At 38.1% G+C, this 72,089-nt stretch overlaps 2 protein-coding genes and 1 long non-coding RNA gene across 3 annotated transcripts in view; all 3 read left to right on the top strand.

The window, feature by feature from the left end:
* The first annotated feature begins 49,507 nt into the window (after positions 1-49,507).
* LOC107798650 (myb-related protein 315-like) lies at positions 49,508-51,659 on the top strand. The gene is made up of 3 exons (XM_016621669.2): positions 49,508-49,687; positions 50,412-50,541; positions 50,659-51,659. The coding sequence occupies exons 1-3, from the start codon at positions 49,555-49,557 to the stop codon at positions 51,119-51,121; spliced, it is 726 nt and encodes a 241-aa protein (XP_016477155.1). The 5' UTR covers positions 49,508-49,554; the 3' UTR covers positions 51,122-51,659.
* A 13,318-nt stretch (positions 51,660-64,977) lies between these two features.
* LOC107798649 (uncharacterized) lies at positions 64,978-67,565 on the top strand. The gene is made up of 2 exons (XR_001650944.2): positions 64,978-65,241; positions 67,099-67,565. It is a non-coding gene; the product is annotated as an uncharacterized LOC107798649 (long non-coding RNA).
* Positions 67,566-71,412: 3,847 nt separating this feature from the next.
* LOC107798647 (small heat shock protein, chloroplastic) overlaps positions 71,413-72,089 on the top strand; it is a 1,652-nt gene continuing 975 nt past the window's right edge. Inside the window, exon 1 of the mRNA XM_016621668.2 lies at positions 71,413-71,665. Coding sequence (XP_016477154.1) covers positions 71,455-71,665 — 211 coding nt within the window. The 5' untranslated portion in view covers positions 71,413-71,454. The remainder of the gene's footprint in view (positions 71,666-72,089) is intronic.

Below are 72,089 nucleotides of genomic sequence, written 5' to 3'. Positions count from 1 at the left end.
CAACGTAAAATTTTGCGATTATAAGGAAGTACGGTGTAACCTTTTCCAAGAATATCATACGGATTTTCCCCAACTCCAGATATGTTAAGGCTAAGCCCTTATTTCATTTTGCATGATCTCATCATTACACAAGTTTGATAAAGAGGCATAAAGAAAATTTCATATCCCGGAATTTACGTATATTTTTCTAGTCTCGCAAGTTACGTATATTTTTCTAGTTTTTCATAAGTTATAATATTCTCCTTATTGGGACTTCATATTCAATTTAGTATTTCCTTCTTCTAGTCAAGAGAGCAGAGAGTTTATATATACAGTATTATAGTATTTTTATTACCATCAAGCTATAATCGATGGGCAGGCCCTATTGGGCAACCTCAGATCAAATGGTAAGTTATATACCGAGCCTATTGTGGCCGAGCGCCTGTGAGAGAGCCTAGTTGGTCGAGATACAGAGCCTAGTATGGCCGAGCGTATATGAGCGACAAACGCCAGTTAGTTATATATATATATATATATATATATATATATATATATATATATATATATATATATATATATATATATATATATATATATATATATATATATATATATATACTGAGCCTTATAAGGCCGGACAACTAATTTACTTACTATATTGAGAGAGTTGAGTCAGTATTAGCAGGTAAGCATATCTTCAGATTATCTTTGACTTCCAGCTACTTGCAGTTATTATATTATCAGCTCAGTTTCAACTTTCAGTATACTGCCTTACATACTCGGTACATTATTTCGTACTGACGTCCCTTTTCTGGGGGCGCTGCATTCATGCGTGAAGGTTCAGACAGACAGACGGGTAGGCCTCCTCATTAAGTGCTGCCCGATTTTAGCTTGATCGGTAAGCTCCATGCCTTTCGGAGTTGCCAGGTCTAGAGTATTGTGTATATGTATATATGTTATGAGTAGGCCGGGGAGCTATTCCGATCACAATATATCCATCAGTAGAGGCTTGCAGACATATCCTGTCAGTTAGTGCAATATGTTGGGCATACAGGCCTTGTATGTATATTTGGTTGGTTTGTCATCTTTAATAATTATGATGGCCTTGTCGGCCCGGTTTTATATTGACATTTAGTCACATTCGCAGTTGTCTTCCAATGTGACCCATGGCCAAAGTATGACATCATATGTTCAGAATCCCTTAGTTGCAAGTTGGTATGCAAGGATAGGTGAGGCACCAGGTGCCGGTCTCGCCCCCAGGTTCGAGCGTAACAAAAGTGGTATCAGAGCAGCTTTGTCCTAGGGAGTCTACAAGTCGTGTCTACTAGAGTCTTGTTTATGGGTGTGTCGTGCACCACACTTATAACTAGGAGGCTACAGGGCATTTAGTACTATCACTCTTTCTTCTTACTCTAGATCGTGTGGTAGATCTTAGTCGTAAGATCTAAATTTTCTAAACTCTATTTTATTCGTAATACAACGATGCCTACATTTTGAAAGATGTTTGTTAAGGGATTGAATGCGGTTATGAAAGAGTTGAGTCAGAAGAACCCAGTGAGCTTCTGGAAAAGGATACTTAAGGCAAGAATATCTATCTACCTTTATGGTGAAAGACAATGAGAGATTTAGAAGATAAATACAAGTTTCAACAAGTAAAGGAAGTAAGGTGAAAGAGGGTACGAGGTAACCATATAATGAAGATTATCCTTACTTACCATTCAGGAAGAGAGATATACGCATTTTGAATTACCTTCAACAACAATAGAGGTATGTACAATTGGTCACACCGATGTAAGTCATGCTCTATGGGAGATAACAAATATGATTTAAGGGAAAGACATAATATCACTATCCGGCTAGGGTTAGAGTGACCCAAAATGGTGGATGAATTGTTTGCGTTAGTTGACATTGACGAAGGTTATTACAAATATGCTAATAGATCTCCCTGTGAGATACCCCGATGGTTCACTCTAAAATAGTACAACTAGATATGAGTACTACGAAGATAGGCACTAAAGCCTGTAAGGGATAAATATTAGCTTAGTGTGACTCTCGTCCCTAGTGAAGCGAGGACATTGAGAAACCCGAAGAGCCGATGAATGGAGCAAGGGGAGCTAAAAGCAAAAGAATGTCTTGATGAAGTTTTCACAAGAAAGGGATATGCATAAATATTAGCAAAGTAATGAGAAGAGAGATAAGGAAGAAATATGAGTAAGATGTGATACATGGGTGACAACGATAGAAAAATAAAATGAAATAACAGTATTACATTGTCGATAATAGAGGGAAGGAAAAAAATGATAGGTACTAGGCTTGGGGACAATAAAAGAGTATAGACCATACAGTCACATCTTCATTTCGAGAAATAAGTTCACAACTTTTTAAGGGATTAACAGAAGGAAAAGTTAGACCAACAATATTAGAAATCAGTATGGACTGGTGAACAAGATAAACTAAACATGAACTAGGAACCGAGTGATTTGATAATAGTTAGCATCGTGAGAATTTTAGATTGCATTCCGGAAATAGTAGAATGGACAACAGAAGAAGATCCATGATGAATTCAGAGAATGGTCATTCAGGGAGACACTTCCCTAAAGCAAGCAATATGAGCAAAGTTAAGCTTAAGGGACTGTATGTGCCAGCTACACTAAGTGTCACCATCGCGAGTGAGGAATTTTGTTATCCTTGGTACAGAAGGATTACCGCAAGGCGAGTAACGGTCATTGATGATGTTAAAGGACGCCAAAGATGAAGAGGAAAAACATCTATAGGCAGGTCATCATAGCTCCAAGTCTTAGTACTCCCCTAAAATGGGGGAATATGGAATGATAAAGGAAGAATGCGATAAAAATAAGAAAGGGATGAGATTGCACTTATCCAAATGTTACAGATATGCCATGATTCCAGAACGTTATGTAAGAACAACGTCAAAAAAAAGTAAGGGTTCCTGCCCGGGATGTTATTGATCGATAAGGAGTCAGTACGTGAGGTAAGTTAAGACAAGGAAATAATCCAAGAAAGATTATGTGGAATATGGATATGAGAATGGGCCGACGAGTAGTTAGTAGTTGATTCAGGAAGAGCCTAGTCATGACTAGACAAGAAATTACAGACAAATCAACATATCATGCAGGATAAATGTAGTAAACCCCAATATGGAGAATTAATCCTCGTAGTAATGTCATTATGATACTTGAGATATATTCAAATAGGAGTCGGGGTAGCTAAAGGTACTGTATGAGTGTTACGGGGATAAAAGAAAGTGCCACTAGGAAGGCAGTCAAAATATCAGTTCAAAAGCAACCCTATAAGCACAAGGGCACGGAGGTAAGAAATTATGGATGATTATAGGCAAGGAAGGACATCAAAAGGTCTGTAATAAGCTCACAACTTTATGAGAGTCTAGGGTTCTCCCTAAGTACTACAACGAAAAACTAGCTGAGGAAATAAGGAAGAAGGCTTCAACCTAAACACAACGACCTAAAGAGGAAATGGTCATGTAACAACAGTCTCACAACAACATTGTAAGCACTCCAAAGGAAAGTGGCACCTACAGTGGCTAATGAGTGGGAAGTAAAATTAAAAGTAATATTCGAGATCATATGAGTTACACGAAAACTCTAGCATATGTGGGCACTAAGATAAGCTAAGTATAGACGCAACGAGAGGGCAGAAAGACCAGGAAGAGTAATAGCTTGCGTTGAAAAAAATGATAAGGTAGAACGAAAGAAATTATTCGATCAATGATCCAGAGTGGGTTACATTATGAATGCACTTAAAGGTTCGGAGTTTTATACACGTAGCATATGCAGCCATAGAAGATTCTGGTATATGTTAAAAGAAGGAATTGAGCCCAGGTCATAGATGAAGGATTAAATTTTTTAATGATTGTATCATGCATATTCCTCAGCACCCATGAAAGGCTAAACAAAATAACTAATACTATGAGCCACAAATCGGGAGATAACTTAAGCCGACATAAAGGCCGATCAGAAGAAGGAGGAAACTAAAGAGTTACATTAACGAAGTAAACCAGGAATCCGATTATTGGACCCAGAAGTTATAGAAATCATGATTGAGAACATAGCAGAATCACTCTTAATATTAGAGGTGCAAGAGAGATAACACAAGAACCATATTCTATAACGGGTCTATGATAAAGTCAGTTAGAAAAATACCAGCCTCATAAGAATTCAGTATGGAGCTCCCCCCGAATTGTATAGGCACCAGAGGTGCAAGTATTATAATAGAGCTTCAAATGGTGAATGTGATTTATACCTATGTGGGAGGGAGGTTATGAAAGAGAGATAGAAGAATGTGAGGTGATATTTTAAAGTAAGTAAGGTAATGGTGAACAACGTATGAAATACTCAAGTATAGAAGGATGATAGTGGTCCGTACTTCAGGTAAAAGACTAGAAGTGCTGGGATTCAGTATCCAGGAATGATAGCAGCGTCATCAATGGCATACCTTCCAGCCTATGCTTTCTAAGTACCGAAAGGTCTAATCAGAGTAAAATAAGGGTTAGAGACGATGCAATGTCTCGCTTGATGTTCCAGAAAAGCATAAGGGAATCGATCATAAGCTAAAGTATGATAGAACGACAAGGTTTTACAAAGACAAGAGGAAGGATAAGAAGAAGGCAAGTGAGAAGGTGACGAAAATGGATAAATCCTCGGGATTAAGCCTGTGAAAACAAAGGAGCTGATGGTTCCTCTAAGTTATAGAAAACTCAATATAACCTGAATGGACTCAAAGGAGTCTAAGACTAGTAGCATTTAGAAGAGATGGAATGATACCCTGGTAGCAGAATGAGGGTGTAATTGTGATAAATAAAGGATGACGTTTGGGCCTTCGCTTGAGTAATGATTTGAAGAAGGAAAAAAGGGGAAGAGGATTTCATGAATTGTAAGGGACTAAAATATCCATATAAGGTGAGTCACATTGGGATGCCATAAAGTACGGTAATGGAAGTATAGCACCACCCCTGGGTGGATCAATCTAGTTACTCCAGATGTCCCCAATGAGACGTGAGCCCTAACGGGATGATGAATCAACATTAAGGTGGATCAACAATAGATAGATAAAAGTTCAATAGTAAGAGATAAGATTAGAGCATCAGTCTTAAGGATAAGCAATGAGAGTAACCTAGAGCTGGTTACAGACCTCAGTAACGACAAATCAAAGTAAGAATTATGGTATAGTATGACCTAAGTAGATGCAGTAAAGTCATACGAATGGATAACTAGGTCTATAAAATAAGATATAGCCATATTCGCAAGTTATACAAAGTACCGAGCGCAGAACTTCCATACACCTATAGATGCCCAGAGAGGAATCCTATTAAGCCTTGTCTATTTTTACAAAGAATGGCCAGGAGATTGGCTAAAAGCTGGAGCAAAAAAAAGGAGAGAAAAGTTGTATAGGCACACTTACAAGGTCAGTATCGTATAAGCTGCATGATAGAAGGTAACAATAGTTACGAGATTGGAAGGATTCCGACCACAAGTCGTGGTGTGAGAAAAAGGCCTAAAGGGGGGGGGGGTTACAAGGTCAGTATCGTACATGCTTCATATTCAATTGAGTATTTCCTTCTTCTAGTCAAGAGAGTAGAGAGTTTATATATACAGTATTATAGTATTTTCATTACCATCAAGCTATAATCGATGGGCAGGCCCCTATTGGGAAACCTATGATCAGATGGTAAGTTATATACCGAGCCTGCTGTGGCCGAGCGCCTATGAGCGAGCCCAGTTGGTCGAGATACAGAGCCTAGTATGGCTGAGCGCCTATGAGCGAGCCTACTACGACAGAGCAGATATATATATATATACCTACTACGGCAGAGCATTTATATATATACCGAACCTTATAGGGTCAGACAACTATTTTACTTACTATATTAAGAGAGTTGAGTCAATATCAGCAGGTAAGCATATCTTCAGATTATCTTTGACTTCCAGCTACTTACAGTTATTATATTATCAGTTCAGTTTCAGCTTTCATTATATTGTCTTACATACTCGGTACATTATTTGGTACTGACATCCCTTTTTTGGGGGCACTGCATTCATACGTACAGGTTCAGACAGACAGACGGGTAGACCTCCTCATTAAGTGCTGCCCGAGTTCAGCTTGATCGGTAAGATCCATGCCTTTCGGAGTTGTCGGGTCTAGAGCCTTATGTACATCTTGTATATATATGTATATATGTTATGAGTAGGTCGGGGAGCTGTTTCGATCATAGTATATCCATCAGTAGAGGCTTGTAGACATATCATGTCAGTTAGTGCAGTATGTTGGGCTTGCAGGCCTTGTATGTATATTTGGTTGGTTTGTCAGCTGTAATAATTATGATGGCCTTGTCGGCCCAGTTTTATATTGACATTTAGTCACATTCGCAGTTGTCTTGCAATGTGACCATGGCCAAAGTATGACATCATATGTTCAGAATCCCTTAGTTGCAAATTGGTATGCAAGGATAGGTAAGGCACCGAGTGCCGGTCTTGCCCCCAGGTTCGGGGATAGGTAAGGCACCGAGTGCCGGTCTTGCCCCCAGGTTCGGGGCGTGATATCATTGGGGCGTATTTTTGGCATTGCTCACATTTTTTCGCGAAGTCTGCGGACTCTTTTTTTATGGTGGGTCAGTAGTAATATGCCGTGATAGTTATAAATCTAGAAGGAACTAAAAATTTAATTAGGAGATTCCCACAGACGACGGCAATTCGTTTGACCAAAAAGTGTAAATCTTCGGTTAAACTAGTTATTTTTATATAATGAGGGGTTAAACCTAGTTAATGATAACAATTTAGCAAAAATAACATAAAATGATGTTGGTGGGGGATTAAATGCAGTGCGTATTTAATATTTCAAGAACAGTAATGATAGAAGAATATCAAGCAATAAATAACAATAAATGACATTAACATAAATTAGGAGAATGATTTACCCAATATTGAATGAGGTGGATGATCTTTCTAACAATGATGAGTGATAGACAAATCCTAGAATATTGAAACTATTCTCGGATTTGATGGGAAAGTCTGGAATAATAGGTGGTAGAATTTTATTGGAAAGGTATTCTTTGTATCTTTTCTTGAGAGAGTCTTCTTCTCAATAAGTGTTCTTATCAGAAAATGTTACATGCCTTTTCGCTTATCTCTTTTTCTATTCATATGGGACGTACCCCTAGTCAACCCTAAAGTAAAAGTATAGATAATATTCAATGGAATATTCCCCAAAAGATCCTATTACAAAACTAGTCGTTACTACTGCTCTTAATACTTGACCTCAGCCGTTATCGACCGTCCGACTATGAGCCCTACTATTTTCTTGTCGACCTCGGCCACATACTTTATGTAATACCACTTCATGTTAAATCTCATTGAGATAGATTTTGACCCATATAGAACCTTTGATCGGTAAATCCAAATCAAACTCAGAAGATTCCATTTCACAATCAAACAAGAAAAAACCAAATGGCTTAAAGCTTGAAACTTTACCACTCAATTCACCTTTAAATAAGCAATCATCACCAATTAAAGAATGATCCTCAAAATAGAAAGTATGAACAATTGGAATCAATGGATCAAACTAAACAAAATCACATAAATATGCAACCTTTACGCTTTCCTTAACCTCAATCAATGCTTCTTCATAAGCAAATATGTGTTTCAAACCATCAAAACAACTAAATCACTATATAGTGTATCTTCACAACTCAAAGAATCATTAGAATCAATTAATGTACCCAAACTAACATTGAAACATCACTATTCTCATCACACGAAGAAAGGGTGTTAGGCTTAACAATCATACTTTGATGCACTTCTAAAGATTCTATTTTACTTCTTGAAGAATGGAAGAGTCTTCAATTTGGGACACAGTGTATTTGGTCACCTCATTTGGAGTTCTTTCTTGAAGACTTCCACTTAAATTTTTATTCAACGGATCTACACAATAAGCCAAACAACTAGCAAGAAAAGCATTAGTCATGAAAGAATTATAAGAAGGATGTTCCTCACTTGAACTTTCGATGATACAATCTAGATAGCCATTAATAAAAGACTATATTACATTTGGTGGCTATATTTGTTATATTTCTCATTTTAGAGTTAGCTTATTTTGATATTGTGAATTAAAACTCATTGAGAGTGTTTAGGATGAATTCCTATATTGGTTGATTATTTGTTAAAGTGAACTTGCAAGGGGATTGCTTCCCCTTGAGGGTTGTTGATAATAGATGATAATCATGCGAGTTAGCTAATATTTGCACTCTAATTTGGCCGCACTTTACCTATGTTTGATTGTAAAAGATAACAAAAAATGCTCTAATTACGAGTTTATTGCTCTGCAGGAGTCACTCCGAGCTAGGAGAAAGCTAAAAGAGTGTTTTGGAGTCAATATGGAGCATAGAAGGCCAACCGAAGGACAACACAATCGAAAAAGAGAAGAAAGAGCAAAAGATGAAGTTCACGCCCAGGTCCGCGGTCAATCCGCGGCCACGGACAGAACATATGTTGAATCCGCAGTCCATCCGTGGCCGTAGACTGGGTGTTCGGAGCCAAACATTGCAAGGTCAATTGTGTAATTTCCAGGGTGACTCTCCTTGACCTATAATAAGCCCAGGTCGCCTAAATAGAGTATATCGAGGTTTTTGAAGCGTTTTTGAAGGCAAGAACATGCAAGAATCAAGGCAGAAGATTCGGCATAGAGTTTTTACCTTTCTACGTCTTGTTTTTATCATTGAGGATGAATTAGATCATTATGATTGTGAAAATAATTATGCGTAGCTAAACCTCTAATCTAGGGTTGATGGAACCAATTGTTGGATGAAGTATTGATTACGTTTTGATATAATTAAGCCGTTTCTTAATCTATAACTGTTCAACTATGTGTTTTCCTGTGATTAATTGAAAGGGCCCTTGATTAATCGTGTCTAGTTACCTTGTGTTGCTTGAGAAAGAACACTGGCTTAGATTATTGTTGAACAACACAACTTTCGGGTAATTTAAGAGATTAATTACTTGAATTTAAAAGCAGGGTTAGAGATAACGAAGCTTTGGTGGAATAATTCTGAGTTGCATAAATTATTAACTAGAGTAGTTCGAGAGAATGCTTCTCGTAATTTATCGTAATTGATCGAGAGATAATTGCGGTAACCTAGAACTCATATTTCTTATAGAGTATTATGGCGAGATTATAACTAATGCATCAGGAATTAGTCCGACAATTGGGGAAATCAATAACCCTAGACCATTTTATTATTGAATTCAACTCTATTCTTGATTATTGATACTTTTATTATTATTTTTCCTTAGTTAACTAAATTCTACTCATTATCCATTAAAAATCTTGCACTCGGGGATTGTTTGAGCTATTCAATAGCAATATTAAAAGTTGTAGTAAATAGGTTAGTTCCCTATGGGATTCGACTCCAGACTAAACCGGATTATATATTTGCAATGACCGCTTAGTCCTTTTTTTAAGGCATAGTTGGGGAACTAATGGTGTTATTTATTGCAACTTTGAAGAATTGCTAGGATTATTAGTTTAGATCAATTTTCTGTGGTGTTAAAAATATTTTCATTGAAATTCTCATGATTGAACACTTCTGTAAATCAGGTGCATGCCTAGAAGCTCTTCGAGAACTGGTGAACTCTTTGAAGGACTCTCAGATCCCGAGAAAGCATTCTGAACATTAAGCCGGGCTAACAAGAAGAGCAAATAGCTGAAATAAAATGAACAAATTTAAATTGAAATGGGTGACGTAGATAACATCAACTGGAACAACAGGAATGATCGAGATGACCCAAACGTCAGAGTGGTAGCACCTCTTGTTCCAGAAGTTTCTATTTATATTTATGATTGGGCGCAACCAACTGCTGATAACCTGGCCACAGCAATTGCATTCCCCCTCCCCCCATACAAGCAGAGACATTCCAAATTACCAACAACATGCTGCACCTGTTGCAGAATAAAGGGTTGTTCTCCGGGGTCATACATCAAAGACCCACAATAACATCTGAAGAACTTTATATCAATATGTGTCACTCAAAGACAGCCGATTATGACTCTTGAGGCAATCAAATTATTATTGTTCCCATTCTCAGTAACAGGGGAGGCTCAAACTTGGCTGAATTCGCTCCCAATAAACTCCATTGCTACTTGGGAGGAACTAGTCAAGCAGTTCTTAAACAAGTTTTATCCACCCAACAAAACTGCGAGGTAGATTGATAAGATATTGCAATCAAGGAAGAAACCGACTGAGACTTTGCAAGAGACTTGGGAGAGGTTTAAGGGCATGTTGGTGAAGTGCCCTCACCATGGCATTCCAGATTAGATGATGGGACAGAGATTCTCTATGGGTTTGGCTGACAGTCTGAAGGCCAATGTAGATGCTTCTGTCGGGGGTGCATTCTTGAGCAAAACTTTCATAGAGTGCAAGATTCTTTTTGACAAGATGTCTCAAAATTCAGGCTGGATGATGAGAGACACAACACTCACTCCAATAATGCATTTTGTCGCTTTTGACCCCAACAACACACATGCATAAAACATAGCCACTCTTATGACCCAGATGAGCTTGCTGACAAAGAGAATCGATAAGATAGGTACGAAATAGGTGCACATTGTGGATACCACAAATGGAGGCTTGTGCACTCCTTGCATAAACCAGTCATATGTGTGTTCAAGGAGTGGAGAGAATGACAACCAGGGATTCACAGAAGACATGGATTATGTCAATAATTTTGGAGGTCATAGGCAAGGTGAGCAGCAATGGGGACCAATAGCAGACCAGCAGTACAGACCGAACCTGCCACAACACAACCCCGATCTAGGAGGAGCACGACCACAAGGCCAAATCATACCTTATCAAAGGCAACATGGCTATAATCAGCAAGACCAGCAACAGTTGACCTACCAACCACCTCATCAGCAGCAAGATAGTAACATGATTGAAATCAGGGGTATGCTGTAACAACTCATTGGGACAAGTGGAAAGATGCAAGAGAAGTTAGCTACACATGATTCAGCAATCAAAGGCATTGAAACTTAATTGGGACAACTATCTATGGCCTTGAACAATCGACCACAAGGAACATTGTCTGCAGATACAAATGTTAATCCAAAGGAGCAGGACCCGAATCAGCTCATGGCAGTGAGTCTCAGGAAAGGGAGAAATTCAGGAGAGAGACAATGCCAATTACCCCAGTTACATTAGAGACCGATGAGTCAGCAGAGCTCACCGAGGTTGTAATCGAGCAACCACAGGTGGACAACAGTAAGGAGAAGGAAGGTGAACAACTCCCAGAACAGGTAGTAGAAAAAGCTTCCAGTAAAGAAAAGACACAAAGCAGTAGGCAGAGGTTGATTTCTGCACCATTCCCTCATATGTTGGCAAAGCAAAAGAAAGATGATCAATACAGGAAATTCATGGAAATGCTCAAACAAATTCAATTGAATATTTCACTGATGGATGCTTTGAGGGAAATTCCAGGGTATGCAAAAATGATGAAGGACCTGATGTCGCAAAAATTTGACTTCTAGGACCTGTCCACTATAACTTTGATGTCGCAAAGAAAGAATGAGCTTATCTCAACTCGTACAGGAAAGAGGTGGCAGATTTGCATAGACTATCTGTATTGAGAAAAATTGTATTTAAATATAAAGGTGACGTGTCGAATATGTGTCGAAACATGTAGACTGGTCAAATGGTCAAAGAATTACAACTAGCCAAGAGGCACAAGTTGCAACAGATACAAGCAAATGGCAGAGGAAGAGGCACGGGCAAGAATACAAATAACCCATCACCCGTATCTATCTAAGTCATTTATGTCTGAGAATCAAAAGGCGTTAGAGAATTTGTATTAAATATTATGATTATGTAACATAGCATTAAATGTCTTTAATTACTCATAATAGCCTCATTATGATTTGGGCAAAACGTATATCCCCAAGATATCTATAAAAGGGGGACATCTGATCAATTGTAAGGACACGAAATACTATTGATATAAAACTTTGGTTTACTTGTTTTTCTCTTGATTACTTTCTTGTTACCTAAATTACTTCCTTTTATACACTCTTTCGATTATTAATAACCCGTGTTCTTCTAAATTCTAGCTTTGACTAAAATATCATTTTTTTGGTTAAACAAATTGGTTCCGTTACCGGGAATCTGATAATCTATTTTCTTTTCGCTTAACTTTCCTTGTTGCATCAACTATGTCGAACAACAATGACAACATCCAAGGAAACCAAGAAAACCAGATAGACCAACAACTTCAGAGAGACCCTCAGGATAATAACGCACTGATTATTTCTCCACAAGGCTCTCCTCGGCGATCTCGTGAAGGCACTCCTGAGGGATCTCATACTGATGGACAGGCTCAATTCGAAAATGTTGAAGCTATGGATGAGACTTTGCAAAAACTTATTACTGCACAGGTCAATAAAGCCGTTCAGGCCTTGGTTAGCCAATTACCTGCTGCACCCCCCACACCTACTCCAAATAACAACACTCTGGAGAACCCTCGTTCCGGGCTTGTTAATTCAGGCAACGGTAGAACCCCCAGTGAGTCACAGGATGGAGAACCAGGTAATTTAGTTAATTCAAATTTACAAAACTTGGTACTAACCTTGCAGAAACAGCTCAAGGAGCAAAGTGAGCTGCCGCCCATAATCAAAGGGGTAGATATGGATAGATATTCACAACAACCCTGGAAGTCTAGTGCTGCTCCACTCCTAATTTCCAAAAAGTTCAAAATTCCTGATATTCCAAAATATGATGGAACGACAGACCCACGAGATCACGTGACTGCATTCACGACGGGTGTAAAAGGCAACGATTTGACTAAGCAGGAGATTGAATCAGTATTAGTAAAAAAAATTGGTGAAACGCTCACCAAAGGAGCGCTAACATGGTATTCTCTTTTACCAGAAAATTATATAAATTCTTTTGCTGAGCTTGCAAATTCTTTCATCAAAGCACACTCGGGAGCTCAAAAAGTAGAGAAAAGAATGGAGGATATTTTCAAAATCAAGCAAGGGGACTTAGAACTGCTTAGAGAATTCGTGGACAGATTTCAACGAGAAAGAATGACATTGCCACGTGTACCTGACAACTGGGAAGCTATAGCTTTCACAAGTAATTTGAACGAAAAAAGCTCGGAAGTTACGAGGAGCGTCAAGGAAAGCCTTCGAGAATTCCCTACTACAACGTGGAATGATGTTTATAATAGGTATAGCACGAAATTGAGGATTGAGGAAGATACTATTCCACGATTTCAAAAAGAAGAAAAGGTAAGTTCGAGACGGGCGGAGACCGAAAAAAGGTCCGGTGAAAATAGGTACGAGCCTTACATGGGACCTGCGGGAAAAGATTCACGGTCCAAGCAGGATAATCAAAGGTACGATCACAGATCAAGAAATAGAGAATCAGGTTCTTCATCAAGATTCAGGAACGAGCAAAATAACTATGACTAGATGATGATAAAAATTTAAAAGCAAAATTCGGTGGTTACAACTTCAACGTCAGCACCTCCGAGCTCATAGCTATTTTGAGAAGCATGGGAGATAAGGTACGATGGACAAAGGAAATGAGATCGAACCCAAACAGGCGCAACCCTGACTATTGGTGCGAGTTTCATAATGACCACGGACATAAAACAGCAGATTGCAGATTTTTGCAAAGTGAAGTTGATCATTTATTAAAACAAGGGTACCTTACTGAGTTGTTCAGTAAGAAAGGCAAGCAAGCTTACATGAAGAACATGCAGGAGCCTCCAAAACCACCTTCTCCCAAAAGAACTATCAATGTTATAAGTGGGGGTGAAGACGTCAAGGGTATATCATATACAGCAGGTAACAAAATTTCCAAAGTAACAATTACCCAAGGGAAACGGATGCGGCATGTTTTAGAGGAAAACAATATTACATTCAATGATGCAGATGCAGATGGTGTATTAACCCTTCATAACGACGCATTGGTAATATCTTTAATTATATATGATACTAATGTGAAACGAGTTTTGATTGATCCAGGTAGTTCTGTGAACATTATTTTACTGAGAGTATTACGTGAGATTCAAGCTAAAGATAAAATGATACCAAAGGCGCATACTCTATCTGGATTTGATAATTCTAGTGTCCTCATGAAAGGAGAGGTAACACTCACCACATTCGCTGAAGGAGTCGTTAAAGATATAAAGTTCCAGGTGGTAGATATGGAGATGGCTTACAACATGATTCTTGGGAGACCATGGATTCACGAAATGGATGTTGTTCCTTCAACCTTGCATCAAGTTATTAAATTTCCATCGCCATGGGGAATCTGTCAAATTCGGGGAGATCAACATACAACCAGGGCTATCAACTCTGTTGCAGATACAAGCACGAGAAATGAAGGTAAATAGCAATCACAGAAGACAGTTGAGGTCACCACAACACAAACCTCAACATAACAAGGGCAAACAGATGTAGATTCAAGGCCTGATACCATTCAAGAACCAAAAAAGAATGAAAATATCAAAACAACAATAGGAATTAGAGCTTGTGCTCAATGGCCTGATAAAAAAGTCTATGTTGGAGCCAATCTTAGCCAAGGTATGAGAGGTAAGTAAATTGAATTTTTGAAAACTAACGTGAATTGCTTTGCTTGGTCCCATTCTGACATGACAGGAATACCCCCAGAGGTGATGACCCATAAACTAAATGAAGATCCATCGTACCCTCCTATCAAGCAAAAGAAAAGAAAGCAAGGAACTTTCAATAATCAGGTGATTCAGGAAGAAGTCCAAAAATTGCTAAAAATTGGTTCTATTCGTGAGGTAAAATATCCTAACTGGTTAGCTAACACTGTTGTAGTTCTAAAGAAGAACAGTAAATGGCGGGTTTGTGTAGATTACACAGATCTTAATAAAGCGTGCCTTAAAGATTCTTTTCCACTACCACACATAGATCAATTGATTGATGCAACTGCAGGTCACGAACTATTAAGTTTTTTAGATGTATATTTAGGTTATAATCAGATTAAAATGGATCCGGGCGATGAAGAAAAAACTTCATTCATAACAGACAGGGGGACTTACTGTTATAAGGTAATGTCCTTTGGTCTGAAGAATACAGGTGCAACGTATCAGAGGTTAGTTACCAAAATGTTTCAAGAGCATTTAGGAAAGACTATGGAGGTATATATAGATGATATGCTTGTTAAAACTCAGTATTCAAAAGATCACATATCACACTTATCTGACACATTTTCAATTTTGCGCAAATTTAATATGAAGTTAAATCCCGAAAAATGTGCGTTTGGCATTGCGTCAGGCAAGTTTTTGGGTTTTCTTATTTCTAATCGAGGTATTGAAGTAAATCCTGCACAGATCAAGGCCATTGAAGAAATCCCTGATATAATTTCAAACAAGAAAGAAGTTCAAAGATTAACAGGGAGAATTGCAGCCTTGGGAAGATTCATTTCTAAATCAACAAAGAAGTGTTTCAAATTCTTCTCAGCCCTTAAGAAGCAGGATCATTTCGAATGGAATGAGGAATGTCAACAGACACTCAGGAATTTGAAAATGTACTTATCAAATCCACTTTTGCTGGCAAAATCAAAGGCTGGGGAAAGACTATTCATTTACCTTGTTGTTTCGGAAGTTGCGGTAAGCGCTGTTTTGGTCCGAGAAGAACAAGGTAAACAATCCCCTATCTACTATGTTAGTAAATCTTTGTTAGATGCGGAGACGCGGTATCCTCAGTTAGAAAAACTTTCACTTGCATTAATCATGGCATCTAGAAAGTTAAGACCTTACTTTTAGTGTCATCCTATCGCCGTAGTAACTGCTTACCCTTTACGTTATATATTATATAAGCATGAGCTATCAGGTAGGTTAGCTAAGTAGGCAATAGAGTTGAGTGAATACGAAATCGCATACCAACCTAGAACTGCTATAAAATCACAAGTGTTAGCTAATTTCGTGGCCGATTTTAGCCAAGAAATGCAATTAGAAGCAGAAAAAGAATTACAGGTATTCATGGGGCTAACCTGGGAACTTGGACTTTATTCACTGATGGCCTCATCTAATGTAAAAGGTGCAGGTTTAGGGATTGTCTTGGTACCACCTATGGGTGAGACCATTTGACAAGCTATTAAATGTCACTCTATAACTAACAATGAAGCGGAGTATGAGGCTATGATTGCAGGTCTAGAATTGGCACGAGAGCTTGGCATAAATCAGATTATAATTAAGAGTGATTCGCAACTCGTGGTTAATCAAATGTTGGGGACTTATACAACTAGGGAAGCAAGGATGCAACAATACTTAGAAAAGGTATGGGAATTGATAAAGCAATTTCAAACCTAGAAAGTTATACAAATACCAAGGGATGAAAATGTTGAAGCAGACGCCCTAGCTAATCTCGCATCTGCAGCTGATGTGGCAAGCGATGCAAACGCCTCAATTATACATTTGTTTCATTCAGTTCTCGATCCTGATAAGAATGAGGTAAATTTTAATAATTTAACTTGGGATTGAAGGAATGAGATTGTTGCTTTTTTGCAGTATGGTACCGTCCCTGATGATAAGAAGAAAGATGATGCGCTTCGAAAGAAGGCTGCTCGGTACTGCTTAAAGCAAGGCAATTTGTATCGTAAAATGTTTGGTGGTCCCCTAGCAAGATGCCTCGGACCTTCACAAACGGAGTATGTAATGAAAGAAATACACGAGGGACATTGCGGGAATCACGCAGGAGGAAGGTCATTGGTAAGAACCTTAATTAGGGCAGGTTATTACTGGCCTAAAATGGAAAAAGAAGTAGAAAGTTTCGTGGCCAGATGTGATAAATGTCAAAGGTACGGTAACAATATGCATAGACCTGTGGAATTATTACATCCGGTCATTGCCCTATGGCCATTTATGAAATGGGGAATGGATATCGTGGGTCCATTACCACAAGCAAAAGGACAGGTAAAATTTCTGCTCGTACTCACTGATTATTTTACTAAATGGGTGGAGGCAAGAGCATTAAAACAGGTACGAGAAAAGGAAGTCAAAGATTTTCTTTGGCGGAATATCATATGTTGATTCGGTGTACCAAAGGAGATCGTGTGTGATAATAGTCCTCAATTTATTGGAGCACAAATCACAGAATTCTTTCAAAGTTGGCAAATTAAAAGGATTACGTCAACACCTTATCATCCGGAGGGTAATGGGCAAGCAGAATCAACGAACAAGGTTATTATCAATAATTTAAAGAAACGATTAGAGGAATCAAAAGGTAACTGGCCCGAAGTGTTACCTGGAGTTTTATGGGCATATCGCACAACTGCAAAAATAAGTACAGGAGAAACACCGTTTTTGTTGGTTTATGGAGCTGAGGCTTTAATTCCAGTTGAGATAGGGGAACCAAGTACGCAGTTCACACAGGCGACACAAGAATCTAATGACGAGGAGATGTGGGTCAATCTAGATTTACTCGAGGGGAGGAGAGAAGCTGCATTGATAAGAACGGTAGCACAAAAGCAAGTCATAGAACGATATTACAACCGAAAAGCACGCCTCAGATTTTTCAAAGTTGGGGACTTCGTGCTTAAAAAGGTTTTTCAATCCACAAAGGCAGCTAACACGGGTAAATTAAGTCCAACATGGGAAGGACTCTATAGAGTTCGTGATATTGCAGGCAAGGGAGCATATGAGCTGGAGACAATGGATGGCAAGATACTACCTTCACATTGGAATGTTGTTCATTTGAAGAGATACTATTCTAAGAAATACCCACGGTCAGGTATCACTATTTCAAATTTAATTTTTGAATTGTTAAAATTTTACTAACAATTTTAGATGATAGGCAAAAAGCTAACCCGTACTAAATGATGAGTCACGACCTGTAAGGCACACGGAATAATCTAAAATTCCTGGCCTAGGGTTACAATTATTTTGATAGAAATTCATATGGGTTAAGCAGTCTTTATCTAAAATCGCATCTCCGAGTCCCGTATGTTTTTCCTTTTCAGAAAAAGGACCAAATGAGAGAATCTATCAAGTGCTCGAGACTTCATACTTCAACACTCAAACACTTGGGGGACTACATAATATAAACAGATATGTGTATAAAGAAGGCAAAGAAGATTAAGAAAAATCAAGCCTAAAAGAGTCAAGTGCAGAGTAAAAGTCACAAGGTCACGAGATGAAGCCACGAGCTAAGGCCAAAGGAAAACCTCACTATAGTTAGGGTAAAGGCTATGTACTAAAACGGGTTATAAGAAAAAAAACCCGTGTCTATTATTCTTCTTTTGAAAAAATCTGTTACAAGAAAAACAGTTACGAGAAAGTTCTAGATGTAATTCAAATACATGTAAAGTATTGTCCAAAACTTGTCAAAGTTATTTCAAAGAAACATGTGTGTTCCTATTTCTTTTATAGTATGATAACACCATTATGAAGTTGAGACGTCTTCTTCATTAAGTGCTGAAATATAAAAGGGTCCTCTTTTATAAAACTCATGTTTAATTAGTTAGTCATGAGATTAACAGAAGGATTTTCAAAGAACAAAAATGCGAATTATTCTATAAGTCCTTAAAAATAAAGGCAAGAATAAAGCAGACAGAAGTTTAAGATAATAACATGAAAAACTTCTTAATATCTAAAAACTAAAGACTAAGTACGAACTTAGTCATAAAGCTATTAAATTGTTTATACAAATTGCCCCATAAAAGACTTGGGGACTTGCGTTTCCAAATCCAACCCTCAAATGAAGCTAAGGGTTTGATTACGTTTTCCAAAATAAAAACAAAAAATAAAATCATTCAAATGATTAAAACTGGTCATTGAGAAGTTTGCGGAACTAAAGCAGGAGCATCAATAGCAGTGGGCTCAATTTGGGCAGGTGCATCAACAAATGCGGTTTCAACTTGGCTTGCAGCAACAGGCTCGATTGGGCTTGACAGAGTTGGGATACCCGTATCAGCTTCAACCACGGGAGAAGGGAAGTCTTGAGTTTGCTGAGCTTTTTCAATGGTTTCATTGATCTTAGCTAACTCCGACTCCAGGTTGAAGTTTTCTTGGCCAGCTTCAATTAGGGTATCTCGACGAGAATTCAAAATGCCCAACTTACCTCAACAGTAGATTTTTCTTCAAGGGTCTCATAATCCTTTTCCCAATCAGCAATCTCATTCTTTAGCTCTTCGTTTTCAGCCAAGGCGGAGTTGTAAGAAGCTTGAAGAGAGGCATGGGAGCTCTCTAAAGCACGAACCTTGTCAGCCGAGACTCGAAGGTCTTGTTGTGCTTGAGTTATGCTTTGCACGAGATCCCCAACATCAACTTCTTTTTGACTCAAAAGAGCCTCCAACTCTCTATTCTCTTCGTTGGCTTTAGATAGTTGCTCTGAGAAGGAAGATTCGAGACGTTCTTTGTCTTTTTCTGCTTGGCTTGAGGAAGCCTTTGCAACCGCTAAGTCTGAAGTTAAAGCCCACACCTGCTGTTCTAGGGTATTCTTGCCTTCTTATAAATCTTCCATATCAATTTGTGCACTCTCAAATTGTTCCTTCCAATTGATCGCCTCCAATTGAGAATCACGTGCTACCTTCTCCAAAAGAGGGATTCTGCTTATCATTTCTATGTCGATAAGATTGGCCTAAAAAAAGGAAAGGAATTAAGAATATAAGAATCCCAAAGATAAATTTTTTTTAAGGTAAATATGGGAGGTACCTTCAAAGTGGCATGCACGATATCATTCATTAGAGTCAAGGAACTATGGCTCTCCAGCTTTGCTTTTTCAATTGGACCGATTAAAGGTTCTAACCATACGTCTGCCTGACCTGACTTACTCAAAAGGTTGCTATCAGCAGGAACTTCAATGGTTACCCTCCTCATAGCGGCATTTATACTTGAAGAGCCTGCTTACGTATGGTGAACGATAGGAGGGGGAGTTGTTGAAGGAGGAGCGGTAGAGGAAGTGAAAATAGTAGAAGAAGGAACAGAAATAGCTGGGGCTGGTAAGGAAGGAATCGCAGGCACGGGAGTTGAGAAGGAAGATAAGGGTATTTCATCTAAAGGCCCTAGACTTCCACTGCCCTCTAAAGAAAAGTTTATCAATAGATTCATGGGTTATCATGGGGAGTGACGTCATCATTAGAAATTATTATTGGGGTTTCAACAGGTTCGATAAGAGTAACAGAAAGGCGAGGGAAAACTTTAGCTTCGTCATCAGAAATGATGCGTCTCCTAGCTCGTGTCCTCGTCACTAGAGAACCCTCATCTTCCTCTTCTTTAGAGTATCCTTCTTCAATAGTTTTCCTTTTTGCAGAAGAAGAACCCAAGACTATTTCTCGGGCTCTTTCTAAAGAGATACGGGTTCCCGAAGGAGTACAGGTTCCCGAAGAGACACGAGAGGCCGCAACTACTTCAGCAGTAACTCTTCGATTAGCAAATCCTGATAAAAAGAAGGATGGAAGTTAGAACCATAAAGAAAAATATATACATGCGTGAAAGATGAAATAAAAACTCTTACCAGGAGTCTTTACTTTCCAACCATAACGATTAGAAAGTGTTTTCCAAGACCGACCATCTATTGGTACGGCCTTCAGCAATTTATCTACCCAACCACGAAAATTGGGAATATTTTCCACCACTCCCATGGTTGCTAAAAAAAGGGAGGAGAAAAAATTAGAGAAGTTGATAAACTTGAAGGAAAAAGGTACGAGATGGATAAAAGACTTACGTGCAAAATTCTACTTCTCAGGGAAGGGAACGTTATTCTCACCCACTAAATCAACAGTGGGGGCAGCAACAAATCGGGCGTACCAGCCACGGTCTTTGTCATCTTCAGGGCTCACTAAAACCCTCTTACTCTTGGCCACTAGGGTAAAAATGCCATTACTGAAAAGTCTAGGGGAGTAAAGATGAATCAGGTGAGGGAAAGTAAAGGAAACGTCAACCAAATTGGTTAAATGCCTCAAACAGGCAACAACCCTCCATATGATTGGGCCAATTTGACCCAAACAGACATTAAAGAAGCGGTAAAATTCAAGAATAACTGGGTCAATAGCTGGTTTGAACCCTAAAGTGAAAGGGTATGTATAAACAAAAGAGAACCCAGTCAAGTAAGAAGTAATCCTCTGATTTGGATTAGGGATAATAATGGGAAAATCATTACTCCAATGGCAGTCTTTACGAACTACAGGAGTCAAAACTTCTGTAATTTGAGTGGGGTAAGCGTCAGCATGGTCTAAAGCAGAAACCTAGTTTCTAAGAGATTCCCTATCATGGTAAAAAGATAATTCTGTAGGGAATATCTCCTCTACTAAAGGTTCACGTAATGGCTTAGAAGGTTCTTTATCCCTAGAAAAAGATTTATGAGAAAGGGAACCTCTGGTTCTGGAAGAAGGACCAGAACTAGGAGAAGGTATAGAAGAACCACCACCGCGAGTAGACCCTAAGCTACGAAGTCTACCTCCCCTTCTATGTCTAATGGGGGAATTAGGGAAGGTATCGATAATGGGAACTCTCCTAGGGTTAGGATTTGGTGAAGACATGGCGAAGGAGGAGAATGTGAGGGATTAAGTGTTCAATAAGCTTTATGGGAGAGAAGTTATATTTATATTAGTACGCCACCGCCAAAGATAAAAGTGCAGTGATGGAAGGACCATAATAATGATAACTGGCACTTCGTGAATAGTGGAGCTGTAAAAAGCCTTAAAAAGGGCTGCAAAACTGCAGAACTAATGAAAAAAAGACACGTGTATGGAGCATTAAATGGAAGCGACAATTGAAGCGTCAATTTTGTCATAGCATTAATGGTGACAAAAATTCTCTTTTAATGAAATCCACTTCCCAAATATTCAACTGATGAATAAATGGAAAGTGGGGGGACTATCTGTATTGGGAAAAATTGTATTTAAATATAAAGGTGACGTGTCGAAACACGTAGACTGGTCAAAGAATTACAACTAGCCAAGAGGCACGAGTTGCAATAGATACGAGCAAATAGCAGAGGAAGAGGCACGGGTAGGAATACAAATAACCCAGCACTCGTACCTATCTAAGTCATTTATGTCTAAAAATCAAAAGGAATGAATCTGACAATAGAAAAGAGTGCAGATACGGCATTTAATAGGCATTAAATGTGGAATACGTTAGAGAATTTGTATTAAATATAATGATTATGTAACGTAGCATTAAATGTCTTTAATTACTCATAATAGCCTCATTATGATTTAGGCAAAATGTATATCCCCAAGATATCTATAAAAGGGGGACATCTGATCAATTGTAAGGACACGAAATACTATTGATATAAAACTTTGGTTTACTTGTTTTTCTCTTGATTACTCTCTTGTTATCTAAATTACTTCCTTTTATACACTCTTTCGATTATTAGTAACCCGTGTTCTTCTAAAATCTAGCTTTGACAAAAATATCCTTTTTTGGTTAAACACTATCGGAAACTGAACACAGCCACTCGGAAGGACCATTTCCTTTTGCCTTTCGTTGACTAGATGTTGGACAGGTTAGCTGGGCGATCCCATTTCTGTTTCTTGGATGGATACTCGGGGTATAACCAGATCTTGATAGACCCAAAAGATAGAGAGAAAATGTCTTTCACTTGTCCGTATGGCATATTTGCCTTTCGAAGAATGCCCTTTAGACTTTACAATGCACCAACTACATTCCAGCGGTGCATGCTAGCCATTTTCATTGACCTGGTTGAGGATATTATGGAGGTGTTTATGGATGATTTCTCCGTGGTGGGGGATTCATTCGAAGATTGTCTTTACAACCTAAAAAGAGTTCTCAAAAGATGTGTGGAGACAAATCTAGTGCTGAATTAGGAGAAGTGCCATTTTATGGTACAAGAAGGAATAGTGTTGGGGAAACGAGTGTCCAAAAAGGGAATTGAAGTTGACCAAGCCAAGGTTGATGTGATTGAGAAGCTGCCGCCACCCACTTCGGTAAAGGCAGTGATATGTTTCCTGGGGCACGTTGGGTTCTATAGGCGGTTCATTAAGGATTTTTCCAAGACTGCTAACCCCTTATGTAAGTTGCTTGAAAAAGACCAGCCCTTTGTGTTTTCTGATGATTGCAAGTTGGCCTTTGAGGAGATGAAAAAGAGATTGGTGACTGCACCCAATTGGGAGCAACCGTTCGAGATCATGTACGATGCCAGTGATTATGCTATAAGAGCAGTCTTAGGGCAATGCAAAGACAAGATGATGCACCCGAATTTACTATGCAAGTAGGACGCTCAATGGTGCACAGCTTAATTACACTGTCACGAAAAATGAAATACTCGATGTAGTGTTTTCCTTCGACAAATTTAGGTCGTACTTAATTGGCTCAAAAGTTATTGTTTATACTGACCATGCAACAATTAGGTACTTGATAGCAAAGAAGGAGTCAAAGCCACACTTGATTCTCTGGTTCTTTTGCTACAAGGATTTGATCTAGAAATCCATGACAGAAAGGGGACGGACAATCAAGTAACAGACCACCTCTAGAGGTTGGAAGGAGCAGAAAAGAGAATGGAAGTTGAAGATATCACAAAGACATTCCCGGATGAACAGTTACTTGTTGTGACAATAGAGGAGGTGCCATGGTATGCTGATATTGCTAATTACTTAGCAAGCAGTATTGTACCTTATGATTTCTCCTCAATTCAAAAGAAAAAGTTCTTCCGTGATTGTCAATCTTATTATTGGTATGAACCTCTACTTTTTAAGATATGTGTTGATAACATGATCCGGAGGTGTATCCCCGAGAAAGATCAACCTTCTGTTTTGCAGGCTTGCCATGCTTCACCATATGGTGGACACTTTGGAGGAATTCGGACAGCAGCTAAGGTATTGGAATCAGGGTTGTATTGGCCAACTCTATTCAAGGATGCCCACGCTTGTGTCAAAAGTTGCGATGAATGCCAAAGGACATGCAACATTTCTCGTCGTCATGAGATGTTGATGACTACCATTCAAGAGGTGGAGGTATTTGAAATGTGGGGGATCGACTTTATGGGGACGTTCATCAGCTCGTATGGTAACAAATATATATTGGTAGCGGTTTACTATGTCTCCAAGTGGGTCGAAGCGGTGGCTCTCCCAACCAATGATGTAAAAGGGGTAACAAGCTTTCTAAAGAAAAACATCTTTTTTACGTTTTGGCACCCCGAGAGCTATAATCAGTGATGGTGGAACCTATTTTTGCAATAGAGCGTTCGCACGGCTGTTGGAAAAGTACGGAGTTCGTCATAAGGTGACCACCCCTTATCACCCACAGTCGAGCGGGAAAGTTGAAGTGTCAAATAGGGAAATTAAAAGTGTCCTTACAAAAAAAATGAATGCAAAAAGGACTGATTGGGCGAAGAAGCTGGATGATGCATTGTGGGCGTACCACACAGTATTCAAAACTCCAATTGGCATGTCACCGTACAAGTTTGTTTTTGGAAAGGCATGCTACCTTCCGGTAGAGCTCGAACATAAAGCACTTTGGGCATTGCGACATTTGAATTTGGATATGGAGACAACAAGCACCATCAGAATCACTGGGTTACATGAGCTCGAGGAATTCAGGTTCCAGGCATTTGAGAGTGCTAGACTATATAAAGAAAAGATAAAACTAATGCATGATAAGAACATCTTAGATCGGAACTTCAAACCCGGAGATCTAGTATTGTTATACAACTAGAGATTGAGATTGTTTCCGGGTAAGTTGAAGTCCCGATAGTCAGGACCCTTCAGAGTTGTGAAAATATTCTTAAGTGGAGCTGTGGAGATTGAATCAGAAGATGGGACAAATAAGTTCAAGGTGAAAGGGCAAAGGCTGAAATATTACCTTGGCATGGCTGAAGAAAAAGGGGATAGAATGGTAATAACTTTGGAAGAGCCCCAGTACACGAATGAGGAGTGATGATCAAAGCCTGCGTCGTGCCGTGACGTTAAATTAGGCGCTTCATGGAAGGCAATCCATTGATTTGTTGTATTCTTCGGAGTTACGTAAGTATCCCAGAGGTAGGTACAAACATTTTCAAAAACATTGGATGCCTAATCCACGACCGCGAATTTAACAAGTTTTCTGTCCGCGGATTAGGCGACGTTAGGTAAGTTCTTTTTTGTTGTTTTTTTCTCTTCACCCCCCTTTTAATTAGTTTTTTTATTTTTAATCAACCCCCCCCCCTTCTGCATTCCCCATCTTCTCTTTTACCTCATTCTCTTTACAACACATAACACAACACAACAAAAAAAGAAAAAAACCCTCCCCCCTCTCCCTCTTCTCCACTCACCCAATCTTCCATCTAAGATCGTCACAAGATTCTCAAGTAAGTCTATGATTCTACTCTCTTCTTTTAGTTTCTTTTATTTTGTTTTTTTTCTTTTCCTTTTCATTCTTTGTTTCTTATTTTATAGTTGTAAGAATTTAGAATTTTAGATACTCATATTGAGGTGTATTTGTTGATACAATTGTGATATGTGAAGAGATTAGGTTGGTTGGGTTGGAAAAATATTGTTGAGTTGTGAGAAATGAGGGTTTAATTGGGTCGTTTGGTACATTGGGGGGGCATATGCACATGAGGTGTTTGTTGAATTGCCCCAATGAACTTTATAGTATAAATCGTGACCCAGAGGGTGCGTGAAGTCTGAGTAACCACTCTTGGGTCACCTATTCCGCTGATTTTTGATAATTGTAGTTGTGGTGTAGGTACAATGAGATCTTCAAAGAAGAAACGCACTACCGGTGGTTCGTCCTAGGGACGGGCATCATCCAGTTCAGGGCAGTTTGATAGCACCCGGTTTGTCTCTAGAGATCCCCAAGACCGATTTGTTGAAAATGGTATTAGAAAGTCGGTACCAGAATGGAGAGTTGATAAGGGTTCCCTCCAGGCTGAGTGCCCTAATATGTTTAGGGATCTGACTAGGCGCAGGCTCGACATCTTCTTCGAGGAGCCGGGGGATGGTAACTTGTTACTTGTAAGGGAATTCTACGCCAACTGTCCCGAACATGAGGATCACGTTTACATGGTGCGACCAAAAAGGGCGAATGCCTCGATTGAAGATATTTGGGGAGTGTATCGCTTGCTTGCATTTACTAGGGATATGGATTACTATCACTCTTACAAGTGAGAACCCACACAATGGGAATTGTTTTTCCAAACTATCTGTAAACCAGACAAGGCGGTAGCGTGGGTTACTGAGGGATCAAAGTTGCACTCATCCTCACTCACCTTTGAAGGAAATTGTTGGTTGTACGTCATTAACAGTCGACTGTAGCCATCCCACAGCACCACTGAAGTCAATAGACCACAAGCTGCTTTGATTTGGTGCTTTATGAATGTCATGATTTTGATGTGGTCGAGGTTATTCACTTGGAGATGTTCATTTGTTCACCACTACGGAGATATGGTTTTTTTCCCCATCTCTGGTCACTCGATTGTGTCGGGCTGTAGGGGGAGCAGAAAACCCCCATGTAGACGGCAAGGTGAAGAAAGAAACCATGTTCCGAGCTTCCAACGTGACTATTGGGAAAAAGGCAATGTCAACCAGTTCAACTGATAGTGAGGATTCTGAGGCATCAGGGGAGGGGGATAATGAGCAGGATTTATACGAGATCCCCAGCAGAGTCGCCAGAGCTGTCACACCTCCTTTTTCCGCGCCCGAGGGCGCAGGGGAGTTTTTTCCAATTAAAGGACAATCGAAACGGGATTGGTTTAATTATTTCAGAGTCGCCACTTGGGAGGTTTAGGGTGTCCCAAGTCACCAATTTTAATCCCGAATCGAGGAAAAGAATGACTCTATATTACAGTCTGCGTACCAGAAATCTAGATAAGGAATTCTGTTAACCCGGGAGAAGGTGTTAGGCATTCCCGAGTTCCGTGGTTCTAGCACGGTCGCTCAATTGTTATATTCGGCTTGATTATCTGATTTTAAATACAATATGAACCAATGTGCCAATTTTAACTTTTTACCGCTTTATTATTGTTATTTTTACAAGAATGTGAACATCGCTTAAAACACGTCTTTGGACTGCGTCACATGAAATGCACCCACAATCCGGAACGCATTTTATTTGATGTTTTGAGATTTGGATTTGGGTCGCATGAAATGCACACCCGAGCTTAAGAAAGTAAATTATTAAACACGCGCCTAAAGAGACTATCGCGTTATTATTTTGGGAAGGCCACGAAATTCACTAAGCGGCCCTCCTGAATTCTAAGTAATTTAAAACAAGTATTTACTGAGGGCCCCGCAATTTGTATTTTTATTCGGCGAGGCTCATCTCATTCTTATTTTTAAAAGGAATTTGCAACGTCATGGAAATGCATCTCGGGCCACGCCACAATCAATGCGCCCGTGACTAGAGACATATTTCGACTCCGTTGAGATTTGGATTTGGGTCACATAAATGTGCACCCGAGTTTAGGGAGATAGCATTATTAAAGGCGCGCCTAAAGCAACTAGCGCATTATTATTTTTGGAGAGGGCCGTGAAATTTGTTAAACGGCCCATCCCAGAATCTAAGTATTTAATACATATATTTTGTGAGGGCCCCGCAATTTGTACATTTTTTATTTTTATTTTTATTTTTGCGAAGCTTGTCCCGTTTTTTTTTTATTTATTTTTTATTATTATTTTTTATATATATATTTTTAACGGATGCCATTTTTACGCCTTTAACAATACTAAACCTTACGGCTTCTTTACCGCTACAATCTCATAGCTTGTCAAGATTTAATAAAAGAAGTTAGGCGAATGAGTGTTTCGGGCGTAGTAACAACATGTACTAATACTAATTTTGTCCAAATAAACTGAGACAACGAAGGGACGAGCGAATCAACGTCAAACTGTGTCTTAGGACTACTAATACAACTAAATCAAATGATATCAAGTAAACAATAATAACATAACACACAAATGAACTAAAATGCATACGGTGAAATATAAGCAAAAAAAATCATCATATCAATTTATATAATGCATCTTCGAACATTTAATGTAAAGTTCCTTTATCTAATACATCAAGGTTTACTAACCTTTGAACCTCGGCCAACTCAGGACGACAAACACGATTCCGACGGAACTTAAGCCGGACTTTTCTGAACGAAGAACTACGACGAAACCTCGGAACAAACTCGACGCACTAGACCTCGACTCAACCTTTGGACCTTGGACTGGAACTCGACCTCAACACAAGGTCGAGCAGCTCACCTCCATGAACTCCGGCTCGGCTAGTGGCGTGAAGCTGACGGACTGTTTAGTCGACGATTGTGGGGGTCGACGGGCAGTGTTTAATGGTGACGGGGTGATGGTTGTCGACTGGAAAATGACGAGGGCGTTGGTTGCGACAGTAGAGTGGGTTGTTTGGGCAGTGGTTAATGGCTGGAGCTCGGACGTGAGAGAGTGGTTGGTTTTGGGTTATGGTCGCCGGACATGGTGGAGAGCTTGACAACGCAGCAACAGCTGCTCGAGTTCCGGCGAGGGGGCAGCGACGACGAGATGGAAACGTAGCAGCAGTCGCTGCTTGACGGAGGCTAGATGCGGTGGAGGAAGCTTTTGCTGGTTCTCGTGAGGTTGAGTTGGTTTTGGTCCGGTGGACTGCTTGGCGACGGGGGGTTTTGCGTGGTTTTGGTCTGGTGGTTATGGGCGATGGGGGAAGTAGGGTTTGGTCGTGGGTTCTTCCTCAGGAAGAAGAAGCAGGAACAGTCCTCCCTTTTTGTTGGCTTTTTCCTTCTTTTAAAATTTCCCAAATCCCTTTTCGTTGGTCCCCCCTCTTTTCAAATTCTGTCCGTGTTTTTGTAATGCAATGCCCATGAAAATGAGCCCCACGCGTGGTGGGGTTCGAGGCATATGTCCCCCACGCGTGGTGGGGTTCCCCACGTGTCCTGGACACGGTTTATTATGGGCTAGGTCCGAAAATTAGGCCTAAAACCGGGTAATTTATACCCGAATATTATTCTTTTGCCCGGACCCGAGAAATAGGAACACGTTGCTTAACTAGTCCTATGTAAGCAAAATAACTACCAAAAATAAGACTAGTATTTAAACAAAACTATATCTTTTTAAATATTTTTCAAGGTTTAAAATAGCTACAAAATATTAATAAAACTATTTTTTTGTAATTTTTGTTTTTAAATATTAAGATAAAATATGAGGTAATATTTTTGTATTTTTCAAAATTAAAAATGACTATAAAACCTTAATAGAACTATATTTTTTTGTAATTTTCGAAATTATATAAAGTACAAAAATAAAGTGCAAATTTTTTTTTTATTTTTCAAGTTTATGAGAAATACATAAACTAAAATTTATATATATATATATTTTGAAATTTTCTTTTTGCACCGAAATAAAGTAAAAATAGTTAAAATGGCTATATTAGTCCTAAATTAGATATTTTAAGCTAAGAGCGTAAAAATTCCCGGGGAGGGTCAAAAATCACGTGCTTACAGCTGCCCCTCTTTGACTGGAAACACGAAGAGTTTTCCGACAAAGAACGACTAGACGTGTTTTTGACCCGACCATTACTTGGACGGACTACACTTAAGGAAAGGGAGGGAATGTGACCGAGCCCTGGTATCTGAGCTGCCTACATATCCTTGGTTATACAGGAATCAGGCCACGTGTAGTTCGGAAATGAGAGAGATGGTAGAGTGTACCGAGGTGAAGAGCCGATCGAGGTTCCGTTCCGTTGAGGTTCCGGTCCGCGGTCCTGTCATTACAACAAAAATGAAAACTGAAAAAGACTAACTAAGCCTATCAGCTACTAGTTACAAGGATTCCTATCTCTTAAGTCTTCTGAAACTTGGTCTTGAGTCTTGAATGGTGCTTCATACAGACTTTGGATCTGAACCTTGATACTTGCTAGTTGTAGGTGCTAGTTCTTGAGCAGACCACATTTGTTCTCCGCTTCCGTATTTTGGGCTCTTCTCTTTCTTTTTTTTTTCTTCTTTTTTTTTCTCTTGTTTTTTTTTGTTTTGTTTTTGTGACCAGCTTCTGTTGATCATCCCAGACTATTGATTCGCGTTCTTGAGGCGAGCTTCTTGTTGCTTCTATCTTGGATTGAGTGCTGGGGATTTTTGTCGTAACCTTCTGCTTTCCAGTGGGTCACTGCTTGATCTTGAAAAATGTTTCTCCGTTCTACAGGCGGACTCCTGACTTCTTCTATCTTCGACACGCAACAACCTCCGTTCTACAGGCGGGTCCCTGAAAATCAAAACAAACAAAACAAACAAAATTTCCTAACCCAGTTTGTACTGGGAAGATTTGTGAGTCATTAGCAAAATCGTAACTCACTTACACTACTGATGCAATGATGAGAGTAAACTAAAGACTAGGCTAGGATGTGCATCTCCTATGAGTAAAACCAAAACTCTTGCTAGCAAATGTGTCTGCTAAAATAAAAACCTCAATGACTCAAACTAGAAAGTGTGTCTTCTATGGTTGAACCGGAATGAGCTAAACTAGGAAGTGCGTCTCCTAAGGGTGAAAACTTCAGTGATTAGAACTAGGAAGTGTGTCTCCTATGAATAAAATCTCGATTAGGAAGTGCGTCTCCTACGGGTAAACTTCAAAAACGGGACTAGGAATTGTGTCTCCTATGGTCGAACTTAAAATGAATCAAACTAGGAAGTGCGTCTCCGATTGGGGATAACTGTTCTTAGGAAGTGCGTCTCCTATTGGTACAATTGATCTAGGAAGTGTGTCTCCTATCGGTGAAACTTTTTTAGGAAGTGCGTCTCCTATTGGTGAACTTAACTTAGGAAGTGCGTCTCCTATTGGTGAAATCAACTTAGGAAGTGCGTCTCCTACTGGTGAAACTTGTCTTAGGATGTGCGTCTCCTTAGGAAGTGCGTCTCCTATCGGTGAAACTGAACTTAGGAAGTGCGTCTCCTATCGGTGAAACTGAACTTAGGAAGTGCGTCTCCTATTGGTGAAATATTTTTAGGAAGTGCGTCTCCTACTGGTAAAACTTGTCTTAGGAAGTGCGTCTCCTATCGGTGAAATATTTTTAGGAAGTGCGTCTCCTACTGGTGAAACTGAATTTAGGAAGTGCGTCTCCTATGGTAAAACTGAACTTAGGAAGTGCGTCTCCTATCGGTGAAATATTTTTAGGAAGTGCGTCTCCTATTGGTGAAACTGAACTTAGGAAGTGCGTCTCCTACTGGTGAAACTTTTTAGGAAGTGCGTCTCCTAGTGGTACAATGGATTTAGGAAGTGCGTCTCCTACTGGTGAAACTTGCTTAGGAAGTGCGTCTCCTACTGGTGAAACTTGCTTAGGAAGTGCGTCTCCTATTGGTGAAACTTGCTTAGGAAGTGCGTCTCCTACTGGTGAAATATTTTTAGGAAGTGCGTCTCCTATTGGTGAAACTGAACTTAGGAAGTGCGTCTCCTATGGTAAAACTGAACTTAGGAAGTGCGTCTCCTATCGGTGAAATATTTTTAGGAAGTGCGTCTCCTTTTGGTGAAACTGAACTTAGGAAGTGTGTCTCCTACTGGTGAAACTTATCTTAGGAAGTGCGTCTCCTACTGATAAAACTTGCATAGGAAGTGCGTCTCCTACTGGTGAAACTTATCTTAGGAAGTGCGTCTCCTACTGGTGAAACTTGCTTAGGAAGTGCGTCTCCTATTGGGAAAAACTGTTCTTTAGGAAGTGCGTCTCCTATTGGTGAAACTGAACCTAGGAAGTGCGTCTCCTATTGGTGAAACTGAACCTAGGAAGTGCGTCTCCTATTGTAAAACTGAACTTAGGAAGTGCGTCTCCTATCGGTGAAACTTAACTTAGGAAGTGCGTCTCCTATGGTAAAACTGAACTTAGGAAGTGCGTCTCCTATGGGTGAAATGAACTTAGGAAGTGCGTCTCCTATGGTGAAACTGAACTTTAGGAAGTGCGTCTCCTATGGTGAAACTATTCTTAGGAAGTGCATCTCCTATTGGTGAAGCTGAACTTAGGAAGTGCGTCTCCTATTGGGTGAAATAAACTTAGGAAGTGCGTATCCTACTGGTGAAACTTTTTAGGAAGTGCGTCTCCTACTGGTACAATGGATTTAGGAAGTGCGTCTCCTAGTGGTGAAACTTTCTTAGGAAGTGCGTCTCCTACTGGTGAAACTTGCTTAGGAAGTGCGTCTCCTACTGGTGAAACTTGCTTAGGAAGTGCGTCTCCTACTGGTGAAATATTTTAGGAAGTGCGTCTCCTATTGGTGAAACTGAACTTTAGGAAGTGCGTCTCCTATGGTGAAACTGAACTTAGGAAGTGCGTCTCCTATGGTGAAACTGAACTTAGGAAGTGCGTCTCCTATGATAAACTGAACTTAGGAAGTGCGTCTCCTATGGTAAAACTGAATTTTAGGAAGTGCGTCTCCTATGGGTGAACTATTCTTAGGAAGTGCGTCTCCTACTGGTAAAAACTTGCTTAGGAAGTGCGTCTCCTATGGTAAAACTGAACTTAGGAAGTGCGTCTCCTATGATAAACTGAACTTAGGAAGTGCGTCTCCTATGGTAAAGCTGAACTTAGGAGGAAATGCATCTCCTATGGGTAAAACTGAAACTTAGGAGGAAATGCATCTCCTATGGGTGAAACTAAACAAACCTAGGAGGAAATGCATCTCCTATGGGTAAAACTAAAACTTAGGAGGAAATGCATCTCCTATGGGTAAAGACGTGGAATGTATGCCTCCATTATCTGGGCGGGCTCCCAATTTCAACACTTGAAATAAAAGACTGAATGTATGCCTCTGTTATCTGGGCGGGCTCCCAATTTCAACATTTAAAATTAAAGACTGAATGTATTCCTCTGTTATTATGGGCGGGCTCCCAATTTCAACACTTAAAATAAAAAGACTGAATGTATGCCTCTGTTATCTGGGCGGGCTCCCAATTTCAACACTTAAAATAAAAGACTGAAATGTATGCCTCTCGTTATACAGGTGGGCGCCTGGAACATGAAATGCAAATACTGAAATGTATTCCTCTCGTTATTCAGGTGGGCGCCTGGTTGTAAAGATATGAAAAATGATATGCCCGTATTATACTGGTGGGTGACCTAGAACAGAAATGAAAAGACAGAAATGTATTCCCGCATTATACTGGTGGGTGACCCAGAACAGAAATGAAAAGACAAAAATGTTTTCCCGCATTATACTGGTGGGTGACCTAGAACATAAATGAAAAGACAAAAATGTATTCCTCTCGTTATTCAGGTGGGCGCCTGTCTTTAAAAATAACTTTGAAAATAAGATCCTATTTGAGGGCGGACGAACCCGACATATCCTATTTGAGGGCGGATGAACCCAACATATCCTATTTGAGGGCGGATGAACCCAACATATCCTATTCGAGGGCGGATGAACCCAAAATATCCTATTCGAGGGCGGAAAAACCCGACATATCCTATTTGAGGGCGGAAAAACCCGACATATCCTATTTGAGGGCGGATGAACCCAACATATCCTATTTGAGGGCGGATGAACCCAATATATCCTATTTGAGGGCGGATTAACCCAACAGATCCTATTTGAGGGCGGATTAACCCAACAGATCCTATTTGAGGGCGGATTAACCCGACAGATCCTATTTGAGGGCGGATTAACCCAACATATCCTATTTGAGGGCGGATGAACCCGACATATCCTATTTGAGGGCGGATGAACCCGACAGATCCTATTTGAGGGCGGATGAACCCGACATATCCTATTTGAGGGCGGATGAACCCGACATATCCTATTTGAGGGCGGATGAACCCGACAGATCCTATTTGAGGGCGGATGAACCCGACATATCCTATTTGAGGGCGGATGAACCCGACATATCCTATTTGAGGGCGGATGAACCCGACATATCCTATTTGAGGGCGGATGAACCCGACATATCCTATTTGAGGGCGGATGAACCCAACATATCCTATTTGAGGGCGGATGAACCCGACATATCCTATTTGAGGGCGGATGAACCCGACATATCCTATTTGAGGGCGGATGAACCCGACATATCCTATTTGAGGGCGGATGAACCCAACAGATCCTGTTTGAGGGCGGATGAACCCGACATATCCTATTTGAGGGCGGATAAACCCAACAGATCCTGTTTGAGGGCGGATGAACCCGACATATCCTATTTGAGGGCGGATGAACCCAGCATATCCTATTTGAGGGCGGATGAACCCGACATATCCTATTTGAGGGCGGATGAACCCAAAATATCTTTAAGACTTGAAAATGTCTTACCTTGAATACTTGCTGGGGATTGGGATGAATTTTCCTTTTCTACCTTCCCCATTTTTATTATTATTCTTTTTTTTATTCCTTTTTTATTTTTGTTTTGTTTTTGCATAGCTTCTCCCTTCAAAGAATACCTCCCTTGATTTACTTACCTGTTGGGGGGTAAAATGTTATCAGCTGGAGGTACCTGACTTCCAGAAAATTTTCTTAATGGAAGGAAAATTTTCTGCCCCAGTTTGATAATATCCCTTGTGGCATGCGTTTCTGCCTCAATGCCATTTCCTTTACCTGTTTCAAATCAAACAAAATTTGTTAGTTTAAAACATGGTGGTTGGTTGTGATACTCCCAACGGGATGGCTTTTCCTTTTTCCTTCCTTGCTTTGCGTTGCACAACTTGTTGGGGATGATATTATGTGCTGGGGATAATCCCTTCCTCCTGGGGGATATCCCTCTTCTTTTGTGGCATAGCTTGGAAACTGGCATTTCCCCGACCTCTTAGTCTAGTATGGATTTTGCCAAATCATGCTCACTGCTCTCCTTGCTCTGTTCATGGGCCTTTTGCTGGGGATATATATTTTGACACTGGCCTCGCGCTTGTTCCTCGCTGACTATACCACTTGGATGTACTAGTCAGATCTCATTTTGGAAAGCTGATGGCCTATTCGAAGTCATTTCATACTTGTTCTGACCAGACAGACTCTATTGGGGAATTTTTTATGAAAGGAGAAAGATAACAGAAACAAAATAAAAGACAAAGGAAACAACGACTCTTTTACAAAAGAAACTATAAATAAAAACCTATCAAACGCAGATACCGACTCTAATGGCCATGACATGCGTATGTGGCCTATCCTCTACCGTCAATCATCTTTCAAGATCTTCAATCGGCGATTCCCCATCTGATTCTCAATCTTATTCGACTTGTAGTGCCCGAAGGGTTTTCACTATCAAGTCTCTCTCATTTTTGGCTTTTCTCTCAGCTTTCATCGCCTTATGGTGCCTGTGAAGGTTTTCACCGATAAGACTCTCTCATTTGTATCATTTTCCAGCTGGGGATTTGGAGTGTCGCCGGTATGACTCTTCCTGCTGGAGATTAGAGTCCTTTCTGCTGTGGAACAGAATGTTATGTTCGCCGGTAAGACTCTTCATTTATCTGACTCGACATCTTTTGAAGACTGATCGGAAGGTCTTTCTTTAGACCGTAATGTGGGTTTTGGATAGGGCTAGAAAGAAAGGGTAATAAAGGCTCAAAAATGCATTAATTTTGGGTTATTAATTACAACCTTCGGAATTAGATTTATTTACATCAAACGCAACTTTTGCCCCAGTTTCTTGCTTGGGGATATCTTAATTGTTTTTTTTTCATTTTTCAAAACTATGACCGAGCCGTGAAGCGCCTACGTATCCTCTTTGAGGAATCAGGTCAAACGTAGTTCCCAATTCCTCTTTTCATTTGATTTTTTTTCTCTTTGTTATCAATTTCTTTTCTTTTCTTTTTCTCTTTTTTTTTTCTCTCTTTTCGTTTTGTTGTTTTCTTTCTTTCTCTTTTTTTTTCTTTTTCGTTGCTACTGATTCCGAACGAGGGGTATTGAAGAAAATAAATAAGGCCCAAAAGGGGTTAACGAAGGATAAAGTGTTTGGGTAGCAGAACAAAATGCCTTCGTCATTCCAGTCCTCAAAACATGCCAAGTGCAAACAACACAATTAAACAATAGATTTATAGTCTCTTCCGATGGTGCCGGACTTGACAATTATATTCAACATCTGTTTGTTTATTTGTCACTTCTAAAACACCGTTGGGCGACACTCTCATTCTCATTATTATGAACGACCCTCATGCCAATTTAGGCGAATCTTTCTTTAGCGGTTTTCTTTGTGTTTAACTTGCCCCAGTTCCACATGACTCGGGCTCCAAATAATCTCAAACCGTCCTTATTTCTTTAAATGGTTTGATCGCCTTTCTGGGGTTTTATGATTAACTTTAAAGACTAGGCCCAAACTGTGTGCGCATGTCTTGTCACTAGAATCGGTGCTGAAAAAAATGACATAATGACTACACAGAAAGATGACTGGGAATAATCAAAGACTGAATTTTTTTGCATTGGACTGAACAAATGGTTTTAAAAACAAAGCAAACCGGAATAAAATCCTAAACAACTTGGACAAAACTTAAACAAAACCGCTATGACAAAACGGAAAGATAAGCGGAAAGACATTGACACAAAACAAATCCGAATTACAATCCTAATAATCCGAACAACGGAAATGACAACAAAATAGACCATCAAAGATCCTCTCCGATTGACCCAAAATGGAGTGTCTTTCCAACTGCAAAGCATGACATTTTAGCCATTGATCTCTATATCAACATTGCCAAGACCATCCCCAACTTCAGTATTATCAACATCAATCAACAAGTTCTCAAGATGATTCGCCTGCTCCCTGTCACTGTCGTCGATCACAATTGCCCCTTCCTGAATCATTCTTTCGATTTCCTTTTTCAAAGAATGACAGTCTTCAATGCTATGTCCTTGGACATTAGAGTGGTACATGCATCGTACAGCAGGATTGAACCCTTTTGCATATGGATCTGGAGTATAGCCAAGGAGCGGCTCAATCAGTCCTGAAAGCTTTATCTTTTCAATCAAACTTGCGTAGGACTCCCCAATTGGCGTGAAATTGTTTCCTTGCCTTTGTTTTCCCCCTTGCCCCTGTTTTCTAGGGTCGTTGGGTGCTTGGAAACGATGTGAAGGCAAGAATACATTATGTGGTGTTGGCTCTCGCCAGCGGGGGTGACCTGATGGTTGACCCTGCGACCGGACCTTGTTCGAAGGATAATACTGAGGCGGATTATGTGGAGCTCGGGGGCAGGCTTGGGCATGATGGTCTGAAAAGAGTGGCTCTGATGGTGGGTAGTAGGGTTGTGGAAGGTTGTATGGAGTGTGTGGATAATTTGTATGACTGGGCCTGGGCTGGTAGTGAGGGGAAGGACCTCTGAATTTGGACCCAGTACCTGCTTCGACTGATGCGACCTCGAGCACACCTCCCGCGCCGCTCTGAATAGCTTGGGTCGTTGCCTTGAGCGCTGAGTAATTTAGGATTTTGTCAGACCTTAGGCCCTCCTCTATCATGACCCCTATCTTTACCACTTCATTGAAGGATTTCCCAACCGTTGTCACCAAGTGACCAAAGTAAGTTGGATCAAGTGTTTGCAAGAAGTAGTCCACCATTTCTCCCTCTTTCATGGGAGGATCAACTCTGGCCGCTTGTTCTCTCCAGCGGAAACCAAACTCACGAAAACTTTCCCCAGGCTTCTTTCCAATCCTCAACAATGTGAGACGGTCGGGGACTATCTCGAGATTGTACTGGAAATGACCTGCGAAAGCCTGCGCCAGATCATCCCAAGTATACCACCTACTGGAATCCTGCCTGGTATACCATTCTAGTGCAGATCCGCTCAGACTCTGGCCGAAATAAGCTATTAGCAGCTCATCCTTGCCGCCTGCCCCTCTCATTTTGCTACAGAATCCCCGCAAATGTGCCATGGGATCACCGTGCCCTTCATATAAATCAAACTTAGGCATCTTGAACCCAGCCGGGAGTTGGACATCGGGGAAAGGGCATAGATCTTTGTAGGCCATGCTGACCTGGTTGCCCAATCCGTGCAGGTTCCTGAAGGACTGCTCCAGGCTTTTGAATTTCCTCAATACCTCATCTTGTTCTGGGGCTTTAACCGGCTTTTCAATTTCTGCCGGTGCTTCCAAATGTGGATTGTAGGCATGTGGTTCGGGGGCATGGGATGTAGGCTCAGGGGGATAGTATTGCGTATCGGGAGCCTGAAGCAATGGCTCGCTGTTTGATCTTTGCAGGGTGGCTGATATGGGTCCCGTAAAAGTGGGAACATTTGGTATTGGGAGAGGTTGATGGGGCGGTGGAGCTTGGGAATCATGGGGGCTTCTCTCCTGATGATAACGGTGATTCGGGAGGCTTGTTGAAGGGCCGGAGTGAGGGTATTCCGGCATGTGCCCCAACGGTTCAGGGCTCTTTTGTGATTTGGCTAGAGCTAGCTGCATTGCATTCATCTCTAATCCCATCCTTCCTATCTTTTCCATTGCTTCCTTTAACAACTGGCTCACCGGCCTTTCTTCCTCGGTACTATTCTCTGAAGTAGCCATGCTTGTTGTTATCGGTCCTTTGGATATAGTTTGGTAAGGGTGTGTTGCCAGAATTCTTTAACAACTAACTGTTTGAGATTCGGAAAACAACAAACTTGTTAGCGTTTAGAGTTTAACAGATTTGACAACAACACATTGAGGATGCAATGCCCCTAGGCAGTTAACCGTTTCTAACATGCTTTGCTTTAAACAACATGCGTCACCCCGACTTGCTTATTTGCCCCTTTGAAGCACTTTGGGAACCCCTGTATTTATTTTGTATTTCCTTTTTCTTTCGATCATTTTTTCCTTTTCTCTTTTTCGATTCTTATGGAGATTGCCTACGTATCATGACCCCGCATGAATCAGACCTTGCGTAGTTCGGCCCAATAAAATAAACAATAATGAACATTTTTCTTTTCACTTTCATATTAAAACAAACTGGGTTTCAAAAGTTTAAAGATGACCTACAAACTTGAAAATCAAACAACCCGCCTATTTTAATCAAAAGGTTTACAAACTTCAAAAACAAAAGGCTAGCTCCCTTTCTTTGTTCAACAAATGCAACCAAACGGTTATTTTTGCAAATGTGGCCCCTTCCAAATTTCACATGAATTTTGAGGCCGGGGAGGATTATTTGTGGCACTTTAAAAACTTATCCATTCTTTTACGAAAATAACCTTTCGACAACTGAAAGATACTCTAAGGCTATTTCGGCAAGAACGGTTTAAGACGCGGCCGAAGCTGGCTCGGCTTATTATGACAAATTTTGAACGGTATTCACTTGACCGTCGACTCTCTTTTTTTTTTCAAATTATGATAAAAACCTTGTATTGCAAACACGGCCTTTCGACGTCTCGGGGACGAAGCTTTTTAAGGCTGTGTGGGTCCATATCTCAAAATGACCCAAAGGTGGCTGTTTATGCCAAGTCAGCCTTCCGGCGTCCCTTTCGGGAACATTCGGCTATTTATGACAAAACAGCATCACCTGACTTATTTATAACTCTTTTTTTTTCATCGTTTTTCAAATTAGAAAAGTCAATATTGTAAACACGGCCTTTCAACGTCTCGGGGACGAAGATTTTTAGGCTGTGGGGGTCAACTGGACCAAGTCTTAAAAATGACCCAAAAGTAGCTGTTTATGCAAAGTCAGCCTTCCGGCGTCCCTTTCGGGAACGTTCGGCTATGTCTTGATAAAACAACGTCACCCGACTTCTTTATGACAAAAACTAAAATTTGACATGTTTTTTTTTTTATTATTATTATTTGTTTTTGGCTTTTTTAGCAAAAGGTGGGGTTGGACCCGATGAGGGTTGCTTACGTATCTCACATCCGGTGAGAATCAAACCCGCGTAGTTCGGGCAAATGAACTACTTTAAAAGAAGAAAGGAAGCATTTTTTGATTGAATTTCTTTTTACAAGAAACACTTCTAAGATATATTTTGGAATTTTCATTTGCTCTTTTTTTCTTTATTCTAAAGAAGAAGAAAATATTTTTTCGGAATTTTGCTTTTAATAAAAGAAATGCTTCTCAAAATATATTTTTTTTTGGATTTTGAATTTTTTTCAATTTTGAAAGAGAATCAAAATATTTTCGGATTTGTTTTTTTTTTATTTTATATTATATTATTTTTTGAAAACAATTAGAAAGACTTCTTAGAGAAGCCAATAATGAAGAAAATATTTTTGAATTATTTTAATTTTGTCATTTTCATAAACAAATAAATAACACATATTTTTAAAACAAGACTCTTTTTTCATTTTTATGGCAAGACAAACAATTTTCTTTTCTATTAATGCTTTTTTTTTTAATAAAACAAACTAATAAGACATATATTTTTTATTTTATATTCTCAAAATTTCGACGGAGTTTCGACACTACTTGGACATTTGTTTTTTTTTCTTTCTAAAAATGAGTAGTTATATCTCTACACTGCCATTTCCTCATCTTTTCACGATTTTCTTATATGTGGAAAATGATGACAACATACAAAATCTTTTTGAATTTTCATGCTTTGTTTTTATTTGTATTTTTTTTATATATATTTATTATTTCTTTCAAAATGTGGCATGGGAAACATAAGGATTTCCAAGACTTCTTGGATTCCGCAAATGCTCCCCATGCGCTTTTCCCAACATATGAAGCGTGGGGGACATATGGGAATTCCAAGACTTCTTGGATTCCACAAATGTTCCCCATGTGCTTTCCCAAAAGCAAGCGTGGGGGACATAGGGAATTCCAAGGCTTCTTGGATTCCACAAATGTTCCCCATGCTTCGATTAAAATAACATCATGCTGGAAATGACCAAATGACACATACGCCCTTGACTAAATATAACATGTAGCACATAGGATGCCGAAAGATTGTCTATTATTTTCAGGTTGCTTGTCCTAGACGGACCCAACCCCTATATTGAGTCCCCTAAGTCAAATGCAGATGATGCAAATAAACGTTCCTACTAGGGATCCGGCATGTGGCTTTGTTATACTAAGTTCATAACCTGGGTATTTGTTCTAGACCTGGCTTACCCGAGCGGACAGCTCGAGCCGAGGGGGGGCAACTTACCGGGAACCAAAAGGCCGTCCGGCTTCGTAACTTATCCGTCCTCTTTCTTATTTCGGGTATTGACACTAACAGAATAGGGAGTCTCGACCAGCGAGCTTCTCCCCGGAGGTAAGAAGTGAATGGTTTCGGCACAGTTTATATGTACAGTTCAGATAATATCAAAGCGGTAAAAACAGCATTTAGCACATTAGGCTCAAACATGTAAAAATCAGCTAAAACCAAGTATAACAATTTATCTAAGCTCGAATTTCTGACCCTGAACCAGTGGTTCTGGGTCTAATCCCCAGCAGAGTCGCCAGAGCTGTCACACCTCCTTTTTCCGCGCCCGAGGGCGCAGGGGAGTTTTTTCCAATTAAAGGACAATCGAAACGGGATTGGTTTAATTATTTCAGAGTCGCCACTTGGGAGGTTTAGGGTGTCCCAAGTCACCAATTTTAATCCCGAATCGAGGAAAAGAATGACTCTATATTACAGTCTGCGTACCAGAAATCTAGATAAGGAATTCTGTTAACCCGGGAGAAGGTGTTAGGCATTCCCGAGTTCCGTGGTTCTAGCACGGTCGCTCAATTGTTATATTCGGCTTGATTATCTGATTTTAAATACAATATGAACCAATGTGCCAATTTTAACTTTTTACCGCTTTATTATTGTTATTTTTACAAGAATGTGAACATCGCTTAAAACACGTCTTTGGACTGCGTCACATGAAATGCACCCACAATCCGGAACGCATTTTATTTGATGTTTTGAGATTTGGATTTGGGTCGCATGAAATGCACACCCGAGCTTAAGAAAGTAAATTATTAAACACGCGCCTAAAGAGACTATCACGTTATTATTTTGGGAAGGCCACGAAATTCACTAAGCGGCCCTCCTGAATTCTAAGTAATTTAAAACAAGTATTTACTGAGGGCCCCGCAATTTGTATTTTTATTCGGCGAGGCTCATCTCATTCTTATTTTTAAAAGGAATTTGCAACGTCATGGAAATGCATCTCGGGCCACGCCACAATCAATGCTCCCGTGACTAGAGACATATTTCGACTCCGTTGAGATTTGGATTTGGGTCACATAAATGTGCACCCGAGTTTAGGAAGATAACATTATTAAAGGCGCGCCTAAAGCAACTAGCGCATTATTATTTTTGGAGAGGGCCGTGAAATTTATTAAACGGCCCATCCCGGAATCTAAGTATTTAATACATATATTTTGTGAGGGCCCCGCAATTTGTACATTTTTTATTTTTATTTTTATTTTTGCGAAGCTTGTCCCGTTTTTTTTTTATTTATTTTTTATTATTATTTTTTATATATATATTTTTAACGGATGCCATTTTTACGCCTTTAACAATACTAAACCTTACGGCTTCTTTACCGCTACAATCTCATAGCTTGTCAAGATTTAATAAAAGAAGTTAGGCGAATGAGTGTTTCGGGCGTAGTAACAACATGTACTAATACTAATTTTGTCCAAATAAACTGAGACAACGAAGGGACGAGCGAATCAACGTCAAACTGTGTCTTAGGACTACTAATACAACTAAATCAAATGATATCAAGTAAACAATAATAACATAACACACAAATGAACTAAAATGCATACGGTGAAATATAAGCAAAAAAAATCATCATATCAATTTATATAATGCATCTTCGAACATTTAATGTAAAGTTCCTTTATCTAATACATCGAGGTTTACTAACCTTTGAACCTCGGCCAACTCAGGACGACAAACACGATTCCGACGGAACTTAAGCCGGACTTTTCTGAATGAAGAACTACGACGAAACCTCGGAACAAACTCGACGCACCAGACCTCGACTCAACCTTTGGACCTTGGACTGGAACTCGACCTCAACACAAGGTCGAGCAGCTCACCTCCATGAACTCCGGCTCGGCTAGTGGCGTGAAGCTGACGGACTGTTTAGTCGACGATTGTGGGGGTCGACGGGCAGTGTTTAATGGTGACGGGGTGATGGTTGTCGACTGGAAAATGACGAGGGCGTTGGTTGCGACAGTAGGGTGGGTTGTTTGGGCAGTGGTTAATGGCTGGAGCTCGGACGTGAGAGAGTGGTTGGTTTTGGGTTATGGTCGCCGGACATGGTGGAGAGCTTGACAACGCAGCAACAGCTGCTCGAGTTCCGGCGAGGGGGCAGCGACGACGAGATGGAAACGTAGCAGCAGTCGCTGCTTGACGGAGGCTAGATGCGGTGGAGGAAGCTTTTGCTGGTTCTCGTGAGGTTGAGTTGGTTTTGGTCCGGTGGACTGCTTGGCGACGGGGGGTTTTGCGTGGTTTTGGTCTGGTGGTTATGGGCGATGGGGGAAGTAGGGTTTGGTCGTGGGTTCTTCCTCAGGAAGAAGAAGCAGGAACAGTCCTCCCTTTTTGTTGGCTTTTTCCTTCTTTTAAAATTTCCCAAATCCCTTTTCGTTGGTCCCCCCTCTTTTCAAATTCTGTCCGTGTTTTTGTAATGCAATGCCCATGAAAATGAGCCCCACGCGTGGTGGGGTTCGAGGCATATGTCCCCCACGCGTGGTGGGGTTCCCCACGTGTCCTGGACACGGTTTATTATGGGCTAGGTCCGAAAATTAGGCCTAAAACCGGGTAGTTTAAACCCGAATATTATTCTTTTGCCCGGACCCGAGAAATAGGAACACGTTGCTTAACTAGTCCTATGTAAGCAAAATAACTACCAAAAATAAGACTAGTATTTAAACAAAACTATATCTTTTTAAATATTTTTCAAGGTTTAAAATAGCTACAAAATATTAATAAAACTATTTTTTTGTAATTTTCGTTTTTAAATATTAAGATAAAATATGAGGTAATATTTTTGTATTTTTCAAAATTAAAAATGACTATAAAACCTTAATAGAACTATATTTTTTTTGTAATTTTCGAAATTATATAAAGTACAAAAATAAAGTGCAATTTTTTTGTATTTTTCAAGTTTATGAGAAATACATAAACTAAAATTTATATATATATTTTTTGAAATTTTCTTTTTGCACCGAAACAAAGTAAAAATAGTTAAAATGGCTATATTAGTCCTAAATTAGATATTTTAAGCTAAGAGCGTAAAAATTCCCGGGGAGGGTCAAAAATCACGTGCTTACACCCATGAGCATGTTGTGGAAGCCGAAGGGCAATCCGCGGTTGGTCGAGTTACACGGCTAGCAACATTAGAGCAGGAAATGGCAGGGCTGCAGACTACAGTCACAGATTTGGGGACTAGAGTTGATGCTTTGGCCACCTAGAATGCTAAATCCGAGAAGAAAATCATGGGCTGGTTGCGTGCGCTGGGGAGAGCGTGTCACTTAGACCCCGACACAGTCTCTAATCAGGACTGATCTTCCAGTGAAGTTCCTTTGCCTCGCACTACTTTCTATTTTATGACATGAGAACATGACATTTTTTAAGTGTGGGGTGGGGGTTATTTCGTTGGTATGTTGTGTATATATAGGAATGTAGCTTGATTCTAGTTTGATTGTAGTCTTTGGTTAATTTGATTGTATTCATTGGTTAGTTTGATTTTCGTTTTTGATTAGCAGTCTTAATGTGTTCGACTTGTCCCGGCGACGGATATCACTCGACGGGTTTCTTGAGGGTCTAAGTCGATATAAAAATAAAAAGATTTTCTTTTGTAGGTAGTGTATCAATTACCCCTTGGTTTTTCTTTTGACCGCGATTCTTTTCCAAGGGTTTTCGTTTGAACCGGGTAATTTAGTTTTTTTTTTTAATTATTTTTTGTGTACTTTTGGGCTAAGGGCCGATATGAAAGGAGGATCCCTTATCGTCATTATGCCTTGAATACAGTAGATACTTTAGTGTGACGCTTAGGCTCGGTTGTTGATTTTTATTAGAGTGCCTTAAATTGTGTGTTCTTAATTTGGCTTAAATACTCTGACTAGAGCATTTCGATGATCCAGTATGGAGTGAGTCATGTGCCATGTGTGTGTGAGGATTGTTGTATTCTGTGCACTGCATTAAATGCCTAGAACTTGCCCTGTGTGTTTGCAAAGCGAAATAGTAGTTTGTTCAGTCTTGGAAATGATATAGGCATTTCTTTGTTAAGCTATATACATATATATATATATATTACCCGCCTAATTGTTATGTATCGTAGTTAACCCCTTTGAGCCTGTAATCATGTTTCTTGGGCAACCACATTACAAGCCTTACCTCTTTTTTGAATTAACCATCTATTTGAACCTTTTCACCTCTCATGAGCACTTGAATTGTGCTGAACTTTGTAAAAGTTAAAGTGTGGGGTGGGTGGTTTGGCTTTTGAGTGGAACTAATGAAATAAGGAGAAAGGTGCACTGTTTTGAACAAGTAAGAGCCACTTGAGGTGAAGGAGAAAGAAAATAATAGTGTATTATTGTAAAAAAAAATTCCTTGATAAAGGGTGGCTCTTGATGTAATTGTGCTTAAAGAAGAATGGAGTTAATATATAGTGATATGAAGGTGGAATTATGGTTTGACATAAGATGTGGGGTTTTAAATGATAAAGGTTATGTATTAAAGTGCTTAGGGAGGTGTAGTCACTCTTATACCTAAATGTATCCTACCCGTCCCGCAACATATATTACAACCAAATGAAGTCTTAATCGATCCTAGACTGAATGAACTCGAATTAGTGGAGTTGTACACTACAGGAAAGCCTATGGTGCATTTTTTGTGCCATATCATTGTTCTTTTTTAGAGTGAGTGAATTCTTTCTATCTTAAGTTCCTAATTGTTCTTAAATGTTATTGTGTGTGGAACCACTCTCATTTGTTATGAAAGGGCACTTGATTCATGAAGGAAAGGTAGAGTCTTAACCTCTGCGCTAGAGTAAGTGAGTAAAGTTAGGAATATTGAGTGGCATGGGAGAGTCAGCTCTTGAGGCGAATATGTTACACTACTGGGCTCAATTCTTGTGAAATGTACTTGGTGTGACGAGTTAGGGGAGTCACTCAGTAAAGTTAGGCCGTTGTAGAGTGTGGTTTGATTGCTCGAGGACGAGTAAAGATTTAAGTGTGAGGTGTTGATAATAGATGATAATCATGCGAGTTAGCATTTGCACTCTAATTTGGCCGCACTTTACCTATGTTTGATTGTAAAAGATAACAAAATGCTCTAATTACGAGTTTATTGCTTTGCAGGAGTCACTCCGAGCTAGGAAAAAGCTAAAAGAGTGTTTTGGAGTTAATATGGAGCATAGAAGGCCAACACGATCGAAAAAAAAGAAGAAAGAGCAAAAGATGAAGTTCGCGCCCAGGTCCGCGGTCAATCCGCGGCTGCGGACAGAACATATGTTGAATCCGCGGCCGCGGACGGGGTGTTCGGAGCCAAACATTGCAAGGTCAATTGTGTAATTTCCAGGACGACTCTCCTTGACCTATAATAAGCCTAGCTCGCCCAAATAGAGGATATCGAGGTTTTTGAAGCATTTTTGTAGGCAAGAACAGGCAAGAAGCAAGGCAGAAGATTCGGCATAGAGTTTTTACCTTTCTTCGTCTTGTTTTTATCATTGAGGATGAATTATATCATTATGATTGTGAAAACAATTATGCGTAGCTAAACCTCTAATCTAGGATTGATGGAACCAATTGTTGGATGAAGTATTGATTACGTTTTGATATAATTAAGCCGTTTCTTAATCTATAATTGTTCAACTATGTATTTTCCTGTGATTAATTGAAAGGGCCCTTGATTAATCGTGTCTAGTTACCTTGTGTTGCTTGAGAAAGAACACTGGGTTAGATTGTTGTTAAACAACACCACTTTCGGGTAAGTTAAGAGATTAATTACTTGAATTTAAAAGCAGGGTTAGAGATAATGAAGCTTTGGTGGAATAATTCTGAGTTGCATAAATTGTTAACTAGAGTAGTTCGAGAGAATGCTTCTAGTAAATTATCGTAATTGATCGAGAGATAATTGCGGTAATCTAGAACTCATATTTCTTATAGAGTATTACGGCGAAATTATAGCTAACGTGTCAGGAATTAGTCCGACAATTGGGGAAATCAATAACCCTAGACCATTTTACCATTGAATTCAACTCTATTCTTGATTATTGCTAGTTTTATTATTATTTTTCCTTAGTTAACTATATTCTACTCATTATCCATTAAAAATCTTGCATCCGGGGATTGTTTGAGCTATTCATTAGCAGTGTTAAAAGTTTTAGTAAATAGGTTAGTTCCCTCTGAGATTCGACTCCGGACTGAACCGGATTATATATTTGCAGCGACCTCTTAGTCCTTTTGATAAGGCATGATTGGGCGTGATCAGTTGTTCCTATAGTTTTGAATCAATTAAGTCTTAAATTGATTGAGTATTTGTTTATTTCAAATGTTCTATCTTTCTATCATTTTAATTTGTGTTCTTTGTTATTTTGCTTCCGCTTTTCGTATCAGCCTCGTAGGGTCTGCAGCGTTTTCAGAACATCCCCGGTATCAAAGAGGAAAAGTTGTACTCTTTTGTCGACTGCGTAGAACTTGATGAAATAGAGGTAGCTGTTTGCTTGCTCGGTCCGGACGGCACAATTCCGTTGCTGGAAGAATTCTGTCCCATCGACTAGAAGCTGCAAAATAAAAGATCAAGTATCAACTGCACCCTAAATTTGTTCCTTCTAAACACAATAAACGACTCCATTATCAAGATATTATCCAATGGTTCCTTGCCCTACATAAGTATTAAACTACATCAAAGGTAAGAGATGATTGGCAGCTGAGCTCGTCAATGTGAATTTAGCTATCAGAATCAGGTAATAATGGATACACGCCATCAAACAAAACTTATAGTAATATAATATAGATCCAAATTAGCTTGCCAACGTACTTGAATCGCTGCAATACTTTTACAAACTTCTACGGAATTCTTTTATATTTTCCAGCTCAATTTACTTGATTCAGGACATAGTTGCAAAATAATAATTAATCAAATCACTAACAGTGCAAGCTACATATTCTACAGGTAACCATTTATAATAAGTGAAATTAATAACCTGAATTATCAATTTAAACTACATTGATATTATAAAAAAAATTAGTCGATTTAAGGCAGAAAAACGACTTTACCGAAAGTTGGCTCTGCCAAATCATTTTATATAGTTAAGACGGAAGGCCTCAAGTCCCACTCAAAGTCAATAATATTGTGAAAGCATTATTATATTCTATATACTTGTCTTTAGTTAAACCATCTCATAAACATCTCAATATTCGATTTGTGCTTATTAAAATAAATGAAACCATGGTCCATGTACAGATTGTTCTATTGAAAATTACAAATCCAATGAACTCATGGGGTGTATCATTATTCAGAAATCATGACTATGTACTCGAATGAGAACCGTGTCTAAATCTCATTTAGACAGCAATATCTCCATACAAGCTATATATTCTTTTGTTCTTCTGTCTATGTATACTTGCTAGCCACCTTTGCCTTTGCAATTAAATACTCCATTTAAATCTTCCCAATTTATATAGCAGTATTTGACTACGCACTAAGTTTATTTTTATTTTTTTAAATTTATGGTCTAAAATAAGTCATAGACATTTATATGATTAAAATCATCTCATAAAGGACTAAATGAGAAATTTAAATTTAAAATATTTAAATAAGAAAGTACAATATTCTTTTCGACGACAGTACAAATGAAAGTACGAGGCATAAGTTGAGACAAAACGAGTAAGGAATAATACTGATAGTATAATTTTTTTTAAGGTATTACTGCATTGTAATATGTTATTACTGACTTTTTATGTTGCCAAATTAAGATTACTACAGAATTTATCTGTTGTTGCCTGTAATCTTGACGTGATGGTAGTACATTGTTACTGCACAGAAATTTAACTCTTGAATGATTGACATACTTAGATGGTTTCTTCCCGTAAGAGAGCATATTCTAGTTAATTCGTTGGAGATCATTAAATTAGTCAACAAACTCAATTGACAATATCACGAATATTGAAATTGTCAGGAAAAAATAATGACAATTAAATATATAATGATGAGTATGATATATAATAATCATTTCATTTGGCACTTGTAACTATAATAAATTAGTGTTTGCTAACAAATTGCAGTTAGAATATTGACAAGTTGAATCCCATAGAGATTTTGATGCACGGGATAAGGTAAAGAAAATTAAAGCAAAGTCGAACACCGTGGCCTTTAATAGAATCAAAAAGCTCCAAATAATCAAAAGGTAATTAAAATAAACAAAGAAGAAGAAAAGGACTTGCCTCCCATAAATGTAACTAGCCAGCTGAAAGGCAACTCCAAGAATCTTTTTAGAAATTTATATTGTTTTACTTTTCGCAAAATTCAATTGGAGAAAACATCGTGGGCATATATAAAAACATGTCAACGACAAGAACTCACGTCTGTTTCTTCATTTTGTTAATTGCAAATAGTCCTTTTTGGCAATGATAAGGAAACCAGACATATTGAATTTAATATTGTTTCAAAGGTTGATTCTTTCTTCTTCAATTATGAGCAAACTCATACAAGAAATGGTATTTTAATGTATGATGAGTTGGCAGAATCTTTGCTTTTGTTTATAAGCCACATTTTGGCTGCTGATCCCAAGTTTAATTAATTTTCTTGACTGAATTAATGAAACTTCTTCAAGTTTAGGTTTTCTTTTGAAGTTTAGTTCCCCAAAAATATGGGAAGACAGCCTTGTTGTGAAAAGATAGGACTCAAAAGGGGTCCTTGGACAATTGAAGAAGATCATAAGCTTATGAATTTCATCCTCAACAATGGAATACAATGCTGGCGCCTTGTACCAAAATTAGCAGGTACTTAATATATAGTTTTCCAAGAATCAACACTCTTTAATTACTACTTTACTAGTAGTATTTTTTTATGCATTTGAAGAAATCATTTGTTGTTAATCTCAAGCACTGATATTATGAGATTTCACGCGAAAAACCTTATTCATGCCCAATGCTTAACTAAATTAGTTGACCATGATTAAATGATGTATTCATGTGACAACATATATAGTATTAATCAACAATTGTTATTGACAAAAGTGGATATAAAAGACATTGTACTATGTGTGTGTAAGTTTACGTCATTTTCATTCACCCTAATCTTCTTGAATAGTAGGGTAGTACAGCTTATGTGCACCTGGTTCTTACACCAACCTAAATAATTTAAATTCGTCTGCATTTGTTTGCATGATGTAATATCTAGTGTGACTAAAGTTTTTCCCTTTAATTATTTTAATTAAGTTGATAATTTAGTAGTAGCTATATTCCTTGTAATAAAAATAGTGGATTTTAGTGTAACTTCTTCAACTACTGCACCGCTCTACTGTAATCTCTACAGTGGATAACTGACTTGATATTTTTTTGTTTCTTTTTTAACCGACTTGATAGTAGATGGAGTTATGTGGTAATTACATACACAAGAATTGGATTTTTTTGTGGCATTTAATTTGAAAGAAATTATGAAAAATTTAAAAAATTTCCTCGAGATGTGCTTAGAATTTGATGGACTTATATAATGATATTGAAGGGCTAATGAGATGTGGAAAGAGCTGTAGATTAAGGTGGATAAATTATCTAAGGCCAGATCTCAAAAGAGGAGCACTGTCAGAAGCAGAGGAAGACATGATCATCAAGCTTCATTCTCAGCTTGGCAATAGGTATTAACATTGCAATTAAAATGTTACACTATTTTCTACTAATTCCATTAATAATGAATATTTACCTTTAATTAATTAAAGCGGCCTAATTATAGTGTAAATACTTTTTAATAACAGGTGGTCAAAGATAGCAGCGCATTTTCCAGGGCGTACAGATAATGAAATCAAGAATCACTGGAATACAAGGATCAAGAAGAAGCTAAAGCTCCTCGGCTTAGATCCTTTAACACACAAGCCCATTGAACAACCTGATCATCATAAAAATGACGATATTAAGCAAAATGATTCTTCAGAAAAAGAAGAGATCAATGGGAAGCTGGAATTGCCAGAAACTTTACCTTCATTAGACTTTCCAGAGGAGCAGCAGAATATTCAAAATTCAACATCTAGTTCCAGCTTAGATGAAATGAATGAGAGTAATTTGGAAATGGGGTCAAATGAGTTGTTCCAAAATTCAGACACTTTGGAGACATTTTCCAGCGACATGTATAATCCAGGGCTTGAAGATCCTTTCCAGAATTGGATAGGTAGCCCAATTCATTGGAATCTTTTCGGCAACTTAGACGAAAATTTTCTATGAGGAACAAAAAAATTTATTTAGAATTATTCCCTTGCTTGCGGTTATGTTGGTCGGATCCTCGGAAATATGTAACTTTTGGAGGATCAGGACGAATGTATGCTTCCACTATTCTTGTAGAGTTGAGTATTAAGAAATCTATTTCGTTCAACTGTACAACTCAGGCCTGATCAACATTATTATTATCTTGGTATTTGGACGGACGGATGGTTCTTGTTTGAATAAAAATCTTCATGATGTCACCTAGAAAATCGTTACAAAAGCCAAAAAAATTGGTTGTTAAATAAAGGCATGTCCAACTTGTATACGGGTAAAATCGAGCTCATGGTGTATCCCGGCCTCCGACAAGATAAGCCAGACTCGAGACATGATGACAAGGGGCCGACATCAAAGCGAAAGTCTCGTCGAGTCGGAATTCAGGGGCATGACGCCTGCCCCCGAGAATTCGGGGGAAGACAAATATTTTTTTTATTTAATTTGTATTCATAGGTTGACCATTACACTTACCATGATGGTATTGGGTGTAATTATGGATACAATGTTATATATGAACTTGAGTTCACCTCTTTCGAGGGTGAGGATTGTAACACTCCTCAAATTTATAAAAGTTTTGAGACACGCTATAGTGAAAATACACACACACACACACACTTAAATAATTGGATATACAATTAGAGGAATATTAATAATATATTAATAATTTTAGTGTTATTAATTATTGATAGTGGGTATCATTAATTATTAGTTAAGTTTTAAAAAACAAAAAAACAAACAAACAAAATAAAGGAAAAAAGGATAGTGAACGTGACCTACCCATGAAGTGGGTACAAAAAAAAAAGGAATACAAAGGGCTTAATGCCCTAAATAAAAACAGAGTCATTCTGTTTTCAAATGCAGGCTTGCGAAACGGAGACAGCCACGCACGGAAAATTCTAGGTTCTTTACAAGTCACGAATTCTTGAACTCAGCTATATAAAATTTCCTATTGTTAATTACCGTACAGTAGTAATAGGTAAGAATTGAATAGTCAATTCCATTCTTTCTCTATATCAACAATAAATTTCATGTTTAGGTGTGAAACTTTAAAATTGATTAAAATGCACTGGTTGTTGTAGAATCGGTTGTTTGACTGAGGTCTACGTATTGCCTCGAGAAGTTTTGAGGTGAGTTGATATAACATTTTACTAAAGTTGTTTAACTCACAAAAGCACGCACACAAGGTGTTTGATGAATTGCATAAAAGAGTTAATATATATTTAATTGGAGTAGTAAGTACCTATTAGCTTAGAATTATTTTCTAGCTAAAGTTTAGATGATTATTTGGATATATGTGCATAAACTTAAGATTTTTATGTTATTCTTATATGTCATCTTCATGTTGAAAATTCATGAAGGATCAAGAACCTTTAAAAATATTTTTTGAATGTTTATTCCATTCTTATGTCATGCCTTACATTTAAGGATACTAGTATGAGTATGTATAAAAGATTTAGACTTGAAAAGTCACAAGAAGAAGTTTTAGAAAGAAAAGATTTTTGGGAGTATCCTTTATTCTGAGAAGGGGTCATCGTCCAGGCCTAGGGTCCTGACCAAGGCGTTGACTTCCTGAAACTACTTGTGCCAAAGTAGGGAACACACGAGCCGAGGGTCTCGTTGCTGAGAATTTACTTAGTCATGCTAAGGTATGAGACATGAGCGCTGAGAACCATGAAGCGAGTGGCACCTCGTGGATTGGGCCTATTCGATCAGGTTGGGATCGAACCCGTGCCGATCAAATGGTGACTGAGACAGAATTAAGTCAGGATAGTTGGAACTCCCAAAGTACAAAGTGAAGTATATTTTATTTAGAAAGAAAAAGAAAAAAATTTCTTTTAGAATATTCAAAAACTGCTATTATGCAATTAGTTAGAATTATTCTTATAAGCTTTATGTTTTACATGCATTTAGAACCTTTGCTCATAATATATATGTTATTAAAGTTTCGCCCCCTGTTGTTGAGACTCACTGAGTACAATGGATGGTACTGACGTTCTCTTTTGGGAACCTACGTTGGTCTGCGGTACAACGTAAGAACCGAATTTGCAGGCGAGCAGGCGACGAGATAGGACTTCCTTCTCTTCCAGTGCTATTGTTCAGCTCCGCTTTTGTTCGTGGAGTATTCCTTAAAGTCATCTATATTTAGTTATTTCTTTGTTACTTAGAGAATTGGCCAGTAAATCCCATGTCCTGAGCAGTGCGTCAGTTTATCAGTAGAGGCTTCATAGACATAGTCAATGGGGTAAGATTCAGATATTTTTTATAATAACTTAGCATAAATTTAGTAGTTATTACGAATAAAGTTTTGGAGTTGATTTATTTAAATATTTACATTAATCAAAAGTATTTAGTTGGAGTATTACCTTGTTGCATATAAAGTTTGGAGTTATAATAGATCTGATAAGTAGAGATGGTTCGCTCGGTCATGTTTAGCGATCGAGTGCCGGTCCCGGCTTGTTCAGAAAATGGATCGTGGCAAACTTGGTACCATAGCCTCATGTTTATGGAGTACTAGGGGTCTATGAAGCCATGTTAATATAGTCTTGTTTATGGGTATGAAGCGCGCCATACTTATAAATAGGAGGCTACAAGCATTTAGGAAAAATCTCATTTTTTCATACTTTAGATCGTGCAGTATATCCTACCTCTAAGAAATTATCTAATGTATTCGTTTTTCCAAAACTCGCAGAAATGGCTCGTACTCGCAACTCTGACAACGACGCTCAGGATACTACTCAAGAAACTATTGCTACCATTGTGGCTCAAGGCAGAACTAAGAAGGTTTTAACTCAGAAAAGGAAGGGTAGATCCACAAAAGGGGTCCAAGTACCCCGAGTTGAACGTGAAGAAGGAGTGGATAATGATAAGCAAGTACCTCATGATCCAGTACCGCCCCCAACAGTAGCTCCGGCTCAGGCAACTATATCTCCCGAGGTAGGTCAGATGTTTAATGCTGTCAATAGTGCTATGGAGATGTTTAAAGCCTTTATGGCAAATCAGAACGAGAGAAGAGATGAGATTCCACCTCAATCAAATAGACAGAACAATTCTGAGTCCTCAAGAGTGAATGATTTTTTTGAAGTTGAGTCCTCCAGTGTTCCATGGTTCTATAGTTGATGAAGATCCGATGTTGTGGCTGGAGGGTGTCAAGAAAGCCCTCCGAGTGATGAAAGCATTTGATGATGAAGTTGTGGAGCTAGTTGCTTACAAGCTTAGAGATGTGGCCGGCGATTGGTTTGAGATGTGGGAAAAGGAAAGAGATGAAGATGATGGTCCGCCTACTTGGGAAGAATTTGAAGAGGCCTTCATAGCTAACTTTATCCCAGAAGAGGATAGGGAAGCTAAGGCTACAGAGTTCGAACAACTCAAGCAAGGGAATAAAAGTGTGCAAGAGTACTACATGGAATTCATAAGGTTAGCTAAGCATGCTCCTCACATGGTTAAGACAAAAAAAGCAAAGATTCACAGGTTTGTTGGCGGTTTAGCTTACCACATGAAGGATACAACATCAGCTACAGCAGTAGGGATGACAGCCTTCTCCTCTGTTGTAGGATTTGCCAAGCACTTAGAAAAAGACAGACAACTAAGGAGAGAAGAAAAAGAGCATAACAAGAAAGCCCGAACAACGGGTAGGTTTAATGGTACATCCAGCGGAGATGGAAGAGATTCCTCTAATAAGGAGTTATTAGCACCAGCTCAGTCCAATCATTAATCAGGTGGTGGGTCTTTCTTCAAACGTACTCAGAGTTATGGAAATCAGTCTCGCCAGAATCAGAATTTTAGGACATCATCCTCACATAGCCAGAGTCATGCTGAGCAACATTCACACTAGCAAGGTCTTTGTGGAACATGTAAGCGGCAACATTCAGGTCAGGGCAAGCTCGGGTTTCATGGTTGCTACCATTGTGGAGACATTGGTCATATAAAGGCCAACTGCCCAAAGCTGTGACGTAATTTCAGTGGCGGATCAACTCGTCCTTCTAGTTCCTCAGCTACTGCAATTGCACCACCTCAGGCTCGTGGTTCTCATAATCAAACCGGGCATGGAGCAGGCAGATGTGCAGACCGAGTTACTCAGGGAGGGGGACAACCCCGTTTGTTTGCTACACTTGATCGTCAGAGTGCAGAAGCATCTGTAGAAGTTATTACAGGTATACTTTTAGTCTGCTCACATGATGCTTATGCCATAATGGATCCAGGTTCAACGTTTTCATATGTGACTTCATACTTTGCAATTAACCTCGGACTAGAACCTGAATAACTTAGTGAGTCATTCCTAGTATCTTCTCTAGTTAGCGAGTCAGTAAAAGTCACCAGAGTCTATAAAGGTTGTATAGTTTCAGTCCAAGGTCGCAACACCAAAGCCGATCTCATAGAGTTAGAAATGGTGGATTTTGATGTGATCATGGGTATGGACTAGTTGTCTTCCTGCTATGCCATGTTAGATTGTCATGCCAAGATAGTCAGGTTCCAATTTCCAAATGAAGAAGTCTTAGAGTGGAAGGGTAGTTTAGCATCGCTTGTAGGTAAGTTTATTTTTTATCTTAAGGCACAACGAATGATTGGTAAGGGGTGTCTCGCCTATTTGGCTCACATTATTAATCCAGAATCAGAACCACCAGCTCTTCAGTCAGTGCTAGTTGTTCGAGAATTTCCAGAAGTTTTCCCAAATGAACTTCCCGGACTTCCTCCTGAAAGAATCATAGACTTCGGCATTGATCTCATGCCAGGCACTTAGCCCATATCTATACCTCCTTATAGGATGGCTCCAGCAGAACTTAATGAGTTGAGAGAACAATTGAAAGACCTTCTTGACAAGGGTTTCATCAGACCGAGTGTTTCACCGTGGGGTGCCCCAGTCCTGTTTGTCAAGAAGAAAGATGGGTCTCTCAGAATGTGTGTCGACTATCGATAGCTGAATAAAGTTACCATTAAGAACAAGTACCCACTGCCAAGAATTGATGATTTATTTGATCAACTCCAGGATGCAAAGTACTTTTCAAAAATAGACTTGAGGTCGGGGTACCATCAGTTGAGAATCAGAAAAGAGGATATATCTAAAATAGCCTTTAGAACTTGCTATGAGCACTATGAATTTCTAGTGATGTCCTTCGGGTTGACAAATGCTCCAGCTGTATTCATGGACCTCATGAATAGAGTTTTCTAGCCATTCCTGGATACCTTTATTATTGTGTTTATAGACGATATTTTGGTGTACTCTTAGAGCAAGGAAGATCATGTAGAACACTTCAGAATAGCCTTGCAAACCTTGAAGGAGAACGAGCTTTATGCCAAGTTTTCAAAATGTGAGTTCTGGTTGCAGTCAGTGGCATTCTTAGGCCACATTGTATCTAGTGAAGGAATAAAATTAGACCCTCAGAAGACAGAAGCAGTCAAGAACTGGTCTAGGCCGACAACGCCAACCGAAATCAGGAGTTTCTTGGGGTTAGCTAGCTACTATAGAAGGTTTGTAGAGGGGTTTTCCTCACTTGCAGCTCCATTAACTAAGTTGACTCAGAAAGCAGTTAAGTTCCAATGGTCAGATGCTTGTGAGCAGAGTTTACAAGAGTTAAAGAAGAGGCTGACCACTACACCTATGTTAACCTTGCCGACAGGTTCGAGTGGGTTCACAGTGTATTGTGATGCCTCCAGAGTGGGCCTTGGTTGTGTTCTTATGCAAAATGGAAAAGTTATTGTTTATGCTTCCAGGAAGTTAAAGAATCATGAAAAGAACTATCCCACACACGACTTGGAGCTTGCAGCAGTGGTGTTTGCATTAAAGATATGGCGCCACTACCTTTATGGCGAGCATTCTGAAGTGTTTACATATCACAAAAGCCTCCAGTACATTTTCAAGCAAAAAGAATTAAATTTGAGACAGAGAAGGTGGCTCGAGCTATTGAAAGATTATGACATCAATATCCTTTATCACCTGGGTAAAGCTAATATGGTAGTACATGCACTTAGTAGGAAGTCAATGAGTGTCTTGGCCCATTTTGCAGTACAAAAGGTGATCTTTGGGTCGAGAAATTCAAAAACTAGCAAATGATGGAACTAGATTGGATGAAACTGAAGAAGGAGATATAATTGCTTATGCCTTAGCGCAATCCTCCCTTGTTGTGTATATTAAGGCTAAGCAAGACGAAGATCCGTACTTAGTGAAATTAAAAGAAGGAGTCAGAAGCCAAGAAATTACTGCTTTCACTCTAGGAAGTGACGGAGTTTTGAAGTTGAATGATCGATTATGTGTTCCTGATGTAGATGGTCTTAGGAAGGCCATAATGGAGGAAGCTCACAGTTCGAGGTACTCTATCCACCCAGGTGCTACCAAAATGTATCTAGATTTGAAAGAGTTGTATTTGTGGTAAGACATGAAGAAACAAGTAGCAGATCGTGTGGCTAGATGTTTGAATTTCGAGCAAGTCAAAACCGAGCATCAGAGGCCTGGTGGCCTAGCTCAAGATATAGAGATACCAAAGTGGAAGTGGGAGATGATTAATATGGATTTTGTAGTAGGTCTACCTCGCACGTACCATAAACATGATTCAATTTAGGTTATTGTAGACCGATTGACAAAGTCCGTGCATTTCCTCCCAGTAAAGACGACAGATTCCGCAGAGCAGTATGTGCAGTTGTAAATCAAAGAAATAGTCCAATTGCATGGTACTCCAGTTTCAATCATATCTGACAGAGGCCCTCAGTTCACAGCGCATTTTTGGCAGGCATTTCAGAAAAGATTAGGTACCAAGGTCAATTTAAGCACCGCTTTCCATCCACAAACCGATGGCCAGGCAGAAAGGACCATTCAGACTCTCGAAGATATGCTGCGTGCGTGTGTTATAGATTTTGGAGGTAATTGGGATGATCACTTGCCACTTATAGAATTTGCTTACAATAACAGCTATCAGGCCAGCATTGGTATGACTCCTTATGAAGCGTTGTATGGGCGGAGATGTAGGTCTCCAGTGGGTTGGTTTAAACCAACAGAGGTGTCGTTGATTGGTCCAGAGTTTGTTTGTGAAGCCTTAGAGAAAGTTCAGCTAATTAGAGAAAGACTTAAAGCGCTCAGAGTCGTCAAAAGTCTTATTCTGACAAGTGGCATCGTGAGTTAGAGTTCATGGTTGGTGATAAGGTGTTTTTTAAAGTTTCACAAATAAAAAGAGTTATGAGGTTTGGTAAGAAAGGGAAACTTATCCCTAGATTTATCGGTCCTTATGAAATTCTAGAAAAGAAAGGAAACGTGGCTTATAAGCTAGCGCTACCCGTTGAGTTGTCCTCTGTTCATCCTGTCTTTCATGTGTCTATGCTTAGAAAGTACATTCATGATGAGTCGCATATAATACCTGCTGATACCATAGAAATTAAAGAAGGCTTGACTTATGAAGAGGTATTCATAGAAATTCTCGATAGGCAAGTAAGAAAGTTGAGAACAAAAGATTTAGCATCGGTAAAAGTTTTGTGGAGTAATCATGATTCAAAAGAGGCTACGTGGGAGGTCGAGGAAGATATGAGAAAGAAATATCCATATTTATTTGAGGAAAAAAGGTATGTGAACCTAAGTTTGGTTTGACATTTATATTTCATTTATTAAATACAAGTTAGCAAGTGTTTCTGTCATTCCTAGATTATACTTACTTGTTGTAATAATTTAGTGCCATGCCAGAGTATATTTAATTCATTAAAGTTATTTACTTTTTGTAAAGTGTTGTGCTTTAGAATTTGGTTGGTTATTATGGTACCTCCTTGTCGGAGTGTGTGTAACTAGTTTATGAGCTGTGTATAGTGCCTATAAATGGCCTGTTATGACGTATTGGGTTGTTGTTGGGGTATTTGTGGTATTTGTGGCAGGAATATTTTCTGGATAGTCCAATTTACAAGGGAAACTCTGCCGAAATATTTGAAAATTTAGGGAGTTAGCCAAAATTTTGAGTTCCGTGGAAGAGTGAGTAGTGCTAAGAAAACGTAAGAGGATCAAGTACTTAAGGAATGATTGTTAGCTTAAGAATAAGGCCTTAGCAACATTCGATGACGAATGTTTTTAAGGAGGGAAGATTGTAACACTCCTGAAATTTATAAAAGTTTTGAGACACGCTATAGTGAAAATATATATATATATATACACACACACACACATTTAAATAATTGGATATATAATTAGAGGAATATTAATAATATATTAATAATTTTATTGTTATTAATTATTGATAGTGAGTATCATTAATTATTAGTTATATTTTTTTTAAAAAAAAACAAACAAATAAAATAAAGAAAAAAAAGGATAGTGCACGTGACCTACCCATGAAGTGGGTACAAAAAAAAAGGAATACAAAGGGCTTAATGCCCTGAACAAAAACAGAGTCATTCTGTTTTCAAACGCAGGCCTACGAAACGGAGGCAGCCATGCACGGAAAATTCTAGGTTCTTTACAAGTCACGAATTCTTGAACTCAGGTATATAAAATTCCCTATTGTTAATTATTGTACAGTAGTAATAGGTAAGAATTGAATAGTCAATTCTATTTTTTCTCTATATCAACAATAAATTTCATGTTTAGGTGTGAAACTTTAAAATTGATTAAAATGCACTAGTTGTTATAGAATCGATTGTTTGACTGGTGTCAATTAGACTGGGGTCTACGTATTGGCTCGAGAAGTTTTGAGGTGAGTTGATATAACACTTTACTAAAGTGGTTTAACTCACAAAAGTACGTACACAAGGTGTTTGATGAATTGCATAAAAGAGTTAATATATATTTAATTGGAGTAGTAAGTACCTATTAGCTTAGAATTATTTTCTAGCTAAAGTTTAGATGATTATTTGGATATATGTGCATAAATTTCAGATTTTTATGTTATTCTTATATGCCATCTTCATGTTGAAAATTCACGAAGGATCAAGAACCTTTATAAATACTTTTGAATGTTTATTTCATTCTTATGCCATGCCTTATATTTAAGGATACAAGTATGAGTATGTATAAAAGATTTAGACTTGAAAAGTCACAAGAAGAAGTTTTAGAAAGAAATTTTTTTTGGGAGTATCCTTTATTCTGAGAAGGGGTCATCGTCCAGGCCTAGGGTCCTGACCAAGGCGTTGACTTCCTGAAATTACTTATGCCAAAGTAGGGAGCACACGAGCCGAGGGTCTCGTTGCTGAGAATTTACTTAGCCATGCTAAGGTATGAGACATGAGCGCTGAGAACCATGAAGCGAGTAACACCTCGTGGATTGGGCATATTCGATCAGGTTGGGATCGAACCCGTGCCGATCAAATGGTGACTGAGACAGAATTAAGTCAGGATAGTTGGAACTCCCAAAGTATAAAGTGAAGTATATTTTTTTTTAGAAAGAAAAAGAAAAGATTTTCTTTTAGAATATTCAAAAATTGCTATTATGCAATTATTTTGAATTATACTTATAAGATTTATGTTTTACATGCATTTAGAACCTTTGCTCATAATGTATATGTTATTAAAGTTTCGCCCCCTGTTGTTGAGACTCACTGAGTACAATGGATGTTACTGACGTTCTCTTTTGGGAACCTACGTTGGTCTGCGGTACAACGTAGGAACTGAATTTGCAGGCGAGCAGGCGACGAGTTAGGACTTCCTTCTCTTCCAGTGCTATTGGTAAGCTCCGCTTTTATTCGTGGAGTATTCCTTAGAGTCATCTTTATTTAGTTATTTCTTTGTTACTTAAAGAACTGGCCAGGAAATCCCATGTCCTGAGCAGTGCGTCAGTTTATCAGTAGATACTTCATAGACATAGTCAATGGGGTAAGATTCAGATATTTTTTATAATAACTTAGCATAAATTTAGTAGTTATTACGAATAAAGTTTTGGAGTTAATTTATTTAAATATTTACATTAATCAAAAGTATTTAGTTGAAGTATTGCCTTGTTGCATATAAAGTTTGGAGTTATAATAGATCTGATAAGTAGAGATGGTTCGCTCGGTCATGTTTAGCGATCGAGTGCCGGTCCCGGTTTATTCAGAAAATGGGTCGTGGCAAACTTGGTACCAGAACCTCATGTTTATGGAGTCCTAGGGGTCTATGAAGCCGTGTTAGTAGAGTCTTGTTTATGGGTATGAAGCCCGCTATACTTATAAATAGGAGGCTACAAGCATTTAGGAAAAATCTCATTTTTTCATACTTTAGATCGTGCAGTAGATCCTACCTCTAAGAAATTATCTAATGTATTCGTTTTTCCAAAACTCACAGAAATGGCTCGTACTCGCAACTCTGACACCGACGCTCAGGATACTGCTCAAGAAACTATTGCTACCATTGTGGCTCAAGGTAGAACTAAGAAGGTTTTAACTCAGAAAAGGAAGGGTAGATCCACAACAGGGGTCCAAGTACCCCGAGTTGAACGTGAAGAAGGGGTGGATAATGATGAGCAAGTACCTCAGGATCCAGTACCGCCCCCAACAGCAGCTCCGGCTCAGGCAACTATATCTCCCGAGGTGGGCCAGATGTTTAATGCTGTCAATAGTGCTATGGAGATGTTTAAAGCCTTTATGGACAACCAGAACGAGAGAAGAGATGAGATTCCACCTCAATCAAATAGACAGAACAATTCTGAGTCCTCAAGAGTGAATGAATTTTTTGAAGTGAGTCCTCCAGTGTTCCATGGTTCTATAATTGATGAAGATCCGATGTTGTGGTTGGAGGGTGTCAAGAAAGCCCTCCGAGTGATGAAAGCATTTGATGATGAAGTTGTGGAGCTAGCTGCTTACCAGCTTAGAGATGTGGTCGGCGCTTGGTTTGAGATGTGGGAAAAGGAAAGAGATGAAGATGATGGTCCGCCTACTTGGGAAGAATTTGAAGAGGCCTTCATAGCTAACTTTATCCCAAAAAAGGATAGGGAAGCTAAGGCTACAGAGTTCGAACAACTCAAGCAAGGGAATAAAAGTGTGTAAGAGTACTACATGGAATTCATAAGGTTAGCTAAGCATGCTCCTTACATGGTTAAGACAGAAAAAGCAAAGATTTACAGGTTTGTTGGCGGTTTAGCTTACCACATTAAGGATACAACATCAGCTGCAGCAGTAGGAATGACAACCTTCTCCTCTGTTGTGGGATTTGCCAAGCACTTAGAAAAAGACAGACAACTAAGGAGAGAAGAAAAAGAACATAACAAGAAAACTTGGACAACGGGTAGGTTTAATGGTACATCCAGCGGAGATGAAGAGATTCCTCTAATAAAGAGTCATTAGCACCAGCTCAGTCCAATCATCAATCAGGTGGTGGGTCTTCCTTCAGACGTACTTAGAGTTATGGAAATCAGTCTCGCCAGAATCAGAATTTTAGGACATCATCCTCACATAGCCAGAGTCATACTGAGCAACATTCACACTAGCAAGGTCTTTGTGGAACATGTAAGCGGCAACATTCAGGTCAGTGCAAGCTCGGGTTTCATGGTTGCTACCATTGTGGAGACATTGGTCATATAAAGGCCAACTGCCCACAGTTGCGACGTAATTTCAGTGGTGGATCAACTCGTCCTTCTAGTTCCTCAGCTACTGTAGTTGCACCACCTCAGGCTCGTGGTTCTCATAATCAAACCGGGCATGGAGCAGGCAGAGGTGCAGACCGAGTTACTCAGGGAGGGGGACAACCCCATTTGTTTGCGATAGTTTATCAGTAGAGGCTTCATAGACATAGTCAATAGGGTAAGATTCAGATGTTTTTTATAATAACTTAGCATAAATTTAGTAGTTATTACGAATAAAGTTTTGGAGTTGATTTATTTAAATATTTACATTAATCAAAAGTATTTGGTTGGAGTATTGCCTTGTTGCATATAAAGTTTGGAGTTATAATAGATTTGATAAGCAGAGATGGTTCGCTCGGTCATGTTTAGTGATCGAGTGCCGGTTCCGGCTTGTTCAGAAAATGGGTCGTGGCAAGGGATCAGATAAATAGCTACTGGAATAGCAAATGATGTCAGGGTATTGCGAGTAATAAGATCCTCATGTTAGTAGTAAATCCCTTCCGCATGTGATTGGATTTCTACTTAGAGTTGTTAAACAACCTTAAAGGGTTTAATTATATTATAGCTCTTGATGCTCGCATGTCGCACGAACTACTTGTCTGTGTGAATTAAGTGTGTTATTTATTCATGATACTGGTTTGAGTTCCAGCCCATCATGAGCGAAGTGGGAGATGTTGGGTATTAAATTCGGATAGCGTGTCGCTCTATATGGGCTGACCCAACCCATTTGGGAAGAGATAGAGTTTGAGAACAAAATAACTTCTCTGGAGAAGTTACTACACGTTGGGTGTAGTTTATTAAGAGCAGTTTTCTCAAAGGAGTTTCTTTCTTTCTCTTTAAAAAACCTTATTTTGGGCTTCCTATTCCTAGAGAAAAATTCCAAGAAGAGTAACATGCCTTTCTTCTTATAAATCTTCTTCTTTAACAGAGAAGTGTTTTTTCTCTTTCTTTCGCAAAAACACACACATAAAGAAAGACTTTAATTTGTGAAATAAACTTTGTTTTCAAGAGATTCAAAGTTCGATTTGGGGCACTTCTTTTGGTGGTGAGTTCAACAATTCTTCCGATGCGTTGGTAGGTACACTAATGTTGTTCTTGCCCCACGATTATTAATCTTACAGTTTTGGAATAGACTAAAAAGAAAAGTACATCATCTAATATGAAACGGAGGGAGTACCGTTTTTAATTTGTAGTTTTCCTTTTGAGTTAACCTTGAATTCGAATACTTCATGTTGTAATAAGATGTTAGAGCCATTTGAGGACTTTATGATGTGTATTACTGACATCAGTCATCTCTTGGTTTTAGATGATACAAAGTATAAATGTATTATGTATTTTATACAAAACGCGAAGCAGATTACTGCACCCTACTTAGTACTCTATCCATAAAACTTACTTAGTAGAACCTGAACCAAGAACCAGTAGGGAGACACCCTTTAATAAGTGATCTGATCCGACACTGCTTTTAAAGATTCTTCTTATATATGTGTAATTAATAGTACGGCCATGATATTTGTGTGAATATAAAAATTTCTCATTAAAGATAAAATAAAGAGTTTAAAGTTGAATTATTTCCAAATTTAAAAATATATTATTTATTTTGAAACAAACTAAAAAAAAGTATCCCATCTAATTAGAAAAGGAGGGAGTAGTGATATACTTTAAAATAATCTAAAGCAGATATTAATATAGGACACAAAAATATTTGAAATCCACCATGATATGGCTTACAAATCGAATTGCACACATAATTTGAGGCGCGTACGCTTCTCGGCTTGTGCAGAGAACGAAATGTCCTTTCAATCCTAGTAATTAAGTTAACGATAAGTTTTATTTTGTATCACATATGACTTACATTAGTTGTATAAAGTTTCTTTTTGTTTCACAAATTTGTGAACCCCAATCTTACACTTTTGGGTCCACAAAAATCTAAGACAAAAAAATTAACTCATATAACTAGTGTCAGTTGTACGAGACACAAAACAAAATTTTCTTAAGTTAACACCAGGAAAGTCTTTTGTCACTTTTGAATTGGTCCTTGATGAGACATTGAGGAAGAAAGGTATCCAAAGCTAGTCTTCCCTTGGTTGATAATGATGATCAACAACACAAAGAAGAAAGGTACAAAATCAAAGTCTGCCCCTGCCCCCGGACAAATGCAACAATTCTCAATATATATATATATATATATATATATATATACATGAAAAGTTGGTCGACCAAGGGCAAAATTGCCATTTCATATCTCACTACAGTTCTGTTTGTACATCTATTGACTTGCTTCGCTTTTTTTTTTTTATTACATCGAATTAACTTTTAAGTCTCATTTTGGGCTCTTTGTTTCTCTCTTTCTCTCTCTCTATCAAACTCTTCGCTCATTGTTTTTCTAAAAATTTCTTTTGTTCCTAAAATGTAAATTTCATCTTTGATTTGTGAATCTCAAATAAATGAAGCTTCATTTCTGCCGTTAGGTTTCTTTAAAGTGGCGTTGCTTGACATTTCAGTTCGATTCATGGAGTTCTTAACCAAGTATTTGAATACACAAGTTGGGTTTAGCTTACTCTAAAGGTCCAACTTTGCTTTAGAAAGGTAATTGATTAATTTAAGTGTTTGCATTTATTTTTTTGGTTATAAATTGGTAATTATGATTCTGTAGTTTCTGGGATTCTATAATTTTTACATAAGATTCTAAATTGGGGATGTTACAACAACAACAACAACCCAGTATAATCCCACACGTGGGGTCTGGGGAGGGTAATATGTACGCAGACCTTACCCCTACCCCGAAGGGTAGAGAGGCTGTTTCCAGGAGACCATCGACTCAAAAAGCAACCGAAACCGATATATTAGTACCATAAAAATGCATAATAAAATAACAGCAATACAATAATAGCAATACAATAAAAATGACAAATGAGCTTTATAATCAGAGTCAAATGGTAGAGCGTGCAGTAAAAAATGACATTACCGGCAACTTTGCCGCCATATCCAGTGGCTTCAGCAGAAAAGTCATAGCTTTCTGCTCCTCTATTGTATGAAGTTTGTTGACACACATATTCTTGCATACTTTAAACAAGTATGTTTAAAGTACTCCTACCTTATAGAAGCATTAGAAAACCTTTCCACGAAGATTAGGCATATATTTTAAATTTCTTTCTGTTTTTGTTGTGGCAATTAATTTTAGAGATAAACCTATCAATCATTTATTGTGTGTGCTCTTGGATCTCCAGTTTCTTTTATCTTTCGTAAATCAGCACTTTCTTGGTGCTTCCAGTAATGAATACACCTTACATGCGTCAAATATAAAGTATATTGTCAATTTTTTACCAATGCGATGACTTTTTACAGATAGTATGAGCCTTTTAGCTTTTTTGTTATGTCATTAGACAAAAAAATATTAGTAATCAATCCTGATTGGAGTTATTCGACTTATCTTGAATTATGTGTGAGTTTATGATGTACCAATTTCAGGTGCAACAAGCATTAGTTGCTGGCGTTTTTTTTGTATAAAAAGTAGCTAAAAAGTGTTGAATGGCAAAGGTTTAGTTGGCATGTATATCTAACTTTATTTTTCTTATCTGATGATATATATTTGATCAACAAGACTTCTAGACATATGGTTCAGTTTTTACCTTCTTTATTGGTTGTAGCATTCTTGTGAATTCCTTTTCTGAACAAAAGATGAGGGCATGAAGCCACTTCTTTTCAATTAATTTTGTGTTAGTTAAACTAAATGTGAACAGTAATCCTAATTTTGAGTTGTTGCAGAGAATTGTTTCTACACAACTATGCTTTTGGATAATTTTTTGATTTCTCGGGCTTACATTTAAGTTCTTTTAGGAGAGAGTTATTTTGGTAAAGTGACATTTAAACAAACAATTGAGGTTATTTAAAGAAGGGACAAGATTTGGAGTTCCAAATGGATTCTTTAAAAGCTATATTGCAAGATATTAAGGCTGGTATTTCATTATTCAATGCGATAGCTTTTAATGCAAGAATATGTGTTTCTTTCGATCTTCGGATGTTTGAATGCTTTTACGTGATATTTTTTATAATCTTGAGTGTTTGAGTTAATAATATTAATATGTGAGATAATAAAGCCAATGTGTTAATTAGTTAAGCTCATTTTGTAACAATGATGTGAGGTGACTTATGTAAAGTTTAATATGAATGTTAATATGTTTTAGACACACTAATAGATCAACTAATTGATAACATCGCACGTCAAGTTGCTTGAGATTCTATGGATTGCTTGAGAGAAGAGCACCAAGATTAGAATTACACAGGAACTTATGCTACTTACCCAAAAAAAATAATATCACACAATGCTATTTTCGAGCCAATTTGGTATTAGTATTCTAACCGTTTCTTTCTCTTGTTTTGCATTCCTATATTGTACTAAAACTCTACTCTAATCTTATTTCTTCTCTTGATGGATTTTACCAGTCTTCAACTATGATCGAAGCAGTTCCCTGTTCAAGATGATATTTAGTTTTTCACCCTTTTGTAATGGCGGTCTTTTTTATAAAGGAACCTCCCTGCTTGGTTTCTGGGTGGAAAAAGGTTATATATGCTGAAACACGATTACATAAGGAAGAGGACTTTGAGCCTAGCTTTCCTGGAACAATATACAGCCCCCAGTTCTTACAAATCTAAGATCATAAAGGACTCTATTTACATTAGCTCTGTACAACCTTATCATTACTAAATTAGACATGTATTCTTGTTAGTTTTCAAAATTGGTATATCTTTTTTGCTGTTTACGCCCTAGAAGATGAGAATTGCAAGTAATTTATCCATCCTTAACTATCCTTTAGCCTCTTCAGGTAGCTCCCTCCAACTATGTATAAATACCTCATTTAGTACTGGTTCTCAGGGAGGCAGGAAGTTGACAAACTTTTCTTTCTTTTATATTCATTAATCTCAGGAGCACAGTGGCCATGGTAAAAGAAATTCAAATGGCCAATTGAAATTATAATTACTTATTCAAATTTTATTTACCTATCAAAGCTGTATATGCATTTGAGTTGCATGATGCATTTCACAATTTCTGTTAAGTTCGTTTCTTTTTTCAGTGTGCTCCTGCACATATGCCAATTATTTGATATTGTCAAATTTTAATTGACCAGCACCTAGGAAAAAAATATAGAAATAGAAAAGACTTGCAAAAGAATAAATTATCTAGGCTGACTTTGGGCCTTGCTAAGCACGGGCTGCTTATATCTAGTAGGCATTAAAAAGAGGCGTTTTCGTATATATACCATATATGAAACTATATTACTAAATATGTTCTTAGTTTATTTATTACCCTTCATGTTAATAGTATTTCTACCTAATATATACAATGCATTAAATAAGGAATCACTGTAGTTTTATGATTCCTTATTTTGCGCGCTAAAAGAGGGGAATTAAATATTTTCTAGATCTTCCCCAACGCAAATCACGCACATTCCATAATTATCGTCGGCTTCACTTTGATCTTCCACAATGCAGAACAAGATTTTTCATACTCCGTTTTTGTGATACACTCTGTTTCCAGAAATTCTCTCTACATCTCTCTCTATTTCTCAATCACAAATTTCAGTAATACAAAGCAAATGAAAAGAGACCAGCAATTCCACTATTGACAACCATTAAAAAGCTTGAAAGCTTTGAATTCAAATTTGGGTTTTCAAAAATCATTATTTGTTTGAATTGGGTGTTGTTAAAAATAATCGGGAATATGGTTTGGAGTTTATATCTCAATTTTGAGGGGTTTTGGTGAAGATTAGACTTGGTTTTGACTGAATTTCAGATTGAATTTCTACATATTGCAGAAATTGTAGATAAATTGTAGATTATTTGTATTCTGATTGTAGATGCTTTATTTTCTGTTTTCACAAATAAAAACTTCTACAAATCTTCTGAAAAAATGCAATTATGTCAAAAATCTCAATTATGCTACAATTGAATGGAAATTGGGATATAAAAATTCAATGTACCCAGTTTGTAGATAAATTATAGATTATTTGTATTTTAATTGTAGATGCTTTGTTTTCTATTTTTACAAATCCAAAATGACTAAAACTTCTACAAAATCTTCTGCAAAAAACGCAATTATGTCGTAAATACCAATTAAGCTACAATTGAATGAGAATTAGGATATTAAAATTCAATGTACCCAGTATGTAGATATTTTGTAGATAAATTGTAGATTATTTGTATTCTGATTGTAGATGCTTTGTTTTCTGTTTTCACAAATCAAAAGCGACTAAAACTTCTATAAATCTTCTGCAAAAAACAGTCTATAGTGATTATGTAGATACCCTTACAAATAATACTGCTTTATACATACTTAAACTGATTTGTTGTATATTTGTAGAATTTTTGTAGAAAATATACCGAAAGATATGTTCTTTCAGTATATATCTAGCATATTCTTTGTTGCTAATTGATTCTGTTTTCATCTTATTTGTAACTGGAATGGTTCTGATGGATGTTTGAATTGAAAAATGTTAAGATAAGATTTTCAGTTAATATTGCCGAACATTCCCAAAAAATGCAGTATTTATTCACCAAAAGTTGCTACTGATTTTCCATCACATCTAATAGCATTATCTGTAATATATGGAAGAACCAAAAACAATATTTTGGATTAGGCTTCAACGAGAAACTTATTGCATTGAAGAATGAATATTGGAGGAATCTGCATCCAAGAATGTCTGGATTAAGCACTTCAAATCTGTTCTCATATAAACAAAGAAGAATTTTCAGATTCCTTTAATTAAGGAGTAAAAAACGTACAATTAATTATACCCTTAATTAATTATGGTATAAAATTGATAATTTGGTATACTAAGTATAATTAAATCAAACCTTAAATATTGAGGGTAATAAGGTTTCATATGTGGCATAGAAATATAAAAATTCCCACTAAAAAAGCAAACTCCTCTATCCTCACCAACGAAAAATATTAAAAGACAAAAAAGGAAAGTTAGCAAAGACAGCCTTCTAACTACATTACATCCGGCCCGTTTGATGAGTGGACCTTGCCTCGTTGTCATAGTGAATCTGTTACTTATATACTTATACTTTAAAGAAAATTTCGGAACTTGTCTGGGTTATTGTGTTCATAATTAAATATTTATGTATAATTAATAATTTTTTTAATTTGATTATAATATACAAGCAAAAGTTATTGAATTCGTCCGATTCGTACGTTAAGTCCGCCCTTGCTGCTTATTAGAAACTGGACAAGCTAAACACCGGCATGATTCATAAAGAGCTAAAGGTTTTCGGGTAGATTCTTCATTTTTCCATTCCATTGGCTATGTATTAGAACGTTAATTATAATAGCTGTTTTTATTCGAATAAAAAGCAGAAAGATTAGCTAAAAGTCCATACTGAATGTCTGGTTCTGGACTGTCATCTTCTACCGAATATCCTACAGATACTATTCCTCGCACCTTCTGGATTTCGATAAAGAATTTCCAACACAAATCAAGACCAGAAATGAAATTTAAAACAAAAAGAAAAAAGAAATCACTCGCCAAACGCAAATTAAGTTTGTGACATTAATCAGGATTAAATTTTACGACAGGGTCATAAAACAAACTTTGCTTAGTATGACCGTAGAGTAAAGATTATTTTTTATCACATTAAAGTAATTGAATTATGAATGGATTGTTTTGAAAGTACAAAAAAATTTAAGATGTTTGGCCAAAATGAAAAAGTGCTTTTGAGTAATAGCAGAAGCAATTTTTCTATTTTTGGGGAGAAATTACAAGTTCTAGCTTCTTCCAAGAAGTAGAAACAGAAAATTAATTTATTCAAGACAAAAATATCCTTATATTAAATTTATATTATTTCTTATTAATTTAATATTTTTATTTTCTTTTTCTCTTTTACCATACATTTCTTCTATTTTTTATTCTATCATATTATTCTTTTTTTCCATTTTTTGGAATATTCATTGTACTGTAAATATATCTCTTCTTTTATATAGTAATTTATAAGAGTAGATTTTTAATTTATATTGAGTGATGTATTTTGATATATTTAAATCATCATGTAAACAATAACTAATACTGGATACTCAATATTATCGCTTTGGAATAACTATATTTTATATTTATTAAATGTTTAGATTAAAATTTTATTATAATAAATATTTAAATTCATTTATCTCTTTCAAATAACACTAATTGCAAATTAAACTTTTATGGTCTTTTCTCAGTAATTTGAACTTGAAAGTACTTTTTGGGATGATAAGCCTAACTCAATTTGCTTGTAAAAAGTACTACTCAATGCATTGATCAAACATCAATTGCTACTTTGTAAAAATATTTTTTCTAAAAGTACTTTTGAACATAAGTATTTTTAAAAATAAGTAATTTACAGTTTGACTAAACAGGGTCTTAGACATCAGGTTTTGAGTTATGCCATGTTGCTGGCCACGTCAAGCTTTGCAGCTTTGTAATTCCATGCCACAAAATAAAAGAAAGATCACCATGTAAAATGACTACTCATATCTCAAAAAAAAAGAAAAAGATAATTAAACCGAAAAAGAACGACTATAGGATAGAAGTCGTTGGTTCTAGAAATTTCGTAGTTACACTATGTTTGATTTGAAAATTTGTAGAGCTAAATGACTCCTTATTATCTAATATATATATTATCTAAGTTTCCAGAGAAGTCCAGAAACAAGCCAAGATAGGCTTTCTTAGGCCCTGCTTCCAGAACAATCTTCGCCCTGTTCCCTTTATATTATGACGTTCCCCTATGTTTCTGGATTTGCAACTGAAGTTTCAAAGATAACACAACATGGCTCACTGCTTATCAAGATTTTCAATTTCTCAACCTTTTCCATTTTCTGTCAACAATCCAAAATTTTCCTACTACTCTGTTCCAATATCTAGTAGAGGTTGTAATAACAAAGTGAAGGCCATGTCAGTTGATGAAAGACACAATCTTGAAAAGAACAAGCACCAATCTCAGCAACCCATAAAGAGATCACCCCAAATGGCCCCTGTTGGTAAGATTCAAAATATTTCCTTTTTTTTTCTTTTATTACTCTCTCTCTCTCTCTCTCTCTCTCTTGTTGCACGATGTCAAAGTGCTTGATGATGAATAGAGGTTGCTTATCAGCGGAATGAGTCAAATTTGGATAGATCAAAACAAGTAAAATTTTAAAAATGAGTTATAACTTGTTTAAAATTTGCTTGTGTCATAATGAGTGAAATGACATATCATAACATATCACATTCTCAATTTTGATTTTGTATGTCTAAGGTCGGATTGCATTTTGACATTTTGAGTTATACTATTTTGGCAAACCCAATAGTTTGAAAGGTTATCTCGATTTCAAGCTGTTGGGTCAAATAAGTAAACGAATCACAAATTCATACCGTTTAAACTTGGTGAATTGGGTTGGCTTATTCAAATATAGATTTGATTTT

Source organism: Nicotiana tabacum, chromosome 5, assembly GCF_000715075.1.
Source record: "Nicotiana tabacum cultivar K326 chromosome 5, ASM71507v2, whole genome shotgun sequence".
NCBI classification, from domain to species: Eukaryota; Viridiplantae; Streptophyta; class Magnoliopsida; order Solanales; family Solanaceae; genus Nicotiana; species Nicotiana tabacum.
Note: the sequence above shows the minus strand (reverse complement) of the source record. Positions and strands in the feature narration are given on the sequence as shown.

Bases quoted from the DNA above. Each gene is read 5' to 3' on its own strand.
- LOC107798650 (XM_016621669.2), top strand. From the start codon at position 49,555: ATGGGAAGACAGCCTTGTTGTGAAAAGATAGGACTCAAAAGGGGTCCT. The intron at 49,688-50,411 runs GTACTTAATATA...ATGATATTGAAG, and splicing joins CCTTGTACCAAAATTAGCAG to GGCTAATGAGATGTGGAAAG. The intron at 50,542-50,658 runs GTATTAACATTG...TTTTAATAACAG, and splicing joins CATTCTCAGCTTGGCAATAG to GTGGTCAAAGATAGCAGCGC.